General features: G+C 34.6%; 1 protein-coding gene across 2 annotated transcripts; it reads right to left on the reverse strand.

Moving 5' to 3' along the window:
- Positions 1 to 11,182: 11,182 nt before the first annotated feature.
- On the reverse strand, positions 11,183 to 48,808 carry LOC138327999 (uncharacterized). Of its 2 annotated transcripts, XR_011209149.1 has the most exons (4): positions 48,355 to 48,808; positions 20,857 to 20,942; positions 13,356 to 16,711; positions 11,183 to 13,295 (listed from the first exon to the last, which is right to left on the reverse strand). XR_011209149.1 is itself a non-coding variant. In XM_069274550.1 (3 exons), the coding sequence occupies exons 2-3, from the start codon at positions 20,897 to 20,899 to the stop codon at positions 14,439 to 14,441; spliced, it is 2,316 nt and encodes a 771-aa protein (XP_069130651.1). In that variant the 5' UTR covers positions 20,900 to 20,942; positions 48,355 to 48,808; the 3' UTR covers positions 11,183 to 14,438. The 2 variants fall into 2 exon arrangements, 1 of the variants encoding a protein (XP_069130651.1); XM_069274550.1 differs by having other exon boundaries at positions 11,183 to 16,711.
- Between the last annotated feature and the right edge of the window lie 5,544 nt (positions 48,809 to 54,352).

Raw genomic sequence — 54,352 nt, forward strand, 5'->3', positions numbered from 1 at the left:
AGATAATGGAGCTTGTGGACTTTGAGCCCAATCCTGACCATGATAATGAGATGGATGGTGCCGAGAATATATATGTTTCAGATCAGTGCTAGTGGGGAGGAGAGGCCAGCTACAGCTGATAGGATGAAAAATATTCCTGTCATGGCTAGCGCTACACGTTATGGAAATGATGTGATACCACAAGTCTCGTACTTATCCACATCACCATTACCATACCGGTGAGTAGCTATCCATTAATGACAACTCCTGAACAGCCAACACCTGTATACATACTCAGGCACTTATAGCGGTAACCAAGGATATATGCCACAGGGGCAACAGTTTGGTCAATTCCCACCTGGTATGACCCCATCAGACCCATACAGTATGTCTAATGGCGTGTATGGTGGAATACAACCCCTATACATGTCACAAACACCACCAGGGTACTCTCACGGATACCAAATGTTCCCCTATGGATACCGGCCATGTATGTACCCAAACTATGTTACCCAACGCCACTTCCATCAGGATATCCGGCACCTAAACCGCCTGAATATACAAGTTGCATGCCAGGATTCCACAAACTGCCTCAAGGTCAATTTCTACCTCAATGTCAAGTTCTGCCGCGAGACCAAAACCATCATCATTCCCAAGGTAACCTTCAAGACGAACACTCAGGACAACTTCAAGGTCAGGCACAGCGATCCGAAGGTCAAATTAGAGTACAACCTCAAGGTCAGCACAAAGGAAAACTTGAAGTTGAACATAGGATGGTCCCAAGTTCAGCCTGAAGGTCAGATGACTCCCGAACAAGATCAAGTGTCATCCCAAGGTCAGCTACCAACCCAAGGTCAGGTTCTACACGAACATCAACCTGGAGGACATTCAGTAGGCCAGACACCTGTTCAACTTGGATACCAACTACAAGATCAACCTAATAGTGAATGGTATGACCAACCTGAGAGTCACGTCCAAAATCAACTTCATCCAGCACCAATACAGGGAAAGCAAGACCCAGATGAAAATGATGATCTAGAAGATACCCCTCCAACAGGTTTAAAGTTCAGCGGTGACGAGTACTTGATGGGCTTAATACACAAATTCATAAGGTATTCCTTAGGTGGATGACCACTGGCAAATAAGCCATTATGGACATTTAGGTCTGTATCCTATGTGTGGATGGATCCAGTCATTTATATTATATTCTGATCTCTAAATTATGATTATATATATTTTGAAAAATAATAAATTTCGCACATAAGTATATTGGAGATGAAATATTAAATACTGTCCTATCCCAACATTATTCATCAATACATTTGCTACAGTATATGTTCATAAATATGTTCAAAATTAGAATTTTGTTGAATCATATGTATATACACATTGTTACTAGGAGAAAACTAATATAGGCAATGCCTGTTGTTTGATCCTTTTTCGTTATTCGAAATACAATTTGTTGAAATTAAAATAAGGTATTCCGAGGCAAGAATCAATTATGTTGGAGTTTAGAAGGCAAAGCCAGCGACTTCTATGCTTTGACAGTCCAACATGACGGTAATCTTGGGTTAAACGCTCTACTACAGAAGACGGAGACAAGATTCGGATGTCTGATGTCACCGGACACAGCACAGGACCAACTGTCAACTTCTCAGCAGAGTGTTGGCGACTCTATTGGCGACTGGGCAGATAGGGTGAAGCATTTAGCATTACGAGCGTACCCTAAATTACCTGAAGAGTTCATGTTGAGCCAGGCGATCAAACGTATCTGCCACGGTTGCACGGAAAAAGAAGCAGGACAGTATTTTGCTAACCTGAATCTAGGTTCTTTCGAGCTGGTGGTTGACAAGCTAAAATGCTTTCAGTTTAACCATCAGACGATCTACGGCAACACGTTTATGAGCAACATCTATGAGGTTTCCGTATCCAGCAACCAAGAGTCCAGCAATGAAGACCAAAGTGAGTTGTTTACTCATGTTTGCCCACCAGAACAATATAGGGATCTGACTTTAGACAGACGGATAGACAGCATTGATGAACGCATGGAACACATGCAGACTGATCTCCAATCTCTGCTGCGCCTTCTGGGGTCGTTAAAATCGGAGCCCAGATAAGCAAGCAGCTAAAATATCCCCGAAGTAATCATGACAAGACACCAGCATAAGTCCATGGTAAAATAATCATGACCCCAAATATTGTGTCAGATTTTACTTTTAATTCCTGATAAATAGTTTGGTCATCACAGGAATTAGATTTGTGCGGTGTTGGTGTGAAAGCTGAAGGTTGGGGCTATGTTTGCGGTTGTAATTACGTAAGCAGGCTCCAATCATGTTAGAGAAGACCCGTCTAACACCAATTTTGAGGGAGAGGGAGAAAGGAAAGGCACTCAGAGAAAATGCTCGAATTTGGGATTTTCTAAGTAGAAGCATTATCTCTAAGTGTTATAAAACCAAAGACACCATGTCACCTTCATGGATAATGGTATTGTAGAAAGCATATGATTCAAGAAATGAACTGTATAACAACATGCCAGAATTCTCCAGCTGGTCAGCAGAAGTCTTGGAGCATACAGTCTACAAAACCAAACTATAAGATAGCTTCATGCTGCTGTATAGTTGTGAGCTGAAGCTATACTTCTTTATGATGTCTCACGTCATTAGTTATAATTATATGCGGAGACACATTTTTAGTATATATGCAGATTGTCACAAGGTCGGATGTCATACTCAATACTCCTGAATACAACATCAAACAGACAATAACGTTGGGAGCTTATACTTGGCTTCCGATGAAGGAGGAACAATAAAACGAGGAAGACTGTAGTGAAACAGGGTTTTTTATATTGCAATATACCTTTTAGAATCTTGTCAGCATTGGTAAGTTAGTCTATTGATTAACTTATCAAGGTGAGTAATGATTATCTCCCTTTTCTGACAACATTTGTTACCATGGTCATGGTCATGTAATAATCCTAATTGGTCATAAATGGGGGATTTAGTCCCTTTTATGGTTAAGTATTCCTGATTAGCCATGAATGGGGTTAATTTTAGTAGCAAAACATTTGCCACACTTTCCCTTTGTGAGAGGTTGGAAGTTTTGTATGTTCTGAACATCTGTTTCTCCTGACGATGTAGACTAAATAAGTTCCAAGAAATCGTCTTATAATCAACAACTTCATTTGTCGGGATGTTCGATTTGTTGCTTCCCTGGTGATGCGGGTATAACAGGCTCAGTTGATCTCTTGGCGATGGGAGCATAACCAGTTCTACGAAATAATTTCACTCTCGGTGTTTCTGTTTCTGCTGGTAATGCGGTCTTATGGAAATATCTCATTCTCATCATTGCTATTTCCCATGGCGATGCGGTCTTGTACTGCCTTATTCTCATGTCGAATCGGGATTATTTAGCATGTCTGTTTCTGTTTGCAATGCGGATTAAAAGAATTAAAGAAAAAGAGTTCCAAGAAATGTGTCTTAATATCTATATTTCTGCAGATGATGCGGGCATAGCCAAGTCATCGACATTATTTCCCTCTCAGCAACTCTGTTTCTGTAAGCGTTCTTAACGGAGTTCAAGAAAATATTAGCTCAAGGAGTTCCAGGAAATTCCTAGCCATTTTCGCGGTGATCATTTGACGTTACCATGTCAACACTAGTGACGTTCCCATGTCAACACTAGTGACGTTACCATGTCATCACTAGTGACGTTACCATGTCTTCACTAGTGACGTTACCATGTCAACACTGGTGACGTTGCCATGTCAACACTAGTGACGTTACCATGTCATCATTAGTGAAGTTGCCATGTCAACACTAGTGACGTTCCCATGTCAACACTAGTGACGTTACCATGTCATCACTAGTGACGTTACCATGTCTTCACTAGTGACGTTACCATGTCATCACTAGTGACGTTACCATGTCAACATTAGTGAAGTTGCCATGTCATCACTAGTGACGTACCCATGTCAATACTAGTGACGTTACCATGTCATCACTAGTGACGTTACCATGTCTTCACTAGTGACGTTACCATGTCAACACTGGTGACGTAACCATGTCAACACTAGTGACGTTATAATGGTTACTATTTGGGCGTCATGTATACCCTCATAGACTTCACTTTGAGGTGGTTAGTTTATATAAAAGAAATTACCAGTGAATGTATAATATAGAAAATATTGATATATCGATAAACTGACTCCGAATAAAATGATTGGCATTCATATTGTTCTCATGACATAAGGGAGAAAACTTACTACCGTTACTTATCAGAACTTCACCTAAATATTTTGAATTGTGAGTCGCATTATCAACCGGTTTAAGATATTTGGTATTAACCTTATTTTATTTCACCAAAAAAAGATCAGCATATGAATATAGTCTATATAAAAATCATCTAATGTTTCTCGTCAAATCTACAGTATGTATATATTAGTAAAAGATTTTTTAATTCTGTTTTAATCATTAAATATTTGTTGGATGCCCTGCCATGTTTAAGTAAATTCCTGTATGTTGTTTTGTTTTTGGGCAATTGTTTTATGTATTTTTATAAGGTATGTTTTCAATTCGGTTATGTTTAAGTTTGCCTTCTATCTTGACATCAAATATATATAGTATTTTGAGTAAAGTATGATAAAGTTGATTGGAATAAAGTTTTCTTTTATTTCTACATCCGCAAAACCAAATAATACCTTCTTTATGTCTAAATTCAAAGCTGTATGTGATGTATCAAAACCCACTGTGTAATATTATCCAATATTGGTTTAACTTTTAGGCAGCTCCAAAACATATGTTCAATTGACTCCATCTCTTCATTACAAAGGTTGCATGTGTCATTTGGTACTTTATTTATCATTTTAAATATGAATTGGTTGGAAGTATTTTGTTTTGTAATCTGTATTGGGAGCACTGAATATTTGTGTCTTTTGTTATTTGAAAAGGAATCTTGTAATAATGTTGCCAAACTTTCTGTTTATAGTGTGTCACATTTTCCCATTTTATCTCTGCTGTGTTCCTCAATGTATTCACTTTGTTAAGTTTATCATACATATTTAGTATAATCTGAATGTGGTGAGGTATAAACGGTCTATAAAATGTTTTTTGTTGCCTTTTGATGTCGTTATGTCTACAATAATGTTGAATCGATCGACAATGTCCCCTAAATAATAAGAAATTATCTGACAATATTTCAAAAGTGTTTTTAAATTCTTCGAAATTCAAAAAAGTGGCATTTTCAGTAGTGAGGTCACAAACATTTCTTACCCCTTTTTCATACCATTCTTTACAGAAAATTGATCTATTGTCTATTTGAAACAAGCTACTGTACCACATTGGAGATTTCAATATTTCACAAAAATTCTGTGGTCTATTTGCTAATGTAACTTTATTCCAGGCTATAAAAACAACTTTCCAAAAACATTTCTTGTTTCCAAATTATTTCAATAATCAGACCCAAAATCATAAATGTAGCTAATATTACAGTTTTGCCTTTCAAAAATATTGATCCGTTCATAACATTGTGACCTCAGAGCTCTACTATCCACGTTGTCTTAAGTCGAGTAACGAAATTTTCTACATTTAACATTTTCAGTCCTCCTTCAGTATAACCTTTACATAGAATGCATCATTTTACTTTGTCAATTCAATACTTGACTGCAAAATGAAGTTAAAAAGTTTGGTATTTAGTGTTTGAATGAAATTTCTGTTTGGATTTGGTAAAGATATAAATAAATGATTCGGTTTGGGATACCTAGTGTCTTTATTACAGTTATGACACAGCAATAATTCAGAAAAAATGTAAAATGATTTAAATCTGTCTCATACAGAATGTTTCATGTGTTCTTTTTGTGGTGGTGATCTGATATTTCGATGGCATGTTTTGTTTTGTATCAATTAAATACTGAAGACAAAATTCAAGATTTCAAGATTTATTTATTCACTCAGACACAGTAACTGTGTGACAAGCAGCATAATAGCGTCATCATTCGCCACACCAAAACGTTTAGGGAATAAATGAGATCAGATAATGAGGCGTTTTATTGCGCATATCAAACGATTGCCATACTCATTTTACAGTTAATATCTAAAAAATCAAACGCCGTTTCGGAAAAGTAATGGGCTTTTAAAATATAATGGAAAAATATAATGAATAAAACAACCCAACGAATTATGTGGAAATATGGTGTGTTATCAATATTAAATTATTGCTACTTACACCTGCACATGTATATAATTGTCATCAAAATGCAAACTTCGCAACTAAATTGCATGTATGTAAGATTTAGGACTTCCCACGATTGTATTTGATTCTCATTAAACATCTAATTTCACGTAATATACGTACAGAGTGCAGTTTTCATGCACTTGTATTCGACTCATTAGGGTTCCAATATTGAAGAATTTTGGCGTATAATTTCTTCCCTGTACTGTAATTTTCAATTCGAGAGGAAGCCCGATAATGAACCGCCAAGATGATGGTAGATCAATATGGAGGGACAGATAACACAGCCAAAGGTTTTAAGTTGCTTACAATAGTACACTTCACTATAATTTTCCAAAGTATGGCTTCCATGAACATATACAATCAATTACTTCCAAACTATTTCATGACAGCAAGAATCTCTCCTATGATTAGCTTTATTTTCATTTGAGGCAGTTGCCAGGGATACCTTTTATCTCACCTCGGACATATGCGTGGCAGCCAATTATTTGTGAGTAAATTTGCGCTATCTGAATGGTGATATTATATTCCTTATAAACGATTGCTGAGTACTAAAGTACACTTAGTTTTAAAGTGGGAAAATTCCACAACTTATCAATATGCATTTTTCACACACAACTTCAATGATATTTTTATATACTTCTAGAATGTCCAAATGTCAGTGAATTATATGATACCCCAAGACTGTCCAAGTTTAAGGCACTATTTGTTCTAAAGTATTTACGAGTTACCTGCCTTCCAGTGGAATCTATAGAGGTGTATTTGTTTTCACGGTTTTAAACAGAAAATGCTCCACCACTGACAAATGGTATGTTTTCTCTATCAAAAACAGGAATAGATAAATTAGTATTTTCTACAGTCACAAAACTTACATCATTACCACAATTGAAAAGTTTGAGATTCTAATTTTACTTCACTATAAAAATATCAAAAATAGTTAATTGCATCCCGGAAAAAATCTGTGACACTATGTCCTAAATGGAATAAAGTACTGATTGTGCATGCACCAAAAGTAAAATAAATTATCATTTTATATTATTGTTTGTTTTAATTAAACATATATATACACGATTAAACACCAATTATTGTTAAAATGATGAGTATCGTTTATGGTCTGTCGGCGGTGTTGCGTCATTAAGCATTAAAATACAAGGAAAAGTACACACAAATGTTTATTTGTACAGTCCAATTGATCACTTAAAAAATGGATCCTAAGACGCACGGTTCCTGCCTTTTTGACAGACCATTGTACAATTTCTCAGCAGGGTAAAGTTGGACAGTTATTCGTTATTCGTTATTCGAATAACGAATAACTGTCTAACTTTACTTTACCCGGCCATAAGTAAAGTTAGACAGTTATTCGTTATTCGAATAACGAATAACTGTCCAACTTTACCTTGCTCAATTTCTCTGAGGTATTTTTAAATCTATGTTTTCCTTTATATTCACCATGGTTTATTGAGTTTTATCTCTGACGATGGGGTTGTTATTTATACTTTAAGCATTCGTATGCGTATTCAATGTTGGATTAGTTATCCCGTGTACAATTTCGTATGTATGATAACATTTGAAGGTTTAACCAGTCGTTGGGTTAATTTTCTGATTCGTCTGCAATACAGTTATTTGACTAGGATGTTTTTAGTCCGCTCGGGATTTTGAATATAGTAAAGTGTAATGCCATTCTATTTTGTCGATGGATACCGAATGGAGGAACCATCTCTCAATCAATTCTTTTCGATTTTCTGTAGAAATGTAATTATGCAATTACAAATTCCGTCTTGGTTTTGTTGTTGTTGTTTTTTTATGGTTTTTTTTTTTTTTTGGGGGGGGGGGGGGGCAATGTGCATCCTTACTTTTATGTACTCATTCGTTTTCCTATGACTTGTCGTGGTTAACGATAAAATAAAGGTAGGGTGGTGCCAATGAGAGGCGACCAATTCCCAACTCAACGAAATGAGCGAAAACAAAATTAACCTTGATAAGAATGTGATCAAAGATCACCGGATGTTATACATGTAATTGGTTTAAGAATGTTTGATTTCGTTTCAAACGCTTCTTTGCTTTGGACAATAACAAAATGGAAGCTAATCTGAAAACAACATCAAAAGCAATTGTAGTACGTCTTCCAGTAACTGTTAAAACCGTTTTACAAATTACAAAATTACATTTTCCAATTACAATAACAATTTTTTGTTTTAATAAAAATGCATAAACATCACAATGAACTACCGTCAATATGACATGTTATTTCTTCATTTCTGTGTGTTGACGATCTAACTCTGAGGTATGAAACAATTTAGGAAACCATTCGGTTATAAGACCCCTCTCCTTACAATCTCTCCATCTCTATGGGAGGTTGACTAATAGACGGTAGAACCAGTTATGTTAAATGCCCACCTGTATGCATAAGTATGTTGTAATTGTATTAACAGGTGTGCAGATTGATGTAGTTTAATGTCTTTGGAAATATATAGGATTCAGTACATGGACACAACATAGTCTCATAAATCATAAGTAATATAAAACAAAATCAAATACATAAAGATGCCATCATATAATAGAAAATTATTTTAAAGTTGCTACAAATCAATTATTTCTATGTCAGTTAAATGACGATATAATGTGAAATGTTAAAGATGCTTCACCGCTGACAAATGGTATTTTCTCACTATCAAAAACAGGATCAGACGATTTGGAATATTTCTTCAGTTACAAAAGTTACTTACTTTACACCATTACCACCATTGCAAAGTTTGAGCTTCTAATTTTACTTCAAGATAAAAATATTAGAAAATATTAATTGCATCCCGAAAAAAATCTTTGGCACTATGATCTATATAGAATGAAGTTCTGACTGCGCATGCACCAAACACAAAATAAATTATTTCATATTATTTTTTTTTTGTTAATTAGACATAAATACACACGATTAAATTGTTGTTCAAATAATGAGTATCGTTTATGGTCTGTCGGCGGTGGAGCATCTTTAAATATTTTATTGCGATTTCCTCGAAATCACTGTCGTATGTCATACACACTGACAAGTGATGCTATTCCACATCGAAACATTTCTGACGGTAAAAAAATGGTCACTAGGAATTACTCTGATATCGAATGACGACAATTGATTTTATCAAACATTTCGATCTGAACTATTGTGTTTTAAGACCAATTTATACTGTTCTAGGAACACAATAAAACAATTTCAATTTCCAAATATTTCATTGACAAAAATGTATTAAGATGTCAATCATAGCCTTTTATAGTCTTCTCCTTCCCACAAAACAACAGATCAGCCGTGAGCCTATAATGGTGATTTCTTTCCCAACTATTTTCCGTAACTGTTCTAGAATTCTCTAGGAAATGTGACTATCGGTAATCTTCCCTCTCAATCATCTTTTTTGTGATCCCGTTATCGGGCATTCTAACCATTATCGGTTATCAATAGCCGTCTTTAATATACCCACGTTATTCCATTTCCTGTTCTGGGCCTGTGCGAACTTTCACGACACGGAAACCTTCCAGAATTCGTCTGCAAGGCCTATTGCATTGCCACATGCAGTGGATTGTCATGGAACCTCTTATTTTATTGTAGTGTCTGACTTAAGCGTTCTTTTCTGGCCATATAGTTGTAACAGATGATAAACTGTAGAACAATATATTGAAAAAATCATTAAGTTCAATATCGATTGATAAACTTTGATATTTTTGTATGAAGTATATATGCAAATCTTTCTTGTGTGTTCTAATTTAGTCTTATGTATATTTGTTATGGAAACCAATGTCTACCAACTTATGGCCGTGGTAGTAACAATTTGTCATTTTTTAATGTTTTATTTTTAGTCCTACATGTATGAAGCATGGATTATATTGTCCGGTTTCTTTGTTATCATTCTATGATAATGGTTAATGATGCCTTGTCGCAGTTTTTAAAATTAGTTTTTGTTGTTGTAGACAAAATTCGAATCGAATGCTTCCATGTTTACTTATGGCTTGTATCCGTTTTGACCACTAACTCTGCTATTCTTTAAACTCACTAATTTAGTGATCAAGGTACCGTTTTAATGATATGTAATTTCCTGATAAAATTTATGTGATAGTTGTTTATAATTAACGCTGTATTTTTTCGGTAAATAGAAAGTTTGTTTCAATTGCATTTTAGGATTTCTACCTAAAAATACAAAAAAGACCAACTTTCCATTTCCAAACCCTATGTATACCTTGGATGGATGCCATGGCAGCGAGAATTGCAATAATTGAGAACAACCAACGCAATTGATTAAGGTACAGTGTATATTTAAAAGATTTTTCAAAAACAATTGCTAATTTAAAAACTTGGTACAAGATGCGGAAGCCTTGATACACAAAGCAAAATCGTTGCTGGGGCACACGACTGATATTATGCTTTAATTTAAGTTCAGTAATCAATTGAACCAGTCCATAGCTTCATCGATGTTCTTTCTTCATATACAAACATTAAGCATATCTATGCTTGTTTCACAATGGAAACATCACGTGATAAATTCCATAGCAGTTGAGTGTTGATTATGATTATACACCCTAGTTGTGTGTTAACACCTAAGCCGCCTCTGATTGGTCATCTCAAACATCTGTTGATTCCGATATTCGTATCAAATAGAGTGAAAGTTATGGGATAAACGAAAAACTGTGGATTAAAAATTTATATATATATTATATATTTTGTTCTAAAAGGTATGGGATAAACGAAAAACTGTGGATTTAAACTCTTCTTAATTGCTAGTACTTTTCATATTTTGAAAAAATAAATCGCTAAAGTTCATGTCTTTTCAAAAAAGGAAATGAATTCGAGTTTGATAAAAATTAAATACGTCAGTCACCTGTTGGGTAACGCTGTATGACTTAACGTCTGTTCTGACTTTTGATGAAAAAAAGTTAGGGAATATAGATGGCAATTTGTTTAGGTGGTGAGCTGAGATAAAATCAAAACAAACAATAGAAATGTTCATTCTTTAATACAAAATATATGTCCATGAGAGTGAAATAAACATATTAGTTTATACAGTTTCCTATACATTAACATAATTTTTTAAGAAAAAAAAATTCTCAATGATAAAACACATTCAACATATACAATTATTAAACATACAAGTGATTAAAGTGATGATTAAATCATATGAAAATTGATACAAACATTGAAAATAGTGGGAGAGGATACACCGGTAATGTTAAGACAACCTGATTAAAACCAGATCTTCGAATACACTCCGATACTCTACGTTCAAGTATGAACTCGTCCTCGATATTCCAGGGTTTACTATCTCTGAAGTTATATTCAACCCTGGACTATCTCATAGTAACACTGGAAGCTGGAGACTTCCTTTGAAAATTACGGAGAGAGCGAGAGCGACGCCCAACTTCAAAGCAACACAGTCGAACATAGTGTATTAAAAAAAACATGGTGATTCTTTTGAGCAGATGTACATCAAAGGACTAAATTCTGTGTTTTCTATTGCCTTCAATTTTACTATTATACAGTCCAGGAGTGGATATAACGTCTGTGATAGTAACCCCTGTAGTATCTAGAATTGAAGCATACAGAATCGAAGATCTGGTCTCAATCAGATTGATGATAAGGAATTGTTTGAGTTTCGTCATCGAATGGCAGCTTCATCTTTAGTATTCCGACAAAATATAGTAGTACACTATATATAAAGTAATAAGTAATAAGGGTGCAAAACATATAGTAACATATACCTTAGTACTGACATATATAAACACATGTTCATTTAGGTTAAATCGATATTTGATTTGTTGTGTTATTATAAGGTAAAGTTATAATGGCGAGCAATATTCTACCATAAACCAAGGTCGCTTATTCGTGTACTACAACGGTCGCATGATAGATACTAGCTAATTATATAAGTCATGAGAAAATACCAAATATAGTCTCTTTTTATTACATACTAGGCGTATGTTTTTGTTTCGCTGGCAACGTTAGACTTTATACATAACCAAAGCCTTGTATGACCATAGATGTTTATATGGATATTAAACATTAGACTTTATCCATAACCAAAGCTTTACACGACCATAGATGTTTATATGGATATTAAACGTTAGACTTTATCCATAACCAAAACCTTACACAACCATAGATGTTTATATGGATATTAAACGTTAGACTTTATCCATAACCAAAGCTTTACACGACCAAAGATGTTTATATGGATATTAAACGTTAGACTTTATCCATCACCAAAGCCTTACATGACCATAGATGTTTATATAGATATTAAATGTTAGGCTTTATTCATAACCACAAAAATACACGGCCATAGATGTCTATATGGATATTAAACGTTAGACTTTATCCATAACCAAAGCCTTACACGAACATAGATGTTAACATGGATATTAAACGTTAGGCTTTATCCATAACCAAAGCTGTGTACGACCATAGATGTTTATATGAATATTAAACGTTAGACTTTATCCATAACCAAAACTTTACACGACCATTGATGTGTATGTGGATATCAAACGTTAGATATCATCCATAACTAAAGCCTTGCATGATTTTGTTATATATATTAAACGTTAGGCTTTATCCATAACCAAAGCTTTGTACGACCATAGATGTTTATATGGATATTAAACATTAGACTTTATCCATAACCAAAGCTTTACACGACCATAGATGTTTATATGGATATTAAACGTTAGACTTTATCCATAACCAAAACCTTACACAACCATAGATGTTTATATGGATATTAAACGTTAGACTTTATCCATAACCAAAGCTTTACACGACCAAAGATGTTTATATGGATATTAAACGTTAGACTTTATCCATCACCAAAGCCTTACATGACCATAGATGTTTATATAGATATTAAATGTTAGGCTTTATTCATAACCAAAAAAATACACGGCCATAGATGTCTATATGGATATTAAACGTTAGACTTTATCCATAACCAAAGCCTTACACGAACATAGATGTTAAAATGGATATTAAACGTTAGGCTTTATCCATAACCAAAGCTGTGTACGACCATAGATGTTTATATGGATATTAAACGTTAGGCTTTATCCATAACCAAAACCTTACACGACCAAAGATGTTTATATGGATATTAAACGTTAGACTTTATCCATAACAAAACTTTACACGACCATTGATGTGTATGTGGATATCAAACGTTAGATTTCATCCATAACTAAAGCCTTGCATGATTTTGTTATATATATTAAACGTTAGGCTTTATCCATAACCAAAGCTTTGTACGACCATAGATGTTTATTTGGATATTAAACGTTAGGCTTTATCCATAACCAAAACCTTACACGACCATAGACGTTTACATAGATATTAAACGTCATGGATATTAAACGTCAGGCTTTATCCATAACCAAAGCTTTGTACAACCATAGATGTTTAAATGGATATTTAACATTAGGCTTTATCCATAACCAAAACTTTGTACGACCATATATGTGTATATGGATATTAAACGTTAGGCTTTATTTATAACCAAAGCCTTACACGACCATAAATGTTAACATGGATATTAAACGTTAGGCTTTATCCATAACCAAAACCTTACACGAACCCAGATGTTAACATGGATATTAAACATTAAGCTTTATCCATAACCAAAGCTTTGTACGACCATAGATGTGTATATGGATATTAAACGTTAGGCTTTATTCATAACCAAAGCCTTACACGAACATAGATGTTTATACGGATATAAACGTTAGGCTTTATCCATAACCAAAGCTGTGTACGACAATAGATGTTAATATAGATATTAAACGTTAGATTTTATCCATAACCAAAGCCTAGCTTGACCGTAGATGTTTATATGGATATTAAACATTAGGCTTTATCCATAACCAAAACTTTACACGACCATTAAACGTATCAATCAAACTGAAACACACCGAGTTACATTATAGATACAATTAAACAATGATAACGAATAGCTGTAAAATGAAGAACATTGACTGATAGGTCCTTGTGTAAAATCAAGTAAAATCGTGATGTAATGTGGTAAGTAGAAAAAATATGACTTATTAAATCAATATAATGTTATCCCTATATCAGTAAATGATAGTAATTGAATTATCTTCACAACAATACCAGCAGAACGACCGATAAACATATATTACACATTTAAAGTTTCTTTGTGTCCAATGAGATGAGAATTAATTGAAGCATCTATTATATACACTATATACCATGTTCACACAGCTGTGAATCTATCATCGTCAGCAAAATATATTGGATTGTCCACACAGTTTGTTGGGCTTGATTCGCTTTCAAATAAAATCTCTTTTGATTGGTCCGTGTGATCGTCATGTGATCTTTGGTGATTGGTTACTACATCTGGTATACTGGTTGCAGTTACACCAATCACAATTCCGTCACTGTGAGAGTTCATACGAACTTTGACCTCTTTCATAACATTCACATCGTCACAGTTACATTGCTCTTCCTGTTCGAGGAGCGATTTGGTCTGTTGACCATTTTTACGTGTAAATGATTGCATTTTCACGGAATTGTCCGAATAAAATGGTTTGTTCCGAGGAATCTTTGTTAGAGTATAATCCTCCAGTTTGAGATTGAAATTCACAATATCCGAAAGGTCGAACGATCGCGAACGCTTCCGGATGTAATACTCCCGGAGACATATACAACATCCTATACAGATGAGGATAAACGACACACAACACGCCACAATTATCACAATGATGTCCACCTTATTGAGACCTATCTCATACAGGTCTGGGGTTCCCGATATATCGTAATCCAGGGGCACCTGCTTCACCGATAAGGCTTCGTATTGGTATTTGGATTCCGATCCACCAACACGAACTGGAATTTCAAATGTAAGTCCCCCATCGTCAATTAAATCCTTCAATATTTGTGTTGTATTGGTACGTGTTGTTTCTGTGATTACAAAGGATATCCGTATCGGTCGACACGCAATGTCTTTAGGTTTGATAGCGGAGTTTTCTATACGTAATGTCTTCGCAAGAATGATAACTAGTTCCTCCCAAAATATTTCCAAAACGATTTTTCTCTGAACTAATGGATTACACACACCGTTGAACTCTATTTCAAAACTGACATTTCTTGCTTTCAGAGTAGGGACATTAGGAGTAGCCGAATATGTTGGGGATAGACTGGTTGAGAGCGCCAACGTTGTACTTCGGGAAGGAGTTTGAACGGTTGTTGGTTGTGAACTAACAATATCTGGTATTAGACTTGCGGAAGACATCTGAACTGATGAACTTTGAACCAGCACAGACGTCGTTTGAGAGTCTGTTAATGTCATGATGGTGGGTTGAACACTTATATCCGAAGAGCTAACGGATACCATTTGATCAACAGTGGAGGAAATAGCGAGGGAGGCCGCTGGCTGAGACGACTGTATTGGGAGTGAATGTGAGGTTTCTATAGAAATAGGTGACGTGATAGATAATACCTCCGATGTAACCTTGGGTGGCAACACGTCACTTGATGATTCTTGCTCCAGCATAGATGTTTGAATGTTCAAGGATTCTCGTGTAGATATAGATAGCATCGACGACGCAACCGTTGAAAAAGCCATATGGCTAGAATATTGAACATTAACACTTCTCGAAGGTGAAAATTCATTCGTCGACCTTAAACTGAAAGAAACTGACGGAGAAACACTGGGACTTTGTGTAGTGGAAGATTCGGAATACATTTGCTCCGATATAGATGTTCCAGAGGAATGCACAATCACGGGTGAAGAAACAGATGGATAGTTGACAGAAGATATTGAAGATGAAAACGATGACGAAGATGGAACAACTAGTGATTTAACATTTGAAGCGGAGGCACTCCCTATATCGTACGCCAGAGTAGTTACTTCCGTTTCAGAATCAAACATGATAGAGGAAGGTAATAGATGAGTTATTGTTTTTGTCGAAGAAACAGTCTCTGGAGATGATACAACGGATATGGTTTGATCGACCGGAACCATAAAAGAAGGGATGGCCGTCGTCTGTACCATATCACTTTGACTTGCTGTAGGAAGGATAGCGACACTTGATGCTAAAACCAGTGATGAAGATAGCTCCTGACTGCTAGTGACTAGTGTATTTACTGTATCGCCAGGAATAGGTTGCTGGCTTTGTGACGGCAGTACTGATGAAGTCATTTCTACTAGATGAGGAGTCGGTCTATTAACTCCGGTTGATATATCATCTGTTACACTTGTGGATGGTTTGACACTGCCCGTAACTGAAATTGTAGACTGAATTGATTGCTCAGAACTGACCATTCTCAGGATGACCGGAGATGTCCCAGTTCCTATTGTAATGCTTACTAGTTCACTGGTACTTCCGGTATTATCAGGTTGTGGGCTAATCACCGTGGATTCATATGGTTGTGAAGACAACGTTTGAGTGAAACCCTCGCTAGAGGGCGTAACTGTTTGTGATGAAGTCTGTGCTTTGACGAATTCTCCGCGGAATGGAAGCGCCACTGAAATCAGATAACACATAGTGATTAAGTATGGATTAGATTGATGTTTACTTAGAAGGTGCAATTTTAATCGAAAATTATTCTACAATTGTATGCTAAACGCCTTGCATAACTGAAGTATTTAAAAAGTTCATAATCGTGTTACAACAAGAGTTAGTGAAACAAAAAAACCTGGAAGGCAATTGATTAAATTGTGAGTGAAAGCACAACAAATAATTCGTCTTTCACGATATAATGCTGAAAACAGATCAGGTTATTTACACAGACGATTGTGCTTTAATACTGTGTGTACACCAGTTCGACATTCCATAACACAAATGACATTGGTAATGATATCTCTGTAAATACAAGGCGTGTTTTGCTGCTATAAATTGCAATGCTGAGTGGAGATTTAACTTACGACATGAATATATACAGATGAAACTAATGACCTTAAACAGATTTGAGATAGAACAGAAACTGGTAAATTGATGTCATGCGTATGATGTATTACTTTTGTAAATGTGCAAATGGTATGCAGTACGTATGTAGCATGTTTTGTAACAAAATTAGATAAATAAGCAATGCCGTTGTAATATGTATTGGCAAACATTTATGAGGTCAAAATTATTGCCAACTAGTCTTCGTGTACGGTGTGCCACACTAGCTAGGGGTTTCTCGGGATTCCTCCGTCTTTCTCACAAGCCAAATAAACCATTATATTTTTTATCATCTAATATCATCGTTAGGATATAGCCCCTATCATTAGACGATATTTGGATTTTCAAAATAACTGTTTACAAAAATATAATGGATCTTATAGTGACGTGTTAGTTAACAAAATACAGGATGGAATAGCTCGGCACTGTCATGATGTATTTCTGATACGAAACATCAGACACAAAACGAAAAAATCTCTTCGAACTCATCAGCCATATGAACCTGTAATGTTCACGCATGATATTACCCTGCGGGTTAGATCATACATATGTATGACTACAGATACGTGCGTTAGACTTTTGTCGTATTGTAAGACTACTGGAAAGTGTTTTACCAAAGTCCCCAGGGAGACATCTCCATAAATATTCTAGTATGAGCTAAACATCATAAAGGCATTATTCCAGTTGGAGAGAAGACTTTCATGAACTATTTCTTTCCTGATGAAGAGAAACAGACAGAGTAATCACGCTTGTCCATACGAGATGTATATATAGCATGCGCTTCAGCCCCTGGGGACGGGATGCAGATGACGGTTAGAAGCGGTAATGCTGGTAGATAAATTAGTCCACGTGGGTCAGATGATCAAAAATAAACAATACAGACTGACAATTAAAGCACTGTGACTGTTTATTGTAGTAAAATGTAAGTAACCAATGGCAACTCATAAGTATAACAAGCACTATCTTTTAATTAACTTGATAAGTATTGAATTATTACAGATGCTCCACCGCTGACAAATGGTATTCTTTCACTATCAAAAACAGGAGCAGACGATTTACACGAAGTATTTTTCTTCAGTTACAAAACTTACTAACTTTACACCATTAGCACCATTTAAAAGTTTGAGCTTCTAATTTTACATTATGTTACAAATATAAAAAACAAAATATTGCAACCCGAAAAAACCTCTGTGACACGATACCCTATGTGAAATGAAGCACTGATTGTACATGAACGAAAGGCAAAATAAATTATCTTATATTATTTTTTGTGTTAATAAGACATATATATATACATAAACACCAAAAAATGTTCAAATGAGGAATATTATTTATGCTCTGTCGGCGGTGGAGCATCTTTAAATATCTCATTTTCCGCCTATTAATGTAACGGTTTTCACTGATTTTGTATGTTACATTTCCCCCCAAATAATCATAGATATTATGTAGAATGAATCGGATGCATCCGCAAAGATTACGAAAATAGGACACCCTCCCTTCCCTAATGAAGCACATCGTAAAGCATTCTTGTCCGTGGTATGATCCTTTAGCACGAAAGATGAGAACTGGTAAATTAAATAACGCGCGTTATTCAATTTGTCTGCAGTCCTCCTCTGCGCTATATGATTACGCCTTGGACAGGAATGATGTTCAATGATTGATCAAGATAAATATTGATGATCATCGTTTAGTATGCCCTGCCACTATTACATAACATCATTGACTAAAATACGCGTAACAGGTTATTTTCGCGATGTGAGCTAGAAAACGAGAACATTTTTTGAGCGGTTTTGTAATTTCGCGATTAGTCATACATTTAATTAATCCATTTTTCAGTTTTTCGCGGATCAACTTTTCGCGCATTAGCAATTTACCGCGAAACCGCTTAAATATACAGTACATGTACCATCACTGCTAGCGGAAGAGAATTACATTATAGCCGTAATATCACAGCTACAAGCAAGTGTTTTACAGCAGCTTTTCCAGAAAGCATAGTGGTAAGTCATCTAAGCCTATATCCTAGTCATATTGTAACTGGTCCTGTAATAGAAGCCAGCTTAAAACCTAACGAATCCTTTAACGCTCATGATCTTTTTACTCTGATAGCTCATGAATATTCATAATTTTGTATTCGTGTATCTGCCTTTTTGTCACTTTGATGTGATTACATGTATATACCAAAATGTTCTGGTAGACTTGATGACATTGTTCCATTTAAAGGCTCATTATCAAGAGTTGTCATTATAAACATGTCCACATTTTGTGTATAGGAGGTTTATTTGACGTAAATCAGAGTCTCTGGGGACAGAATGGCAGAGAGACGAAAATAGGATTATCTGGCTACGGTGTTGTCTGAGATAGTGGCCTCATATAGAGTTCAGTGGTCTGGCTACGTCTGCGTTTATACCCAGAGTACATGTCACATATGGTTAGGGTTGGTTTATGAAATAAAGTGTCAGAAATCCCGGCTAGATGTGACGAACGACAATCGAGTCAGATGGAGTAATGACCGTACAATATTGTCCTATGTTATGTTAGCCATGCTTATATGTTTGAGAACTTCAGGGGCATATGTCAGACATTTTAGATGGATGAATGACAATAGACTCGAAAAAGACAAATCCATCATCTACACAATAGTAAGCATTGTAATGTAGACTTAGGGAAATACACATTCCTGCCAAGTGCCGGACATGACATCAGGACTACTTATTATTTTCCTCAGACTTCCCAAAATCCAATTTAAGAATCTCAAACTACCTTCCGTAGTAATTCGGAATAAATGTAGAAAAAATGGGGAATCTAGGTCTACCGACTTACCTAAATTAGAATGCTCTGACAAAGCCTTTAAGCACTTTTTATAATGAACACCCCGTGTGCTTTTTAAATCACCTTGTCAGCATATCAAGAATTGTGGTATCCAATTATATACCAGAATTTACGAGCAGTCCTACTAAACACGTCCTCAACAACGAAAGTGCTTCAAATGCTACGGTAATAACTTTCACAAATCAAGGCCGAATTACATATTGTTAATCAACTTTCTTTCATCACTGTTTATTTCCGCGATTTCCGTTTTTGCAATACTTACGTAAAAATCCTTTCCCAGATATAACATTTGATTGCAAATACCTTTCAACATAATTAAGGAAGATAACGATTTGCAGAAGCAAACGTTCATGAATTTATAAGAATCCCGCAACTACGCGAAAGAAAGCTGTTTGATAGTGAATAGTTTTTCAAAACAACTTTGGAGAAAATCCGATATGCAAATTAAAATATATATATATATATAATATTTAGATAGAAATTATATCAATTTTAAATAGAAACACATTGTGTGAGCTAATTCAACTGCTGAAAGTAATGATGCATAAACGGTCTGTGTATGTACAGTACGTTTTGTGACATTTAATTTTGTATCTTATATCCTATATATGTACGAAAATAAATAAAGGCTGGAACTAAGATATGGATTGCAAATAACATTAAAGGAACCCCTGTGTTATCGTTTGTACATTTTAATTGTTAAGTTAATAGGAACGGAATTTTTACTTAAATCATATTAATATGACTATGAGTGTACATGTACGTATTAGAACGTATGGTGTTAGCAATAAACAAAAACAAATAAAATATTTATCAAAACCTGACTTCTATGATATTTGAAAAGGCAAGTAATCTGTCACATAATGCATATAAGATAGCCATTGCCATACGACTTACCAAGAGCGACCAACATCCCAAATCCGACGTTCACGATCTTCATAGTGGATGGCTTTAATGAGCGGTAAATGGGTCGTCTCGCAGTTCTGAAAAAGACATTGAATTATTAATGCTAGAAATTATCACAGTACCAAAATTGAGAGCAAGTGAGTCATGATATTCTTCTTCACGCTGTTTTATACATGTATTTACAATCACTGCTTTCCAGCGCTTCGAAGTAGGCACCTACTTCTTAATTTCCCTGTAGGTTTCAAATTGAGTTGACACTTTACTATTCAGTATTTTAAGTATCTGATCTTCAGATCCTTAATTACGTCCCAGTATAGTTAAGCCGGAGATTAAAATATATTAAAAATGTTCTTATTAAGCATACTCGCTGTAGGAGGATGTCTCCCGGTCCTACATTACTCACCTAATTAACAATAATTCGAAGAGTGTTATCTATATTCTAAACTAAACACACACCAAATTGATTTCAATCTTTAACCTTCTTCCTGAACAGACGCTGTTGTTGTTTAATTAAGACCTCCGCTTTACGGATATAAACGGAAATATTAACAGTCAGTATATTATTTAAGCATTGATGTCACTCTTTTTAACTTCATTGGGGTATGAAAGAAATTTTGTTTGCAAACTGTGTGAATCCGCGTAGCGGATTCTCTTAAAAGTTTGCAAACAAAATCTATTTCATAACCCGATGAAGTTTAAAAATAGTAGCATATATGCTTATAATCAATTTTTCAGACTTCTTGATAACATAAAATATGTTTAAACGTACGATTCCATTGAACGTACGATTTCCAATGGATTATTTTTTCTAATTCAATACGCAACATCGACGTCTCTATTTTGACGTCTTAGTAATGTCGGGGTTTCGCGCCATTCTGAGATTTTTTGTTTCATAGTGTATGCAGAAAAAGTATATGCCAATCAAAACATCTGACTTACTATGAAAACAATTCATAATTAATTAAAATGAAAAAAAAATTAAATGTATTTTTAAAACATTTAATAAAACTTGTTTAGAGCTCTTGATACACCAAATGTAGACCTCTGCATACTAAGCACTGTCTAAGTATTACAACGCATCACCAAATACAGATTTACGACCACAACACCTAGAATATTGAGGACTCCTGTGATTCCAAATCTAGATTTAAGACCTCTACATCCAGTATATTTGAGAACCAATATCATACTAATTGTCGAAGTCAGACCCTTATATCCATGAACGACAGTAACAAATGTCCTAAAAGGTCTCTGACATACTGTTAGTCATAAACAAAAATACAAATTCGGAATTTTCATCACGTATCACGTCCATGTGTACACTGAGCGGTAATTCACCAGTACCAAGCAAGGAGGATGTTTTCGCTATTCTCACACCAGCTGTTCAATAATGCCCGTTTCACCATTCCGAACTAACACCACAAATGACAGCGCCTAATAGTTGTTATTGTTAGGTATTGCTAAACACCGGGTGTTGGTCGTATTGGCGCTTTCCTTGTGTTACAGATATAAACATAGCCTCAGTATATCAGAATAGACAATGTCAAACAGCCAGAGACTAATGTAACAAATGGGAGATGTGATGTTCTAATTCCTCTAGTTCGTGTTACCTATTTGCGTGACGGTCGTACAAAACTAAATACATGAAACTTGAGCACTGCTAACTATCACCATCCAACGAACCATTTTTTCTTGATAAATGATTTCTGTTTTGTCAAGGATGTTCCTTGATTTTGTATAGTTCTCATGTCATTTTTGATCCAGTGCCTTTCTCACATTGCCTTCTTCGATAAAAGTCAAGTGATTTCAGTTTCATTTGAATTTGAAACAAGGGCCGCGTTGGCAAAGGGGTTAAGATGTAAAGATGGTTATTACCACATGCTCTCCACCTCGGGTCGCATGTTCGAGTTCAATGTGGGGCAGTTGCTAGGTACTTTTCGCTGACCGGGTTTTTCCTCTTTGTACTCCGGCTTTCTTCCACCAACAAACACCTGGCATGTCCTTAAATGACTCTGCCTGTTAATAGGACGTTAGATTAACCAAAGCATTTTAGACAAGATTTACTCTAATGTAATTCAATTTTGCTTGTTACGATCATTTTCATTTGCTTTAAAATTTACTTTATCAGCACATAAAGGAAAAAAAATGGCGTCGCTGTTTGTAACGTTGCTTCCGATTGGCTGAAATGACAGCGTAACGATTTCTTAGAGAAAAGAGTCCCAAAAAGAATTTTGAATATTGAAGAGATTATCTTTAGTAAATTGAATTATAAGGATTAATTTGAAAAGATTGTTTTATGTTATGGAGATATTTTATTTATATTAATCTCCTGCAAAAACTCACAAACATAATTTGTCGAGATTAAATGAACATCCATCAGTCATGGATTACAAGTTCGACGATAAGCATCTGCCAGATACAAGTTCGACGATAAGCTCTGATACCAGGCCCTAACTGTTCCCGATATGATTCCTTCTTCCTGCTATGATTTTAACACCCACGGACTTATACATTAGACTAATCAGCGGATACGATTACAGAACACAGACGACAATATAATGTAGAATGAGATTTCTGTGGGCAGTGAAGCCTGGAACAAATATCAAACCAAATTAAATTTCCATTTGCCAAGACAAAGATCTGGGGGTCATTTAAGTGAAGTAACTTTTTGAACTGCACTATATGACCTGCTTTGTTAAGATAGACATCTACAGATACAGATTTAGCGACAATTAAACTGTTAAACCCCTAAAATGAAAACGGGACCTCAATCAAGGTTTAGCTTCCGAAACATCTCAATGTTAAAACATTTCGACAATGTTTAATGTACGAACATACATTCATATTCCTTTATATCGTTTTGCTTATGTGTTGTTAGACATTTATATTTTCACGTCAAGTTTTTAGGCAAAAATAGAAAAAAAATATATATCGAAGAAAGTAACCTGACAATACTTCAGCTTTTGAGCATGTGTAGGAAGTAGCACTCAGATATTTCCTTTTATAAACATCTGTACGAGTATATAATACTTTGGCTAAGTGGCCAACACGGATAACATTTCTCTACAATAAACTCCGGTGATGGCTGAAGTTTACTATAACGGACAATGATACATATTCCGTGTCAAATAAAGATATATACAACAGTAATGAGAAAGGTTAATGCAGCTTAATCTGCAGATACCGAAAAATTCGAATGTCTTTAACAACCGTCGATTTATTATGTGTCATTTCCACTTAAAAGTTACGTGTATGATATTGACCATTTATCGACGGCTGGGTTAATTATTTCTTTGGTTATATTGTTATTTAAATAAATTATGAATTTAAGTATTATGATGTAATGATTATTATTGCGCGGACAATTTTAACAAGAGGCCAATGACCTCGTAGCACAATGCTCCAGTTAATTAATGTTTAATGATTGGTTTTGACTAATATTCTTGATTAACACTTATATGCACTGTTTAAACTAATAATTAATTAAGACAATTCAAATAACCACTGGTATTTGTCAATAATGTTGGTATTAAAACAATCATACAATTCTTTCAAGACAGATATCATTTATCAAATGTATGTATTTTATATATAGATCAACAGTTTTAATATTTGTACTGAACAACATTTTCTGGGCATGATTTTAGTGTGAGCGTATGCAGAAGCAGCATCTTCTTGGTGTGAATAGTGTTGGGACCAATTCATTCAAATAGCATCAACTTAACTTTAAAATTAGAAATTTAAAATTAAAAAGTTGGTATTAAAACAATCATACAATTCTTTCAAGACAGATATCATTTATCAAATGTATGTATTTTATATATAGATCAACAATTTTATAAAAAATAAAGATTTGTACCGAACATTTTTTTCTGGGCAGGATTTTAGTGTGAGCGTATGCAGAAGCAGCATCTTCTTGGTGTGAAAAGTGTTGGGACCAATTCATTCAAATAGCATCAACAAAACTTAAAAATTAGAAAATGTAATAAAATTCAGACATTTAACAATGTTAACGTTGTTAAATCAAATTTATCAGAATATTGAAATATGATAAAAGATATTTGGGAAATATTTTCCTGTGTGATTGCTTATCGATATCACACATGTACAACTATGTGTAATCAACGTGTTAAGTTGACTAGACTTTTAAAAGATACCTGCTGGAGGAGGGCTTATTTGACAGAAAAAATCTAAGATATTTTAATTGGCTTTCCTGGTTATAAAAGGTAAACTGAATTAGCTTCAATACATCGAAATTAATTACTTATCGGTTATCACAAAATATAAATTTCACAATTAAGATAATAATGCACAAGTTATATTGGCTACGGGTCAGCAAATTGTCATTGACAGCTACAGGCGAGCCTTTCCTATGGCCTTAATAACAAAACACATTAATTAACTCTCAACCATTGTTTTTCTCTTTAACAATAAATGGTATATGTAACACATTTACACACACATATAGGTAGGTCTATAAACATCATCTTGATGAAACTAGGGCACCTGACTTGTAACACTGTCCTGGGAATAAAGATTATCCAACACATGTTTTTATGATGCCATAACACTTTGAGTAACATATCTAAGAATAGAAAAATAGTGAATATCTGTTAATTGCCTTAATCTTTTCTTAAATTATATTTATTTTGTATGAAGTGGAACTGTCAGCCATATATGTTTCCCATAATGCATTGCTTTCTCATTTAAATATTACTATAGACAAAGAAGAAATGAAATATATTTTAATTCCCCCAAAATAGAGTTTATGTCTGTTTGTCGCCAAATTTTATCAGTTCTGTCCTTATCTATTACTTCATGTCTCTGCTAAATCTCATTGCTGTTAATGATATATAACTTGAGATATCTTGTTCACAAGGTGATTTTTAAAACCAGGGGTCATGCTTTAAGCTACGCTCCATCGTGCTAAAACTTGATTCTGTAGAAGACACAAACTACTGGTCTTATCTTATGTTTTAGCGGTACAATAGATTAGATTAGAGGAGAGTGGGTATTATACCAGCAAAAACAAGCAATGTTAACAGCATTTTACATTTGGCCAAGATACAATAAACAGGCCAATTATATCTTGTGAGGAATTAAGTGCCAAAGTTCCACTGAAATATCAGTTTTTTTATGCGCCCTGTCATACAAAATTACATTTCATAGCTACCAAGTGAAACAACAGTTACAATGGACAAAGATAACACTTGACCCGAGATCTCGGTTACCTGTGCATGACCTTACAACATCCATGGAACTAGGAAGTCGGATAAGTCACAGTCTTTAATTTCAGTGATTAAAAACTGTTAATATTCAACAATTTGTCTAAGATTAGAGATTTTGGCTACACCCTAGATCCAATTCTAGTCCGCCCGTTTGTACATCTGTTTTAAAGGTCCGCCCAATGGATTGTCAGTATGTATGGCATGTAGCTATGCATATGTCCGTCGTGACAAATGGAATGTTCGTCATATCATGAAGTGTGGGCCTATAACTGATCCGTGCAATGATAACGGCACCAGCAACAGAGCAAAGATAGCAAGAGGATGTTACTAGGACTGCCATGGTGGCAAAAGATCAATTTTATGTCGTTCTGATATGCATCAAAACACACTTTAAACCTATTAACATAGATATGTCAAAAAGGGCGTAACATTTTTAACATCAAGTGCATATAATATGAAGAAGTGCCTCAACATTATGTGGTGCACACTTCTATTCTAAAATTGTTAGAAATGGTGAAATGTCACATTATTTCGCCATAAAATATAATGAAATAGGAATGGGTGCGAATATTTATAGGTTTCCAATACGAAAATAGTAATATGATTATGATGTGAGCTTTTATTTCTCAAACTATACGTGTTTTGGAATGAAATATTATATGGCGTAAGTTATTCCTGAAATCAAATCTGTGTTATTTGCTTTATATGATTTCATGATTAAGGTAGCAGTGTGCAGTAGATTTGAAAAAATCAGCAAAATAAAGTGCAGGCTTTGATTATGTACACATAGCTTTTTAACCTTAAATATTTACAATTGCCACTGTTTCTGTTTCTATAAACTATGTTTGGGCAGACATGTTTATTTTCCGATAAATTGAGTGCAGAACGTGACCCGATTCGGTGCATATGAATACCTGTTACTTCCTTTGACATTCCAAAAAATCACGTGCCAATCTTTATAAATGACACATGTACGAGACAATCGGAGACATACAATAAAACACATTTATTTTTTTAATGCATTATTGCTATTTGACATGAATAGAATAACTGAAATATGAGAACTTTTTTGTGACGTCATGGAAAAAAGGGCGGGATAAACCGGTCAGTCAATGGCGAGCATTTTTGAATGGTTGTTAGTATGATTTTAACCGCGAATAACACAGGTAAATAATTGTATCTGACGTTTTTGTTGATTTGATTGTTTAAAGAAATATTGTAAATATAAGGATAAACCTCTTAGTTTGCTTACTTTATGAGATAATAAACCCAATGGAGCACGAGGTAAATTGTACGTAAACGCCTCGCAATTTACCTCGTGCTCCATTGGGTTTATCATCTCATAAACTAAGGAAGCTAAGAGTTTAATCCTTAAATAACACCTATATAAAAGTATGCATATTCTAAATCTAAACAAAATTTGCAATTGTATGGAGAGTTCATTTTTGGACAGATCTGCTTTTTATGGTTTTGTAAGCATGTAAAAACCATTGCAACCATGTTTTTGGAAAAATTTGCAAAAAAATTGGATTTTCCACCCCCTCTAGGAGAATTGTTTTTCCTGAACACAGTTTAAAAACAAAAATCACTGTCGTGATAGCGGAACTGACCCCATTTCGACATAGATATAATATTAAACTTTTTAGCAATCTTACCTCGTACCGTGGCTATCGTGGCTATCAATTTCTGCTGCTAGAGTATTGAGTTTTTCCGTCTTAAACGCACATACGGATACCTTCTTAACTATTAATCTCGATCCCATTTTGTTGAATTTTTTATGCAAATGTGAAGCCTGCATGAAAGTCTCTAGATTGAATTCACCAATTTAAGGACATATACGTTTCTTAATTTTTAGCGGCTTTCCGCTTAATAAAAATCTCAAACATGGCCAATCGGTCTAACTGTGAACTGCTACCTCACCAGTCGGTTAATGAAAACTTCTACAAAATATCGGTCAATCAAAGTACCAATAATGGAAACAAAAATACTGATATTCAAATGTCGCTTATATCCTGATCACATTTTCAAAAAAAAAACTGACTTTCGAATGTCGCTTATATCCTGATTTCGTCGTCAACATTAATTGAGGAACAACAATACCTAGTTTATATTTGAAAACAGCAATATGAATGTGATTTTGGGTTTATTTTTATTTTTTTCATTTTATCTAATTTCATTTTATTTGTGTATTTATTTCTTAATTTTCTTTTGCTTGTGTGAGTTATTACATTATTATATATTACATTCTATAGTACAATGTAGCTCAGACCGTTTAAAAAAACAACCAGAAGGAAGCTGTCTTTTCGCCTAGTGTTTCCTGGAAGTCGTCCCGTTTTATACATATATCTTACTGAAGCATACTACCAGAGACCTCGAACAGCATACCCGGCCCGGTAACATCAAACTGACTTTCCCATTTCCATTACATAATTTTGACTGCAATATGGTGGGTCGCGGAAGGACACGGTGGGAGGGATATGGACATTGTGGACAGAAATGATATGATCCCATCATTAGTCGATAATACAATTGGGCAGTAGTTACAACGTCGTCCTACCTGCAGGTTAGTATGAGTCAACATTGAAGTATCTGAGAACCATACTTATCACTTAAACATCATCAGCAACTATCATCCGAATGGTCATTCACAATTCTATGGTAACTGTATGATATATTTCACAATCAAAATATTTGATAGATGAACTATTTGCATGCTTGAGTTCTTCTAAGACTGTCGCTCCTACAGCTAGTATAAAGACGTGCCAATCCTTTACAAGCACAAACAATAAATAACCGTTTAATTTCCTTTTAATACAACAATACATTGGTCTTTATTTTCTTCATCATCAATTTCGATGTGTATTATAGAGCTATCGCTAGATTTGGTAAAAAATCTATTGTTTAAAAGACATACGAAATAGACAAAGAAAAGTCTATCAGGGGAACGCAGAAACATCATTTTGTTTATATACGTTTTGATGTACAATGTTCATGTGTATATATTGTAAAATTACTCCTTTGCTTCAAGGCTATAAAACCCTCGAAGAAAAATCAATTTTAGCGAAATGTCTTTTTTAAGACGGAATTAAACGTAAAGCCTTTCTCTTGTATCACTATTTAGTTCGTCTTCTAGAGTCGAAATTCTTTTCAGGGATAATTTGTATGTTCGGAAGTACCAGCATCGACATGACATAAAGGAAACTAACTACCACACTGGGACTAATTGAGTGAATTAAAGAGGTGATAAACCAGAAAATTGTCTTTTAAAACCTGTCATTATCACCATTTACATCCATGATATTGACACATCTTTTCATATATAACTTCCTTTAAGTCTTAAGCTGATAGCTCCTAGATGGTTACATAACATACATAAGCTATAACGAAAGACGTTCTATAAATAAACACACACCGAATACTGCCAACAGCAGGGCAAGACACAGAGAACATAAACTATTGCTTTATTTGGTACAGTGAATGGAAATCTCAAACGATTTAAAACAGTAAATACTTATTTAAACTAAAGGAATTCAAAATCGAAATCATTTATTTTTTTAACTCCAACAGCATGCGTGCGTTGTTATGCAAATCATCAAATAATTTGTATCGTTTTGCACAATATTCTAATCGAATGACGATATGACCGTCGTCTTAGTCCTCAGATAAGACATTTGCAAAAAGTTTTATTCTGAACCTCCTGATGACTATAATGGTTGTACGTTTTAATTTAACTACGTTCAAAATATTATATATTTCTCTCTATTAACGAGTCAATATATATATCAATATTTATCGGTTACTTTAATGATGTCCTTCAAACGTACACAATACTTAACAGGCACATTTTATTGTTGAGCTTCCTGCAATTGAAGATCTCTTACAATTGAGTCAACAGCCGGTATTTAATGATAAACTGCTTTATCCACATTCTGGGAATGTAATTAAACCAACCTGAACCAATTGCAACATGATAAAGCCACTATGAGTTAAACATTAACGAAAATTAGAATGAACAATAATTTTAACAGCTTCACAGATATGTTGATAAAGCATTTCAATTCCAGCATTATTCTGACATAATGATGAGTGAGATGGCAATAACCAACTGCTACATACAAAAAAGACATATGCTAATTAACTTATCACTTGCATCTCCATACAGATGACCAAAGCGACAGCCTAAGTTGTTTACACATTGGTTGAGCCCGGCACTGTCTAATCAGGGTTGTTTTTTTGTGTTTACACCGTCTTCCCTGTGACCGAGACCATCCTGTTCATTAAGCACAATGCTTTCCACATCAGCTGTTCTTAATTGTTCCCTCTATTGATTGCTAAGCAAATTTTAACGTATCTTGTCACTCACTCATTAGTGTTTATTTCGTCGTTTTAAGTAAACACGGCTTGGAGAAGAGTAGAAGAGATGCCTTTTCACTCATTGGTGGTATATAGCTCTACAAGAATGATTCAATTGCTTTTAGATACAACGATGTTATGTTGATTGGAAGAAATAAAAGACCAGAGAGCTGTCACCGATATTCTGGAAAAGGCACATGAAAGGATCATCTTCTATGAAGCATGTCTAACTCTATTAATGGTATTCAGTTTAATAGTTTTTATCATAATGTTCCTTTCTGTTAATATCAGAGCACTAACAATAGTTCCATTTCGATATTCAGATTTTGGAAAGACAGAATTTGAATGTTCACAGAGTGTCAAACTGAGACTGAGAAACATCCTTGATTTTTCCCAATCTTGAAATTTACTTTAATGTGGCTTTCTTCAATTGAGATCGGTCTCAGCTGCACAGTTTATTCCGAAAGTGAAAGTTGATCTTCAATGTTGGAGGTAAAAAAAAAATATTTAGAAATATTATCTTATTATCTCCCTTATATTTAAGTGTACACAATACCATTTATGAAAGATATGTCAGGTGTCAGTGAGGGTAGGTGTGCGGTTGAAAGTGCGAACGACGAATAAGTCTCCTCCTGTTAGAGAACAGATGTGTATCTTATTGTTATGCTGATTATAAACAAACATTTATTTTGAAAAAAAAATAGTTTCATTTTGCTTTTAAGATTTTTGTAAGAAACTAGATTTTAATGTTCAATGGTTATTGATATAATTTTCCACGACATTTACAAAGCATTTTATAATGGTTCAAGTAACACCATTGTTTAAGTTAAGACTAATGAGTTAACAATACACTCCTGATGCAGCTTTGAGATACAGAGGACTATAATTACGCCTCCAACTATTCGAAATGTAACTCCAAAGCGGTTTTGTAAACAAAATACTAAATTACAATGACCCATAAAAGGTATTCTTATGTCCTCGCTGTAAATGGTAAAACTGCGGATATATATAGAGCAAATTAGTTTTAGCCTATCCAAGAAAATAAGTTTTGATGTTTTACTTAAACCTGAAATTGAGACTGACATGTTCAACCCACGGGCATTGTATTATCATATAGACTGTAACTCCCATCATGATTAGTGTGTGTCGAATAACTCGTTTCTTGAATAATTGTGAACATCTAAGGTATTGGTAAATAGCTTGCAGACTATACAGATAACTTTGTGTATTATGAACATAATTGCTGTCTCATCTTGATTTTTTTTCAAAATAACTTTTCACTAACTCTAAGGCTGTTTGACACATGGTAGGGAACCCACTATTCTTGAGTCAAATACATCGTTTCTGAAAACGATTGAGGGCATTCTTCCGAAACATCTGGTTCAACTCGATGTTGTGAGGCACCGCATAATACTTTTTTCTGTGTTCGTTATTATAAAGTTATCTCCTCTAGCAAATAGATATGTATTGTGATGTCATGCGTTTTGAATGTTAGGTCGTATTTGTTGCGCACACAAAATAATAACGTAACAGCCAGTGCCTACCGTCAAGAGCAGACCACTCTGTAATATTAAAAAAAATCATAAATGAAATCTTGTCTGTATGCGTCTTTCGTTTGTTTAGATGTTTATATAGCATATTAAGTTGCCTTTTCACTTCTCTGTGAAACCATTTTGCTTATGTCAGCAAAGAGTCAGGATACTGGACATATTTGTTATTTTACTTGTCCCATGCGTAACACCGATCCAAAGGTTACCATCTATTAGATTATTTGAGTAGGTTGGTTGTAGCTTTCCCGGTTGGGATTCAGTGTTCCAGACATTCACTGAAACGTTCAGTAGAAGTTGTTATGCTCTTATATGACTTTTTGGCGTTAACATTTTTAAATTGGTATTTAATCCTCATGCGTATTAGTCTGCTCTACGTACTATACTCATTTTTACAGTCCTAACGGCATGGAGAGAACACTAGAAATGACTCCCGAAAAAAGTCATTAAAAAGAATAATCATCGTCATTTTTCCCATGACCTTCAATTTGTCTTTCCCTAAATTTAAGTCCGCATCATTTATACCAATTATTTGTATCACAGCGTATTATGATCTACATCGATTTTTATTTCTAATACACAATCTAAACATGTATGCATTAAACCATATTTAAAAAGGGAATCTTCCTGACAATGTGTGAAAATGCTGTGGAATTACTTGAGGATGTTAACATTAACATGATATGAAGGAAATACAGTTGGCACAATCATATGTTAACGAAACAATTAAGACATAATATTACTGCTAATATCGGTAAAAGGATTCCGCAGAGAACAATTGGATAGCGCTGATTACGAATCCCAAACAGAATGATAGAAATATAAGAGAACAAAGAATGCGATAAACATTCTGAAATCCAACACTATGGAGGGATTGATTATAATTAGTGGATTATTAATATTTGACTGGCTAACTATACCAAGAATTGTTGCAGCTTCATATCAAACATGTTCGTTGTGAAGAACACATATTATGTTGGTGGTTGCTTATGAACTATGGCACAAAGTTTTCTTTAGTTTTCTTGATTATTCAAAAAACTAACTAAAAATACATCTATCAAAGAAATAAATTAAAAGCTTCAAATTATGAAAGCATCCACAAGGGCCATGTTTAGGGTTAGTTTTATCTCCCTCCTTAAAACTATTATCTGGACGAAAATAATCGGTTAGGGTTACCTTAATCCCCCCTCCAAAAATCAATCTACAAGCTTGACGAAAAGTAGATCATGCATACACAGAAAAAGCCCATTAGACTATACTAACCCTAGGAATGTATAGAGTAATCCACAAGTCTTGATGACCTAATTTGTTTGGATGGAAGTATAATCATCAAGCTTAATGATTGAGATGTCTATGGCAGACATGGAATGCCCTTGAAATGTCGAAGTTTGTCTTCTAATTGAAAATGTCGCACACACACAATGGCCTTATTGGGATCAGCCCCTAAGACGCTAGACAACGGCTAAGCGGTAAGGTCCTTCTGGAGTCTGACTTACTCTCATTAGAATAGCGGATTGTTTAACTTGTATTTACATGCAAATGTCATCGGAGCACACAAAGCCACGACTAACTGGTAGAAACCACCATTGTAGGATACTTAAGGAAATGGTTTCATGCTACGCTCTTTCTATTACAGTTCCGTCTTTTCTGATGAAAAACAATATCCTTTGTATCACCAAAAGGGCATTTATTTGCATATAGCAAAGCTCAGAACGCTTTATGGCATATTCTGAAAATAAAATAAAAACGATACACGATACTATAACTCTGAGATTCCAACTGATTTAAGACAGTTTATAACAATGTTTTACCTTGATCTATCGCAATTATGAGGGCAGGTTAGGGACAATCAGAGCAGGTTATGAACAAATTCATTCAAAGCTTAATGTGAAAAAAAACGATTTTTTAATCAGAATACATTTGTGTATTTTTGGTAATGTCCATTCGTCGACTTATCGTACTATCCTCCCTGATACATAGCCATACCATTATCGGTTCCAATTCTATATTTTATTCTACGTGACCTACCTATGCCAACTTATATAAAATAACTCAGCAATAAGGAAATGTCTATCAATAGATTATCGATAGCAGTCGGGAAATCTCAGACCATTGACCTTTTATACAACCGTATCTAGGCAAGACCATTTATTAAACTTGATGTTCTATTTTAAACTTTCACACGCAAACATTTCCCTAGACATGCAGTTTACAACTACTTTGACAATACTTCCCATCCTAAAATGATTCGTCTTCATACCGCATTATGACAAGGGTGATGGAGCAGTTGTTTTACGTTATGACATCTTTTGGAATGGCGTGGTATTGCATGTGATCTTGTCTGCTGAGGGGTAATAAGCCATAGAATGCCGACAAGGAAGCATGGTGGTGTTGTAGACAAAAAACTTTGGCTGTAAATCTCGGTATGCGTGTAAAACTGTCATATATAATACATAACCAGGGTAGTTAACGATGTCATCTCATCGTCGGTTCTACACAGTTTTATCTCCCATAGGACACCGCTATATTCCTGTCGCAAAAGATTTTGTTATATGTTATTTATTAGGACAATATCAAATGCTTGTCTTCTGTTTCTTCTGCTCAACTTAGCAAGAGTACCGATTCGTAAGCTAGCAACTGTATCAGCGAATTGTTTTTGGTCTTTACATGAACAGTCAAATCTGATAGTGGGAAAGATTAAAAGTGTCCTTAATAAACAGGTGCCAATAATACAGAGGTTGTTATGCAAATTAACAAATGGAGCTTGACCAGTTTCATGAACATTCCTTTACTTTCAGGAATCCCTTAACTTCAAATTCTTAAAAGGAAAGCATTGCAGAATTTAAGGAAGGTTCCTTAACATAAGATATTTTCCTTAACTTCTGTAACTGTACGTTAAGGAATTTATTGAAGTTAATGATTGCTTAGTGTTAAGGAATGTTGTTGAAACCGGGCCCTAATGTATCTATCCTTTATAGACAGGTGTCCTTTATATGGAGGGGTCCTTCACGGTATGACTGTAGTACCTAGATTTACATTATATTATTGGATTTACCTGATATTTTTAATGTGCAATTATATCACGCAATGATCAATGGTGTTTCACGCAATGGTACAAGTAACTAAATATCCATCAGACTTACTATAAAGACGTATGTCCATAGACAACAATAGGTTAAAGTGCCTTGATTGCTGTTCCGTCACAGACAACTCATTTGTCTTGGTGAGAGCATATTTATTCCGCTGGTGACAACTACATTGATTTTCCATCAGGTCCGCATGCTCCGTGATTACTAGAAAAGTGCAGCAATAGTTTTAGTATTGTTCATGGAAATAGGTTCTTAATAATTAAATTTCTGAACGCTCCTTTGGTAATTCGTGTGAGACAAGAATATACTACCTTCAGGCTATGTTTTCGTCATTTTAATTTTCATGTACCGTTAAGAGTTCTTTTGAGACCATACTGGACGGACGTTACGTCTTGGGCTTTATTAATGTTCACAAAAGGGTTCCAGACAACTCAATCTATGTTTGCTGTAGACAAAGATTTGTTGGTCTAATGGCTTGTTAAACTCAACAGGCTGAGACAACAATGTGACACCATGCTGTAACGTAATGTCTGTTTTATAATGTAACTGCTTCCTAATGGGATTTCTGACAAAATGAATGCCACTAAAATCTCTAAACCATTGATATTTATTGTGATTAAAGTGTATTATGTTAGCATAGGAAAGGGACAAGCAATCCCTAAGCTCAGTTGTTGTTGCTCAGAGCAACCGTGGATATTAATACCAGGGAGCGAGATTTCCTGTCCAGACTGGCGTGATAGATTGTGCCTTGGAAGTAACAAATTGTCGGGACGAAAGTAATGCGCACTTCCTGTTCCGGTGAGTAAATTGCTTACAGCCAGTCTTCAGAAAAATCAGACTGATTGGGAGAGACCGTTTAACGGAAAAGAATCTTGATTGGCAAATAATATGGACATGAAGCAGCCAGATCAGTAATTAAAGTATTAACGACACAGCTTAGATACCATGATACCGACACAATAACACATACTACTTTGATTCCATCTTAGTGTCTCATGTTGTTTGCGTTTAAACTTTGAAAATGTTATGTAGGGATATATTTAAACGAAATGATAGAATACCAAAATTGATTCGAACCTATATGCATTGCATTAGACATGGTTTGATTCTGGTCTATGGGTATAAACAATATATTTTATTAATCTTTATTTATATTTGTGACGTCAAATGTAGACATATTATTGACAGCCATAGTCATAAGGATAAGTTTAGTGGCGAAAAGGACAAAAGTCATCAAACACAATAACAAAACAGTATAACTTGATCTGATTAAATATTTCAAAAATTGTTTAGGATATCGAAAGAAAATGTCGATGAATACAAATGGGTACTATACATATACGACAATAAAGTACGGGATTAATACGGTATTTGTGTTCTGTTTCAGAACGCTCAATTTTCCCCGACCCGTAACCCAATCTTTTTTAATGTAAGCCAACACTTTATATGGAAAGCTAATTAATATACCGAGCAGTACACGAGTGCTACTCGCAGTCAAATACAATTCGTTTGTAAAATAATTGCTTTTTGACTCCTCCGTCCAATCGCCATTACAGAGATGCAATAAAGATTAATTCGATCCTACAGACGATTTGATTTGACATTAAAAACCAGATATAGAAATACGAGATCGGTAGCACCGCCAAATAAGTATTGGTAGCTCTCATTGATATGTATATCGTTTGTTAGTCTTAATAAGCTAAGCTAGGACCGTATGTCTAATTGTCTCGGCAGGCGCCATCTGTCTCAATCTTCTAGGAAAAAAATACGAAATTGTCTTTTTTTATTGCTTTAGATGGACCCGCTATTATTGAGATTTATCATTCAGTTTCTGACAGGTTTATTTAAAATAAAAGACAATACTGAAAGAAAGTTAAACTCATGTCGAAAAAAATCAACAGCAAAAATATTTGACGAAAAGGAGGCCACGGCGGCCGATTAGTTAAGAGTTCTAGTCTCATGTAAGACAGTTGCCAGGAGAGGGCTTTAATAAGTTGTAATAACTTGTGCCCGATCCCTTTTTAAATTTGTTTGCAATAAAATACGTTTAGGTAAAAAGTTGCTGACCGCTGATCGGTGTTTTTCTCCGGGTAATTAGGGTTTCTCCGACATCAAACCTGGCACATCGTTACATGACCCTGTCTGATAATGAGATGTAAAACTTAACAAATTAAACCAAATTTGCCGAAAGAGAGTTTGCTGTGAATCTATAATATAATGAGGTCAGTTCAACAAACATTTCTAAACTTTAAGGGACTACCTAATTTACTCGTAATATTTCCACGCACGAAAGCATAACAGAAGTAAAGAAAAACATCTAAGAGAAAAAAAAATCTTAACTTCGGTAACGCTTTCCTATGGAGAATTAAAAGATAAGGAATGATTGTGAAACAGGTCATTGACCTTAAAACAATTTACTGTAATACAGAAAGATATGTTTATGTGGAACAATAGTGAAACTGGCATTTAAAATTAAATTCCTTATTGCAAGTCATTTTTAGAGCCGGGTTGCCTCTAATTATTACAGCGAACCGAACACGACACTGGAAGAGAAACAACAGTATGATATAGAAAGGATTTTTTGTTGAAAGACAGGTTATACTGTAAGAAGACAATGCATAATCGACAGATGTTCTTAACACGAAAGTACATCGTAAAACACATTGTTGAAAGACAACGTAAAACAAAATACACTGCTGAACGACCGGTGGTTATACTGTCAGAAAACATGGTAAAACAACATACCCTGCTGAACGACCGGTGGTTCTACTGTCAGAAAACATTGTAAAACAACATACCCTGCTGAACGACGTGGTGATACTGTCAGAAATATGGTAAAACAACATACCCTGCTGAACGACGGTGTGATACTGTCAGAAAATATGTAAACAACATACCCTGCTGAACGACGGTGGTGATACTGTGAGAGAACGTTGTAAAACAAAATACACTGCTGAACGACACGTGGTTATACTGTGAGAGAACGTTGTAAAACAAAATACACTGCTGAACGCCAGTAAGTTGTACTGCTTGAGAACATTGTAAAACAAAATAAACTGCTGAACGACAGGTGGTTATACTGTGAGAGAATATTGTAAAACAAAATACACTGCTGAATGACAGGTGGTTATACTGTGAGAGAATATTGTAAAACAAAATACACTGCTGAATGACAGATGGTTATACTGTGAAGAACATTGTAAAACAAATACACTGCTGAACGACAGTGGTTATACTGTGAGAGAATATTGTAAAACAAAATACACTGTGAACGACAGGGTTTACTGTAGAGAATGTAAAAATACATGTTGAACGACAGTAGGTTGTACTGTGAGAGAATATTGTAAAAAAAATACACTGTTGAACGACAGGTGGTTATACTGTGAGAGAATATTGTAAAACAAAATACACCGCTGAATTACAGGTGGTTATACTGTGAGAGAATATTGTAAAACAAAATACACCGCTGAATGACAGGTGGTTATACTGTGAGAAACATTGTAAAACGAAATACATGTGAATGACAGGTGGTTATACTGTGAGAGAACATTGTAAAACAAAATACACTGCTGAAGACAGGTGGTTATACTGTGAGAGAACATTGTAAAACAAAATACACTGCTGAAGACAGGTGGTTATACTGTGAGAGAACATTGTAAAACAAAATACACTGCTGAACGACAGGTGGTTATACTGTGAGAGAACATTGTAAAACAAAATACACGACATAGTTGTACTGTGAGAGAACAATGTAAAACAAAATACACTGCTAAACGACAGGTGGTTATACTGTGAGAGAAAATTGTAAAACAAAATACACTGCTGAATGACAGGTGGTTATACTGTGGGAGAATATTGTAAAACAAAATACACTGCTGAATGACATGTTGCCTTACTGAGAAAGGACATTGTATGCCTTACTGAGAAAGGACATTGTACACTACTGAAAGGCTGCTGGTTATGTGAGAGAATGACAACGAATAACCGAATAAACTAGTAAATGCAGGTTACATGTATATTGTGAGAAGACAATGTAGAACAAACCAAATATTTCACTGCTATAAGACAGGTTTTATTGTGAGGGGACAAAGACTTCTTACCATGCAGAATGAAACACACAGCTGAACGACATCTGGTTTTACTGGGAAAGGAGAAGAAGCCGTGTGTAAGCAGGCCTGAATTGGCCACCTGAGACCTATAGAGATACCGTCATATTGTCTGCTGTCACAGAGTCCGACCATTACATGGATCAGCCCATTGCCTAACCAACATAACGGGGCCTCAGTTTTTACTTGGACGGCAGTGTACGACACTTATTGTCTTATAGTGACGGCGTGCAGTGTTACGGTAACAATAAAAATTGACGAATGTGAAACTTTTCCAACAGAATGGCTTTTAAATAGCATTCGTTTTCTTTTATCGTCCTATAAGGTTTATGTTAGTGTAAATTGAATGATATTTTACCAGACTTGTAATCGCTACCCTAGTGCAGTTTTAATGGAAGTATAAGTTTATAAATTGCATCTTCACGATCGTATCTCAACATAAAGAAACAGTTTAACACATCAAGCCAAACATTGCAAGACGTAACAAATATCACAAAAAATAGAAATAAAGCTATATCTCTAAAGATGAAAAGAAGTAAGGAATTCATCGGTGATTTTAATAGCTATTTCTAGGCAAACTAGGTGACGCAATATCAAACGAGAGTTTGGTCAAAATTAAGATTAAAAGACATGAAATGATTATCCATTAGATGCTTATAGTATAACATCCCACAAAGACTAACTATGATGATCATAATTATAGAAAAATCTTTAAGTTTCATGAACTCGTCTTTCTCGAATTATTCAGTTGTTATTTATCTAGTAATGTATCTATTTATTTATACATTTATTATTGTAGTTTTACCAAGCTGTAGTTATGGCAGCCGAAATACTGAAAGCGTTGTTATCATTTTTTAAATTAAATCACTTAAGCCTTAAGTTCAACAGACTAAGCAACGATTTTATGAAGCAATATAATTAATTTACAAATTAATCTACTTTCGTTCACTAGACGTAACGTTTACTCCAATATCTCCGTGTTGCAATAAACACCATTCTGACAGAACAGTCTCCATGAGCGCACCCCACTGGACCACTTAAAGCAATGACCATTTCTGTATTACATGGCATTGGAATGGTCTTACGGTATGTGGCTTACCGCTTATTAGTCGTGATTTACTGAGAGACAAAGTTCTTACAGCCTCCGGACGGCATTCACTGGAAGATCTCATTCAAGCTTTGTTGGCTTGAACGAACCACTGATTTTGTTTCCTGGAAGAATTCTTTAAATCCACCAACGATGAATGGATGTTTACCCTTTGATAGATGTCTAAGAGACTGTTGTACGAGTTTGAATGGTTATTATATTATACTTTTCGATATTATTTCGAAAGAAAAAGAAAATTCAATTCTTTATGAAATACTATTAAGCTTATAAAACTTTTACAAATATATTCTACCTATCGATCACGTGCATAGACATCTGATATTGGATGTTCACTTCATATCCGTCAAAGCCAAAGCAACAATCAGACTATGTACGGAAAGCAAAATATCAAGTATGGTATGGTTTTTGGCTTCAGGCATCCCTAATCCATCCTTGTGGTGACTACATCATATGAACCTTAATATTGCTTTCCATTTCTGAGTTTTCTGAATTTACCAGGGAACAATTTATCGCCGGAAAATAACAAGGTTACCTTGGACCGATATATCAGCGATAAATGTATTGGCAATTCTGTTGGTTTGATGCTGTGGGAAAATAAAATCATGTTCTAATGAAGCGAACGCATTTCAGGATTTCAAAATCGTAAAATTGAGTTCATGTCGTCTGCTCGAGGCTTTGGAATCACAAAATAGTCCTTGAATTTTTCACAGTGTATATGACTGCGAGGAATAATTTAAGAAGGCATAAAAGGTTGGATTCATATCTTTCTACTCAAACGTGTTAAAATCGTTACCACTGAGTGATGGTTTCATGAATACAAAAGTAGTTTTCTGTCATTTGTGAGAGTTCTATTTCACCATTGAAGTTTTGTAGTCAGTGAGTGGTTTATTTTGTCGAGGGTCCAGTTTCATGAACTTTCCTTAGCTTTAAGGAATTCCTTAACTTAAATTTCCCCATAGGAAAGCATTACAAAAGTTAGGAAAAAATCTCAAGAATCTTCCTAAAATGTTGCAATACTTTCCTATAGAGAAGTCAAACCTTAAATTTAAGGAATGTTCATGAAATATGTTACAATAACTTGAGGGAAAAGGCACGTGGCATGTAAGTAGATATTCGTAAAGCATTCGTTGATTTAAGGCATACCAATAACGATTGGCATCAGATATAGGTAAATAAATTTAAAATTATAGATAACATAAAAAGATATAGCAAAAACAAAAAGTGAAGAAAGATAAAAAGAAAAAAAAAGTTTACAAATCATTAAATCCGTGTTTATGTCGAAATCAAATTGTGTTGTACAATAACAAATTGTAAAGAAAGTTCGCAAAAACAGGCAAAATTGAATCCTCCCGGAAATAACCGTTTGATGTTTTGAAGGGAAAACACCAAATAATCAATACACAAAACACATCATCCCTCTCTGTTTCCTTTGTCTTTTTTTCCTTAAATGATGCCCAGAATTAAAACTACAGAGCTATAAAACGAACGTAATTCCGCCCAATTAAAATCAAATTAATCGCAAGACATTAAAACACCAAGCATGCAACTTGCAGCTTAGTAAAACACGATTGAGATCTTAACGGAGTTCGGTTATTCAGACTCGGTATACGGTTTCTGCCAGCAAAGCCTTCAATCTAAAAATGGGAATGAGTATTACTAAGTAGTATGGGTTGTACGGTATAGTAGACCATTAGATACCTACAAAGCTTTACTTGGTTGGACTGAGGGTTATTTCAATATTTACCAACATAGGTGTTTTATACTAGAAAGGTTATAATAATGCAGGCCTAATGGTGACGGGACGTACAGATAAGATATGGAAAAGCCATGTGTGTAGAATTTATAGGGAGAAAACATAGGGACCAAGCATAATCCATTGGAAGTTTTAAGCTTATAGGTCTTAACGAAATTTAAGACTGTCTTTTCTCCTTTTATTAGTTTTGACTGGTTTGGTTTGTTTAGTTTTACGACCTATCGACAGCAAGGTTCATATTAGGACGTGCCAGGTTTGATGGTGGAGGAAAGCCGGAATTCCCGGAGAAAAACAACCGACTAGCAACCAATACCTATCAACTGCCCTACTCGCGAGCCAGAGGTGGAGAGTTTGTAGTAATATGTTAGGACATCTTAACCACTTAGTTTATTAGGCTATTAGTTTTGAACTAGAAACATGTTTAGTGACACAGACGACAACATTTCCTTATCTGATTTGCTAGTCAAGATGCCAAATCCAGGTCCAGATTTCTTCCCCTCAAATTCACGTCAAACCTCATATAAATTTCAGAATAGGTTTCCCCTAATACCATTATTGATATTATTTTGTCTCCGGCTAATTTTAGCGTTGTCAATTTATTACCCTCACTGGATATTATAGATATCATCTGTTATTGTTTGACCCATATCTAGCCAGCCTGAATAGTTTTGCGTGTCACGATGAATGCAAACACTAATGGTCGGTCACCGACGACATCCATTGATTTTATGACAACAATTACCATGAACGTATAGCACCAACCATTTGCACCAATTAGCATTTAAGATACACTCAATAAGTATTGTTGGATGTAGTTTTAATCTTAATTCCATTTGTTCCTTCTCCTAGTGGCGTTTGATGTCAAATGTTTATGTTGTATTTGATAGTCTTATTCAAAATATTGAATATTTTCTTAATTTCCAAATGATACGTTGTAACAATTAACAATTTGTTAAGCGCTACCCAAAATGTAACACTATTTGAAGATAATTGTAAATAAAAATTTCTTGCAAGTGCTTGAATTCAGAGTTTTGTCTTAACAGTTTGTAAATAGATACCTTCAGTTTTAATTTCATGATTTATTTAATTGTCAGCACTGCATAAAATTACAAATAAGGAGTTTTGAAACAAGTTTGACCCTGCACTCTGTTTCAGTAAGTTCAAATACCTAAAATGGAACACCTCCTAAATATACGCAAGTTTACACAAATGTCCGGACATGAGTTTGAATTCATTTGAGTTTATATTGTTAACTGAAAATTCTGTATCACATAATATCAGAAGTGCTCGATTTTCGGTTAGCGTTCCAATTGGGCTAGCGTCACTTAGTATCTTTTCGTGAAACACTTTCGATAATGCAATGATGCGTAGCAATATGAATCGTAGTTTCGCTCGGTTAGTACAAAATTCTTTTATCTCCAATCACTGATATATATCGGATATTCCATTAACGTCAAAAACAAACGCCTAGATGGCAAAGAAATCGTTAACAATAGATCCTCATCGCAAATTTTCCTTGGGGTTGATTTCAAGTACAAGTCGTAGTTCTTCGCCTTTGAGCTTTCAAATTCCAATTTCATACATTACTGCGTTTCTCTAAAATTACAAACAGGCTGTTTTGAAATCAGATAACAAATCTCTCCGTTGCATTTTAAAAGCAATTTTTCATCCATAGAAAGATGAAACTATGCTTGGCTTCTCTTTTGTAGTTTTCTTCTTGCTCACATGTCAATAAATTTTACACAAGCGCAACAAAAAATATAAATCACTGCAATTGCTGAAATATAATTACATTGGATAACCAATCGACCGAGATATTTTACAGTGAATAACCCATTGCCCTGGAGAAAAACATATCGCATGAAACAATAGCATGCGCAATATAACCGATGACGAAAGAGTTAACCAGATTTAGGCACTTATTCTTCTGTGATACAGCATTATACACTATTTTAAGAGGTTCGCGAATAATTGTATCAAACGTAATATTATCCCTGGATTGTGAAGCTTTGTATTCGGGAATAGCGTGAATTTACCGAAAAGGGGGATTTACACTGATTGTACAGCTTCACCTCTGATACCTCCTTACTTACCCTTATAACACAAACACACCTGTATAACGATAACAGTTATCATTGATGTCATACCATAATCATCATTAACTGGTAAAGAAATACCACACGGCCTTATTATATTTTCTCTCTGTTTCATACACCAATGTATATGTAATAGTTTACACGGACCAGTATCACACGGTGTCATATCCGGACAATGGAGAGCTATCGGAGTGCACTATTTGCCGATGTGTCTATGATTATCAATACAGTGTAATAGGATATACACTTAAACGAAAAAATAATGAATTGCATCTTCTCAGTACATTTACAGGGGATCTGAGGTCATCTGGCACTACTCACATATTTCAGCAAAATCCCGATGGGTTCAAAATAAGGAAGACAGTTTTAAGGGGACTTAACTCTAGGCATATAGCTAGGCAACACTTATCATGTCTTTCACTCACATATCATCGAAGATAACTGTATCTGATTGTTTATTTTGATTGGTAGAAACATTTCCTCCGACCGCCACTCCCCGTTCCCAGATTAACATTAATCATTTTCTCATATTTCAAGAAAAAACCAACCTTGAAGAAGTGCAACATGTTCAACATCACTTGAAAAATGATATTTCGCTATGGTATGAAGATGTTACACAAATTTACATTTAGGACATGTATATAATATTTTTGTATATGTATCGGTGATCCTGAGCACTAAACATATCAACAAATTAGTTATATATTACTAATATTATTAATGATGTTTATATTGTATATGAATTATTTATTAGAGTGTTCGAAATATTAATTCGTGTGCTATATCTGGCATCTCAAGCGCTTGACATAACACCTGTGAAACACTTAATTATTTGATATAAATTATTTCAGTTTGAAATATTAATAAAAGATGTTCAAATGTTATTTGATCACTGTTCAGCTTTGTAATTTAAAATAACATGTACCCATGTTTAATCAGTTCTTGGTGAAACAAAATTGAGTCAATACATGATGTATGGTTTTCAATGTAGAAACCAATGTTATGACAATAAAGATTAAAGGTCAAAATAAAACGAAAACATGAAATGTTTTTAGATTAATTTTTCGAATTTATCGATTCGTTGGCCTATGAGACAAAAAGAAACTAGTACATGTATATTACACTTTGGTTGTATTAAATAATTCTTATATTTGCGGGATAAAAATTGAATGTATCTTTTACTCCCTCAATGTTGACTGCGTATTCGTCAAGTGTTCTCCTCTAACATTCCACACTAATAAACAGACCAATAATCACCATATACTTACCACAAATATACACTGATGTTCCATCCCCTTGGGTATAAACAATGACATACATCTATATCACCCTCCCTAAGTACTACCTTGTTTCAACCTATAGAACTCTCTGTAGAATGTGACAGATAAACACCGCCTCAACCCCCCACCAACCACCCCCACCCAATGTATGGTTTATATCATTTCAACTACTATCACGGGGACCAGTGACGGAGAAGAGAGAGGTACGTTGTGTACATGTAAATATAATATACAAAACGAGGTTTTTCATTACAAGACCCTGTGTATACTACGGTACGATATGGCCAGGCCTGATACCACTAACGGACAGAGATTACCACAAGTTGTGTGTAGCCTTTGGCTCACTTAGTACTAATTAAGGCCTCCATATCTAATCACCAAGTCATTACACGTCCGTGGTGTTATCGGGCACCATTAATTAATTCCTACGGAATTCGTTACATACTTATCACTTTAGCGTATTATTAAACAGTTCAAGTATGCAGCATTAAGGCGTGACCCAACACCAAAATAATATTAGTCGCAGTTGGGACAATCACTTCACAATGGACACTTTGTAACATATCATAATTAAAACTCTTTAAATCAAGATGCTGTTTCGTGGGTGTTTCTATAAACGTTTTCCTTGTCTATATCAAACACTGGCGTTACCATCACAACATCGATGCCTTATCACTTAATATAGAGCAAGCAATAAACAAATTGTGATGTATTTATATGCAAATTTTAGAGGTCACATGTCAATCATACTGATACAACGGAGAAACAAATCGTTTATTGGAGATATCTATTACTCATACTTGTGACCGGTATAGAGAAACAAATAGGAACCAAGAATTGCAGCGATCTAATATAACTTTCGAAACACTTAAAACACTTAACGAATAATTGAAGTAACGGGTCAGAGCAATACCATTATAAGTGAGCAATACCATTATATGTCATAAATTATTAAGTAATAGAGAAGCTTTGTCATTCGGTATATATGCTGTCTACAGAAAGAATGGCCACCACGATGACATAAAAATTAATTATATATACGGTTAATGTGTTAGGAGTACAGCATTATAGAGAGAGAGTGAACACAATATGAAAGAAAAACTCAACCTCTGCCCAGAACATCAGAAAACGCATAAGTAAAATATTTTTATGATGTAAATTTCCTTATGGCCCCCATCAACATTTATAGATCAAATGGTCGCGTTTGTAAAGTCAAATAGCTGCGTTAGTTACAATTAACAAAAGATCGTTTATTAACATACATAAAAGTATACTGCATTACATCTTATCAAATGTTCAGGCCAATAAAGAGCGGTTATAAACATGTTTACAACACAAAGTGGAAACTGCGTTAAATTAGCAAAATTCTATTACTATATATGGAATTTGTTGACCAAAAGGAAGGAGATAATGCTGACAGTTGTCTTTTCCAAGTAAGATTTTCTCTACACGTCAGAAGTCAGTCGGAACTGTACACCATCGTATGCTATATTTAAATTTCCAATTAATCTTGTGCTTTACGACTAAACATTAAACACAGTTTCATCAGTGTGGGCATTGGACGAAATTTCAATTTAAGTGTTTTAATCAATCTTATTTGACTAGCTGAAATCGTGAACATCTAACGTGTGGTGAACTTGGATATTGGCAATTCTCAGGAGATACGCAGACGACTTTGGTTTTTATGCCCGAATGATAGAAAGTCTAATCGATAAAATTATACAACTGCAAAATGTCAAAATCAGATCTGCGGGAACTAATTAATTACCGAGACATCAACAGTGATTGACAGATGCTCTGTTATCTAGTTGATCTCTGTGATGCGGCCGAAAAAGATAAAGATCAGTTACACAATTTTGTATACTGATAAAGGTTTATTTGCATTCAATATTCGCTAATGAATTATTCAATACAATTTTCAAGATTAACGCGAAGCTTTGTATAATAGTTCATTTTGAATAGAGATGTGCATACTAAAATATAAAATGCTGATTTTTATGGTGTTATTTCCATGAATAGTAAAATAAATCCAAATTCAATATTCGATGTAATTATTTAAAGAAATTTAAAAAAGTGACAATAAAGTTTCATTTTCTAGAGTAATGAAACTAATGGAATAATTCATAATTTGTTTTAAAAATCTTCTACGTGTAATCATTTTGTCATTCGGACACAATTGCCTGTTTCACGGAGAAGAAGCACAAGTAAGGACCATCGTTAAGCCAATGATAGACTTAAAAGAACATCCAATCATTGAAAAACCTAGCTTAGGAACAAAACAACTAACTTAATAGGAAATATGTATATATAAAGAACAGAAAACATATAATCTTGATATGGATACAATATTGATACATATTGGTACGCCGAGCATATTTAAGCATTAACGTAATCTATTAATCGCCCAAACATATAATCAATTACCACAAATAACAGCTTTAACTAACATTATTTGTTACGGCGAATTCCCCACAGTATTCAGTAGTGCATCAATACTGGCGTACATTATAACACACGCAATCAACGTTTCCTAGATTCCATTTTTGTTAACAAATACAAAATGTTTCTGATGTCCATCCGCACTATTATTCCTTTCAAAACAGCTTTTAACTACAATCAAAATTTAGCGGAGTCGCGATTAGATCGACATTAGCTAAAATTGAATATCAATAAAGAAGGTTCGCTAACATTACTTTTAAATATAGAAATGCTAGGAAATCACATAATATATTTAAACGTTTTCTGAGCCAAACAATTTTAAAAGCACTGGTTTTCAACCATGAGGCCGATCAATAGCCACTTCATGTTGTCGGATACTGGCCAATACTATTTATTTATTTGAAACTCAAACTGAACAACTTTTGAAATATATTGACAACGGATTCATGTTCGATACTTTTAAACGAAATAAAAAAACAAAAACACTTACCTGTTAGTAAATACTGTGAAATAGGCCAGAATCACACACGCTCACACTAAGATCAGCAGGGATATATGATGTTACTGTGAGCGGGATTCATTCAGATCCGCTCCCTCTGTTCTCTCTACACGACACAGCATCTGTACCCAACACGCGCGCTGTTTGTTGTGTGTGTAAACGCCCTTCCTGTCACAGCGTTTGGTCGAAACAGCTTAGTACCACACTATAGATACCACAGAGACCACTGACCCAAGCCTAACCACCGTATCTTTCTGATACCACCAACGCAGCAGGTTTTAAAATAGTAAAATGTTCCCATAAACAGAACGCTACGCTTAATGAGACAACTTGAGAGAATCTGTACCAGGCAGGTACGGATGTCTGAATTCTGATATAAGAATAACCAGACTAATATAAGATTTGTTGTTGTTTTTGTTTAATCCGACTGCAGTTTTGGAGGAGCGTGTGATTTTGGTTTCTTGTGTCAAGGGCTGAACCAGTCTCGGGAATGTTAACCCAACCCTGTAATGTGGGAAAAAACATGGGCGGTATCAATGTAACTGTATCTAGGAATTATAATAGGGGTCAATAGATATGTAGTGCACTTCCAGATAACTTCTACCGCAGATGAGAGTCATGTCTACGGTGAATGCCATTGACGGGGGGAAAGGCACTTCAGTTTCAGTAGTACAACTCCCCATAGTCAGAGTTACATGTTGTCATCCCTCTTGTTAATCATATGCCTAAAATGGAATAGCGTTTTCTGTTTGTTACTGGTAATAATACTATAACGCTTGGTCTGATGGTAATGTATACATGTAGGTACGACAGGCAATACATTATAAAGATGCTGAAATAAAATTGTTCTAAACAGGCAAAGAAGAGTTTAAATCTTAAAATAGCTTAACCTTTCCAATAAAACTGAATTCAAACTTATAGTACAATTTAAACGATATGTAACTTGATGTGTTTGCTTCACATAGACGTTTTTATTGCATGGGAGCAAGAAATGTTCCTGCCAAGGTTTGATCTTAATTTTTCCATTTTGTAACATTATACTGTCAACTGGTGAAATTGTCGCCGGAAAAACAAAAAATGCTTAGTGCATAGTAGTAAAAGTCTTGTACTTCACATATGTATAACGGTATTAAGGGAGCAATCAATTGGAAAAGATCATGTTCAGATGTAATATCCATTTATTTTCTTACGATTTCGAGGATGGGTGTGGCTGCAGGGACAAAAACACTTGCGCTAGCCGTAGATGAATAGTTATATTTACCTATCCAATCAAATATCAGATTTTTTATCATAAACAAAAGTTTGTTAGTTCATGAAAAATCAGGTGAACATTTTAACATTTTTATGCCTATGCATTATTCATTAAATGTTCCTTTCCTACCGATGAAACTTATTCAGTAGTTCTTATTAAGGATACTGTTAAAACAATGACTGATATTATGTTAAAATGGTACTTTAGTAATCTAGAAGTACTGGTTGACTCGGGTATAATATGGCACGCCTAGTTCGAAGTCAAATACGTGTGGGTGATAAACCAGTTACTAGCGAACTATACGCCTCGGGAGCCCGGTTTGAGTCCGGACCTTTTAGATACCTAATCATGCTAGGGACCATTGAGGCCCGATAAATCTGGCTTTTACCTATCTCAGCCGAAATCCTGTTACTTATATCATATTAAGGTGGATGCTATGATGGCCTATAATGAATCTTATAAATGGTTGAAATGCATTCATGTAAATTTTTCTCTAAAAGCTATTTTGAAAACATGTTATAGTTGTTATACTTGTGGAGAGAATTTGCCGAAGTGTAATGCAAGACATTATGAGCCTTGATTATCTTCTGTTTGTATTCAAAAGAATCCGTTTTTTAGTACCATAAATTGCAGGTTAATGATCTTATTTAATAATCTCGCAAAAAAACTCCGTATTGTAAATTAACCCAGGTCTAAGTATGTATCAATTGATACCTGTGTAAGCGAGCACCTCTATATAAAGACCACGATATCTGGGTCTCAAATGATCCATTTTGAAACAATTTCCCTATGTACAAAAGACCACTTGGCTATAAAACACTTAATTTTCGGTCTATCGGGTGGTCTTTACAGACATGTTTGACTGTTATCGTTTTTATCTTTGATTATGAGGTTGTCGTTTTCTTTTCTTTTTTTTTTAAAGGAGATGATGTGGTATTAGTTATTTATAATAAATATTGCTCACAATATCACTAATAGTAAGGTACAATCAATCTGTTTGTGTCTGTAGTATCAGACATACGGTATCTCTTATCTGTATTCCTGTAGAATGAGCTTATCGCATTCCTGATATCTAGCTAGGAAACCTTATTTTTGTATGGAACCAGACCAACCATCAAACAAATCAAGGACGTATATGAGTCTCACTTATAAATATTTGAACAATACCTATAATTTCCCACTGCTAGTGTGCTACAGATTTTTCGATTTGTCAACTGCCTAATTCGTTTGCTTCCAGACTACCAATTTTACCAAACATGGTTTAGACCATTGGTTTAACTTTAATAAAAAGAGATTTTCCTATTCTTATAAAACCCCATTTGTATCCAAAATATGCCGAATATACATGGAGTGTCGTACCGGTAACTATTACGCTGATTCCATATAGCGACGTTATCTTTTGATTAATTATTTAGAAGACGAAAACTGTTCTCAATAAAATCTATTTGATTCTTTTGTCATGTGTCAAATCATACAAAAACGCTATGATGTCGATCAGGTATGATATATCGGAAATGCAACACTTTTCTGACACCATAAATTGTTTTAATAAATCAGAGCTCGATAAAAAAATACGAAAGCAACACCATGTCTTAGCGTTATTCACGATTGGTATGAACGACTAGCTTCATACAGATGTTTTATCTTAAAATCGATAATGCCGCCGCCCCGTGATCGATGGTCACAAAACTTGAATTCCTTTCCCAATTTGACCTTTACTACCGGAAACTAACATTATCCATACATCATTTGTCGATCAATGACGTCTATGCTGATACGGCTGACAAATAGCAAAAAGAATTTTTAATTCAATTTAAAATATTGATATTTTTTCTTGATTATATGAAAGATTATTGAAAGGAGAAGGGACAGGCGATACTTCATTTTACTTTCAAATTCAAAATAATGGGGAAGTTCTAATTATTTCAGGCAACATTAAGTATAGTTACTTAGTCAGATAATGATTGAAATACACACGCACATAAATATATATAGATCAGTTTTACTACATATATCAACACTCTGTATTTTCCTACTACAAAGTTATCTACCCTTCCGTTGTAGGTATGGATTATGACGCCATGTGTGTGAGCGTGACGTCATACGTTTTAGAGAAAACGACTTGAATACCTCTCACAAAATAATGACGCTGAGACAGCTCTACGATATTCAAAGACAGAATATAAGTACACTGTTTATTACCATTGTAAACCAACAAAGTTCAGATTATCAACGATACAAATCTTCAAACATGGACAATCGACCAAATGAACATGAAATAGTGTTAAAACATTTTTATAGAATATTTGTTAACAAGATAACGACAAAGATAGTGTGCGTTGTTAGCACAAAACGGCCATGGACGTTATTATCTGGTAAATATTTATCGTATCTTGTGTACATCAATGCGGCTTTGGTATCTCTAATGTTAAGTTTGGGTAGTGTAAGGTCAATGGAGGTTGGAACTATCCTGAACTGTTGTCCAAATCTTGCCCGTCTGAAAGCTCCCATCTGCCGGTAACTGCACACGCACTTGTGAGTCTCCCCAGCTGAAGTAATGGAAATATGGTGCATGTGTTGTACGAAGTAAGCTAAGATTCTGTCTTTGTCATTTCTCTGGATTTATAGCCGACCTTATACTGTTGTACATTTAAGGTGCTGTATTCTGATTAAAACCTTATCTTCTTATCTTCAATAAGTTTACGCTTCATAGCGATTGAATAATATATCGGTACAAAACAAATTATTTGAAATTAACAAATTCTAAGACTAAACCAAATTATCAACTCTTGAAACAGGGACTTCCATCTGGGTCAAAGATTATAATCTTAGGTGTAGACCTCAGTTAAATAGGCTAAGTTATTATAAATGGCTGGAAAAGAAAGGTAATTGACCAGAGAGATGAATTTTCGTGGGAAAATGTTCTTTGTGCGTCACATCTTTCCACGTTCTTGATTCAAAAGTGAGAAAAGTGATGTTATAAGTGACATCTTTACTACTTCAGAACGTAGAATCCTTCAGGGCGATACATGTACAGTTAAAATAGGCATGAAAAGTAAAAAAAAATAGTTTGTTTATTCAGCCACAATACCGCCTACGTGTAAAAGAACATGATAGTCCTTTACAAAGATAATTAAGGTTCCGGATCTTGAACACCCATCATCTGTTGTAACTAAGCATTAAACACACCTTTGCATGAATTTTTTGAGTCGGCTCATTTCGGTTATTTCATTTGTATATGCAAATGTGAACTGTATTATCCGAAGATGTTTATACATTTGCTGTAACACACTTTCACATTTTTGTACCATTTTGTGTCACATGCCATTTTCATACCATGTTAAAGTGTGTGTCATTGGGGTTTGATTTCTTTTTGCCAGGCAATTCACGGTGAACCAAGTATACCACTATATTATGATTTAGTGTGTTATGGTAAGACACTTGGTGTATAGTTTGTAGCTCGTGGACGCATTTCTTTTAAGTATGATGCGTTTTAATATATAACATGTTAGCGTCTAGGAAAAAGAGATCATAAGTCTAAACTTTCACTGGTACCTTAATTGATAAAGACCATAGGAAAGAGTTAACCATTGTTTTAGGGACACGTTGAAATACGTTTAAAGGACAATTTGCAATAGGTTGAGGGACACTGTGAAATATGCATTATTTCACGGAAGAGACATTTTATATTTGTTGTCAGAGAAATAACACCGAGTACCTGTTAAAATGACAACAGACAGGTGTGTTCATATCATATTCAGGACCTTGTGCTGGACAACCTGATATGATAACCATACATTTACATAACATTAGCCTGATTACGAATGGCTTGTTTCGCCTTAGCGTTCTAATTGGTGAAGATTACAACTAACAGCTTGTGCATGCTTTGCATACCAAACTGAGAAATGAGATTTGTTTCAACACAACCTGAAATAATTTGACCCAGTTAGGAAAACGCTGTCAGAATATTATCGTATTGAATTAACAGTGCTATGTTTTCATGTTATTGCTACTTTATGCGTATGCTTTAATTTAATGTTCAAAAAGAGATGATGGTATTGACTAATGTGATTTTAGTTGCATTCCCTTTCTGTGGTGGTATATTAAGGCCACTATATTATTTTATTTATCTTGTATGTACAAGTTATTATCTTGTACGTACAACTTAATATCTTGTGCGTTGTACGTACAAAATACTATCTTGTACGACAATATACTAGGTTGTACATACAATATATTAATTTGTACGTACAATATCTTATTTTTACGTACGACATATTATTGTACGTACAAGATAATATCTTGTATGTACAAGAGAAATACAATTATATAATGGCCCTAATCATACCTCCTAAATTCAAAATGGAGTTATATCCCTTAGTTGTTGTTTTTAATAAACTTTTTTTTTCTGCTGGAAAATATGGTTTATATAATGATACTGTTACAAAACTAGTGACAATAGTCTAGTGTTGCCTTGTGTTGCTGTGTGGTCGTTTTGACTGATGAAGATAATAGGATACATATTATACTTGTCACCAAAACGTCATCCATAAAACGGGTTGTGTATCATTATATAGCCCTTGTTATTTAAGTTTTTATTTTTATTTTTTAAGTAATAAATGCATTCAATAACAAGAAATTTATTGTGTGATTGTATGTACTTGTTTTTATACGATATAAAATTATCTACACGTTTTTGTCGAAACATTGCTTGATGTGTCTTTGAAAAAAGAATCT

The sequence above is a fragment of the Argopecten irradians genome, chromosome 7, assembly GCF_041381155.1.
Source record: "Argopecten irradians isolate NY chromosome 7, Ai_NY, whole genome shotgun sequence".
NCBI classification, from domain to species: domain Eukaryota; kingdom Metazoa; phylum Mollusca; class Bivalvia; order Pectinida; family Pectinidae; genus Argopecten; species Argopecten irradians.

Coding starts and splice junctions, on each gene's coding strand:
- LOC138327999 (XM_069274550.1), bottom strand. CDS start 20,899: ATGAAGATCGTGAACGTCGGATTTGGGATGTTGGTCGCTCTTG. Junction 16,712..20,856: donor TGGGATGTTGGTCGCTCTTG/GTAAGTCGTATG, acceptor ATCTGATTTCAG/TGGCGCTTCCATTCCGCGGA.